This window comes from Glycine soja, chromosome 9 (genome assembly GCF_004193775.1).
Source record: "Glycine soja cultivar W05 chromosome 9, ASM419377v2, whole genome shotgun sequence".
NCBI lineage: Eukaryota > Viridiplantae > Streptophyta > Magnoliopsida > Fabales > Fabaceae > Glycine > Glycine soja.
Window position 1 is genome coordinate 14,060,471 of NC_041010.1, and position 72,089 is coordinate 14,132,559.

Below are 72,089 nucleotides of genomic sequence, written 5' to 3' on the forward strand. Positions count from 1 at the left end.
CCCATTACTGCTTCCCCTAAGCTCTCTGTCCTTTCTTCACGCCGCATCCCATGCCTTGCGAACTCCTTGGAGTACCCTAGCGTTGTGGTCACTGAAACCTCGTGCGATGAAAGGCGTGATGCTTTCGTCTGATGGCACTCCTCTCATGGGACATCCTTCGCATGAAGATAGAATCCTGATTCTTCCTTCCTTCTAGCGAGGGAACCATTTAACAAACGCCCCTCCATGCTAGCCAAGAGTTGGTCCCAATTCGTCTTTCTTTTTCGACGCACGAGCGGTGACCTTGTAGCAGATAGACGGGCCTACCTTCTTAGAGAAAAAGGTGTGAAACCAGCCCCACATAGAGAGCTGGAGTACAGCAAACAATCCTTGCATTGCTTTCTTCACATCTTCGGTCGAAGGTGTCATATAGGTCGGCTAGCATAGCGACAACCGGACTTTCCTTGTTGTTATGATAGGCGAGAAAAACGTCGATCGCTTCCAGGTCCACCAACCCATCCACATTTGGAAAGAGGACTCCCTCGAAAATCAACAGTGTGAGAATATCTATGAATGGGGTCCACTCGCCTTTATCTGCCAAGATTCTTGCTTTTACCTCCAAATATTTTCTCGGTATTCCGACCACCCCATTTTTGACTTGCCTTTGGCGGTCTAATTCCTACGCCGAGATTTGGACTTTTTTAGAAATTCTGGCCAATGAGGGGTAGAACCCTGAGAAGAGGTATGGTTTCCTTCCCCCTAGAGGACATCCTAGGATCTCTTCAAATTCTTCCACCATTGGTGATAGCTGGAAGCCCCCAAAGATGAAGCACCTCAACGGCTGACCATAATACTGGGCGAGGGAGGCAATTGGTTCCATGGAGACTTCTACCCTAGCTAGGTCCCAAATGCTTACCATAGGCTTTGCGGAAGGCTTGCCGTTGAAGTTGACCCATTAATTGCCCCAACTTTCGTAAACTGGTGACCTCTAAGCTCTTGATTTTGACTTGATAGAACCTCTTTTTAAGCGAAGGCTTTTGACTTGATCCCATGTTTTACTAAAGTGAAATAAAATCTAGTGCGAAACAAAACTCCTACATCTATCATGGGTGGAATGGATGAATGCATGAAGAAATGCATATGACACAGATGCAATTTACGAATACGGGAGCCCGAGAAATTGTTTCCTTCTTTGATACAACGTTTGGGCAGCATGGCACCCAACGTATGTTTTTTAAGAAGGCGACACGGACCCTCCGTCGGTTTGCTAAAGTGAGGGGATCAAAGACGAAACCCACGCATGATGCATATGCGAAAGGCACAACACGGGGATGTACATAGTACGACAATATTCACAAACAAATATAAGCAAAAGGGTATATGATAATTATGCATGGCAGTGTGAAAAATGGCACGCAGCGTGTTTGCTCCGTGCCCCTATTTAAAGGACCTATAAGGGAGAGAGCTAACTAGGCTTTTAGTGATAACCCCCAAGGTAGTCATATCTCTCTTGATGGTTTCTAGAGGTATCATCCCCTTCGAAGAACATACTGCAGCAGTAGGGACTACTAGCAACAATATGTTTTCAAAGAGAAAAACTCTAGATGAGGGTTCACTGTAATCAAGCAAGTCGGAGACCTAGCATGATCACAGATTCACCTCCACTCCTTATGTTCCCATGAACCCGGGTATAGGGCCCTTTTTCACTCACAGTGTGTGCAAATAGTGTTAGTGTTTGTGTGCATCAAATGAATAAATATTTACCTCATGCATACATTCTAAAACTCACTAAAAGCAACAAATAGTTTATATACACAAGAACATAAAACAAATAAAGGGAAACCAACAAAGGAGAAAGTCATGATAAAACATTGCACAAGATTAAATGGCCTAACTCTCTAAAAAACAGTCCCCAGTGGAGTCGCCAACTGTCGCAACCTACCCTTCGGCGGGAGGGTGACGCGAGACTCGCGGGATGCGTGTTCCACGAAAGGAATACGCGCGGAGTCGCCACCAACGTTTATTTGAGGAAAACGTCGGAAAAAACCGGAAAAGACGCGATCTACGAACTTTTAAGTGAAAGGTTCGGGAGTTGTATTTACGCACGGGGAAGGTATTAGCACCCCATACGTCCGTCCCAAGGGACGACAACCTTTAATTGAATGTGCAAACATGACTTTGATTTTTACGTTCCCTTTTATGTCCTTATATCCTTTTTATATTTTTCCTTTTTTGTGGTCGACAAGGGTGTTTCCCTTTGCTCCTACGTATTCCTCAATTTGGGATGAGAAAATCAGACCTACGTAGTTCTTTCGGAACAAAGCATTTGGTTAAGTTGTTTTTGTCTTTTTTGCAAAATATGTTTTTGTTGAACAAAAGGTCATTTAAGGTGTTGGACCATTAAACGTTCTTTTGATTTTGAAAGGAGAGAAACGTTAAGGCGTTGGACCATTAACGATCTCTTGTTTTTGAAAGGAGAGAAACGTTAAGGCATTGGACCATTAACGATCTCTTGGGGTGGTCGACAAAAGCGGGGCTTTTGCTCCTACGTATCCTCAATTGCGATGAGGAAATCAGACCTACGTAGTTCTTGCAAAAGCGGTAAAGTTACATGTTGATTTTATGCTTTTGAACGGTCCATGTTAACCGATAAAAGCAAAGAGGACCGTTTAAGGCGTTGGACCTTAAAACGGTTTTTAGTGATTTTCAGACAAAACTTGATTTGTGAGTCTATTTTAGTCTTAGTTTCACTTTGGTTATTAATCAATTCATTCAATGAAACTTCCAAAGAAAAAACGTCCGATTGATTTTTTTGTTTTATTTTATTCAAAGATATTTTGATTATTTTATTATTATTATTCAAGATATTTTGATTATTTTATTATTATTTTACTTTTTTTGGTTTAACCGAGGTTATAGCGTGAACGATCGGTTAGATTTCATTTTAAAAGTGATTAAATGAGATTACAACACAAATGATCGGTTGAAATTCATTTTATCATTTATTAGGTGAGAAAACGGCTTAAATAAACGGTAAAAGCGCGTTAAAGACGGAAGAAAAGAAATCGAAAATAAAGATGAAAGCTTAAAAAAACAAGAAATGAATTGAAAGTCTCGGATTCGAAAACTTACCCGTTGAAGAACGAAGAACAAATGAAGAACGATGAAGAATGGACGAAAACCTTCACGGATTTGCTTACGGAAACATCTCGGAAGCGTTACGGAAGCACCTCGGCTTGGATTTTCTTCACGGAAACAATTTTTTTCACCCAAAACAGCTGAAATACATAGCCAGGGGGCTGAGGGATCCTTAGAACAGCCCCCTTCAGCCTATTTATAGGAAAAAGGGGGAGGAGGTTGCCGCCCAGCTCGCCCAGGCGACCTTAGCTTGCCCAGGCGAGCTGGGTTGCTTCCTCCAGAAGCAACCCAGCTTCAAAAAACATTCTGGAAGGCCCAATTCAAAATTTCGAAATTGCTATTTGCACCCCCCCAATTTTGATAAGTTCACCCCCCCTTCTTCCATAATTTACGGAAAAGTTACGGAAGCCTTACGGAAGCATATAGGACTTGATTTTCTTCTTTTTTTCTCTTCCGTCTCACCCGTATTAAGTTAATTATGCTTATTTAGAGTTATGGGAATTTTACGGAAGCATTACGGGTGTCCCGGAAGCCCCGGAATCCCATTTTTCAACAAAACGGGGGGTGTGGTGGCCATCTAGCTCGCCCAGGCGAGCTAGGTTACTTCAACCTTAAGCAAGAAATTGCCCAGAAACCTCTAGAAGGGCCCAGATTTGAAAATTACTGTTTGCACCCCCCATTTTACTAAGTACACCCCCTCTTCTTTTTTTTTTGGTGATTCTTTTTTCGTAAAGTTACGAAAACTTACGAATTTCGTAATGATACTTGTTTTCTTTCCGTAATGTTACGGAACCTTGCGGATTACATAATCATCCCCTTTTTGACTTACGGAATGTTACGGAACCTCACTTAATTATGCAACGATGCTTCCATTTGATTTCCGGTGTGTCACGGAAACTTACGGATTGTGCATCAATATTTTTTTGGTTTTCCGGCATGTCTTGGAATTTCACAAATTGCCTAATGATGGGTGCCAAGCACCTCACAAGGACCAAAGAAAGGTCGCATGTCACCAAGCAAAGGTCCCCGGACGAAATTAGGGTATGACACACGTCAAAAGGGGGTACGGAAAGTAAATGAAATGTAAATGAAAACACGTAAAAACAAATGAGGACCACTAAGGGTGCATAGAATGAATTGAAAAGTTCGATCTAGGGAACGACGAAGAACGAATGAAGAACGTCGAAGAACGGTCGAAAACCTTCGCGAAATCACCCACGGAAACGTTACGGAAGCGCCTCGGCTTGGATTTTCTTCACGGAACCAATTTTTCTCACTAATTTTAAGTGATTCTGAATTACCAGGAGGGCTGAACCCTTTTCTACTTCACTTCTCCCCCTATTTATAGAAAATTGGGGGAGAAGCTTGCCACCCAGCTCGCCCAGGCGAGCAAGGTGGCTTCCTTCAGAAGCAACCGCCTTCTGGAGGAATCTTCTGGAGGGCCCAAGTGGGGCCTGGTTTCTATTTGCACCCCCATTTTTACTAAATACACACCCCTGCCTTTTTTTTGTGCTTCTTTTTTCGTAAAGTTACGGAAACTTACGAATTTTGTAACGATACTTGTTTTCTTTTCGTAATGTTACGGAACCTTGCGGATTACATAATCATCCCTTTTTTGACTTACGGAACGTTATGGAACCTCACGAATTGTGCAACGATGCTTCCTTTTTGATTTCCGATATGTCACGGAACCTTACGGATTGTGCATCAATACTTTCTTTTGATTTCCGGCATGTCCCGAAACTTCACAAATTGCCTAATGATGGGTGCCAAGCACCTCACAAGGACAAAACAAAAGTTGCATGCCACCAAGCAAAGGTCCCCGGACGAAATTAGGGTATGACAGTTGCCCCTCTTTACTTGTCTTTTATTTGAGATAAAAGGGAAGTAAAGATAAGACACTAATTTCGTTCCTCTCGGTTGACGAGAGTCGCGGGTGACCATAAAATATCTCTGCATGCAACTAACTTGTTGTCCCCGGGGGAACAAAGGGTGCAGAAGACGATGTTAGTCTCTGCATGCTATCAGGCTTTTCGTCTTACAGATAGCAAAAAGAATGTTTATACGGATAACCACTCGGGTATTTCCGCCCGTCAGCGTGACTCAAATGTCAGTATGACAGATCTTGTGAGCGTGGAAGATGAAGTAAATCTCCGTATGTCAACGGGCTTGTCGGCTGCGATTGACGAAGGATGGAGAAGACGACGTTAGTCTCTGCGTGCTATCAGGCTTTTCGTCTTACTGACTGCAAAAGAAAGTTTATACGGATAACCACTCGGGTATTTCCGCCCGTCAGCGTGACTCAAATGTCAGTATGACAGATCTTGTGTGCGCGGAAGATGACGTAAATCTCCGCGTGTCAACGGGCTTGTCGGCCGCGATTGACGAAGGATGCAGAAGATGACGTTAGTCTCTGCATGCTATCAGGCTTTTCGTCTTACAGACAGCAAAAGAAAGTTTATACGGATAACCACTCGAGTATTTCCGCCCGTCAGCGTGACTCAAATGTCAGTATGACAGATCTTGTGTGTGCGGAAGATGACATAAATCTCCGCGTGTCAACGGGCTTGTCGGCCGCGATTGACGAAGGATGCAGAAGACGACGTTAGTCTCTGCATGCTATCAGGCTTTTCGTCTTACAGACAGCAAAAGAAAGTTTATACGGATAACCACTCGGGTATTTCCGCCCGTTAGCATGACTCAAATGTCAGTATGACAGATCTTGTGTGCGCGGAAGATGACGTAAATCTCCGCGTGTCAACGGGCTTGTCGGCCGCGATTGACGAAGGATGCAGAAGACGACGTTAGTCTCTGCGTGCTATCAGGCTTTTTGTCTTACAGACAGCAAAAGAAAGTTTATACGGATAACCACTCGGGTATTTCCGCATGTCACGTGACTCCAGTGTCAGTATGACAAAACTTGTGAAGGTGGCCGACAAAAGCGAGGCTCTTGCTCCTGCGTATCCTCCAATGAGGAACTCAGACCTACGTAGTTCTTGATAACTTGTGAGACTTGAAAAAGTCTCCACCGGAAGATGCTGACATCTCCGGAAAGGGCGCAGATGACCACATTGGCCTCTGCTCGTCAATCACACTTGGGGTCACTGAATGACGAGGTGTGGATAACCGTAAGGTGTCTCCGCGGGCTACCAGCTCTTAGGTCATGGTAACAAAAAGTGGTGCGGTCGACATAAGCGAAGCTCTTGCTCCTACGTATCCTCAAATGAAGAACTCAGACCTACGTAGTTCTGGATAACTTGTGAGACTTGAAAAAGTCTCGGTGTTTTCTCCACTAAAATGCAAACATGCTTTAGTAAAGAGACAAATATTCCAACTGATTAGAGCAGCATATGCTTTTTTGAGTGAAAAACAATGCGTCTACCGGGGAAAGAGAGTCTGCTGATGAAACCCCCCCATAACCATAAATGAGATTTTGGATGTTAGCATTTCGTTTCTAAATGACCATTTAGAGGAAACACTGGGTTTCAACAAAAATAGAAGAAAATCACTCAGAGTGTATCAACCTCACACAGGTAAGTGTTTCATCCTAATTCCGAACCATAGATATGTCACGACTTGACTTTGCGAATTATTTCCTATCAAATCAAAGATTACATGCGTGATCATGGATCAATAGGACTTCCCTTGGAAATGGGTTCTTTTGGTGGGTTTTTCAGCTTTTGATCTTTTTTTGGCTTTTTCCTTTTCTGTTCTTGTTTGACGCGAGGCGAACAAGTCACCGACGCACAGGATTTTGGTTGGTAATCAAAGGGAGAAGACCACTTTAGGTCATGGTTTCCTTTCCTTCCTTTTGTTCATTTGGTGACAATTCTGTATTGTTCAGATATTGTCTGGTCCAAAGACCTTTCTGCACATTTCTCCTGGTTTCTTTCGATCCTTGATCAGGAACTTTCTTTCCTTCCTTTTTTACTCTCTCCCATTCTTTGGTTGGGAATTTTCTTTCTTTTCTTTTCGCTTTCTCCCACTCTTTGATTGGGAATTTCCTTTCCCCTTTTTTTTTGCTTTCTCTTTGATTGGAAATTTTCCTTCTCTTCTTTTTTGCTTCCGAGGGTAAGGATTGACATTCTCACCCTGGGTCAAGGTTTATGGTGAGTTAGGATTTTGGCTCAAGGCTTGTAGAATGGCTAGACATGATACATGTCAGGGTTTGGTTTGGTTCAAGGATAAAAAGGGATGCCCCACATTATTTCCATGACACAAATGCAAAAATGATGATTTGGAAACTTTATGCAAAACTGGTCATGCATGCACCTATGTGGACACTCAAGTGTCAAATTTTATGGTCATGTGATGCTAGGGCTCAGGATTCATTTCCTCTATTTTAGTCAACCCAATGTTTCCAAAATATGTTCTCTTATCCATTTGTGCATTCATCCAAGTCCATTTTGGGCGTCCGGGAAAATTTTCACAGCGTTCACCCTTCAGGTGTACACACATTTTTTTTTTCAAGAACTAGCTATGATCGGCAAATTTTCCTTTCAAACAAAAGTCGGAAATCATCTCTTTCAAAAACATGTTGGTTCTTTATCTTCTATTTTCCTTCTTTTTCTCCTTACTTGCTCTCTCTTTTTTTCTTTTTATCATGATTTTTGTTTGTTTTATTTTTTAGGACGATATTCCTAAACGAAAAACTCTACACGGTTCCAGAATTTCAAATAAACATCATCGATAATAATGATATAAGCACTAACGCAACAATCCAAACAAAAATGTATGCGCGATACAAATGACAATCGAAACAACAAAAACAAACATTAGTCTCTCAAGTCAAAAAATAACATAACATAAAAATGATAAAAGAAATATGAAAGAAAACATGAATCTGGGGATCTCCCAGTCATGTAGCTCCACTCCCTCCCAAGAAGTCAAGCAAATCGGTCATTTCCTCATCCTCGTGGGCCTCCTCTCCATCGTCGGGAGCCTCTGGGAGTGCCTCTCCTGCCTGGGCCTCGGGCCAATCCCCGGGCCATGCGACCTCTGCCCTGAACTGGTCTAGAGTAGGGCATGAAAAAGAAGCAAAGCCCTGGCTCTGCATGCTGAGGCTCAGCTGGTAAAGGGTCTCATTGGTCCGCACATGGGCCCTGTGGTTGGCCGCCTCCTGGCAAACCACATGCCGTAAATACTGCTCCATGTCAAACGACCCAGCTGGGCCAGCCTGATGAGGTGGTGGTGGCGCGCCTGCGGCCTGTGGAGCATCACCCTGTGCCTGTCTCTGGGTGCAATACTTCTCAATAAAAGCCCGGGTGATGGGCGGCCAAATCACCTTGGTAGGTGCAACGGGGACTCCGAACGACTGGCAGAGTCCTGTGATCAGTGCGGGAAAACCCAGGGCCCTGTTGGACTTATCTGGGTCCAAAGGGTGCCTAGTCGGCGCCATACCTGCAAATAGATAGATGGCATCAGCGATCAACTGAGCCACATGAACACTCATCCGTGTCAGGATGGCGTACACCAGCTGATACTTCGGCAGAGGGAGGTCGGAATTATGATCGCTGGGCAGGATGTTGCTGAGCAGCAACGTCATCCATATCTGGGTCAGGGTGGTCATGTTGGTGCGCATGATTCGCACTCGCCTCCCTGCAGCATTCCGGGCAAAATCCTGCCCCGGTATACACAGTAACTGGGCGATGGCCTCCTCATCAAAACCATCGGACCGGTTCCTCCTCTGGCTATACTCGTACTCCTGGCCCTCTTCCAGCACTAAAGGATATTCCAGGAACTGGCTGATAGCATCCGCATCGAACGGGATCCACTGACCCCTCACCCAGGATCTCATATCTCGCACGCCCTCCTCCGTAGGCCAAGCATTGGCATAAAATTCGAGGACTATGTCTGGGTCGAACTTGGCCATGGGGGTAACCAGTGATGCCCACCGCCGGTGAACTATCTCCTCCTGGAAATCGGTATACTCATCGTCCCTGAGCTGGACGTGTCGCTCCCGGAGAAATGACCATCCCTTGATGGCCTCGAAGCGCTGCTGGTGTTCAGCGCTCTTAAAGCGGTGGCTGTCATACTCGGGAGCGGAACTGGTTCCTTCGGCCGCTTTATCCTTCCTGGATCTCTTTGAGGCAAGCTTCCTCGGGGCCATTTCCTGCGAAGGCAAACATTTGGAAAGTTAGTTTTACCAAGAAATGCTACTCTTAAAACGAAAATGGCATACAACCTCCTCCAATAAACACAAACATCAATGTAAATTTTGAGCAAACTCATGCACATACTTCCTTACGAACATTCACTCGCACAAGATATTCTTCTAACTAAAAAAATGCACCCATGCACAATCAAGGCACCTTCGTTACCTAGATCACTTATATGCACTTCCAAGGTGTATTTGCTACCTACATCACATGCATTTCCTTTGCTAAATTTACATACATGCATACTCAAGGCACTTTGGCTACCGAAAATTGCATACGTGCACATTCAGGTATTTCTAATACCTATACATACACAAACTTCGTGATGAATCTTGGCTACCTACACAATAAGGTGCTACATTTCATGCTTTATTCAAGTGTTTTTGCTACCTAAAGCCGCATGCAAATTCAAGTATATTTTCTTTTGCTGACTAAAATTGCATTCAAATTAAAAGGTATCTTTGTAAGGTATTTCTTTACATAACATGCAACATATATATATATATATATTTTTGTGAGACATTTTGACTACCAAAAATTACATGTACATACATCCAAGTATTTTGCTACCATACCCAAAGTGTAAATTGCCAAAGGTATTTTGCTACCTATTCTACACCTACATGTCCGTGATGAACAAAATTCCTAAACGTCTAGGTGTATGGAAACTATTATAGTGTGGCTCATAGCTGATTGCTGGCCAAAAGGGGTAGCTTCACCCAATATGCACCCACTCTTGTGTTTTCTTGCATCAAAGCAAGCTTTGGTTACTAAGCCTAGGGTATATGTGGGGTAATTATTCTAGCCCTCACGAAACTGAACACATGTTCAAAAAATAGAAAACATGCGCAAACCAAATTGTCCCATAGGTTGTTTCCCTATAAAATCATGCGCAAATGCCATTGAGGCATTTCACCGAACACTTGGTGGGCGCGCGTTTAGGCATAAATAGCGAGAGAACGGGGACAATGTGGCATGCCCCATTGCCTCAAAATGCATTATAGGCCTAGGGCCATCTCATACAAACCCTCAATTCAACCCAACCAAGCAAGAAAACAAACCAAAATTGCCCCACATATATGAGCACATTCCCACAATTTAGAGCACCAAAAGAAGATCAAAATACACCAATGGAAAGCTAGAAAGCTTAAGGATGGAATACTTACTTGTTGGTGATGAATAAAAGCGCAAAACGGAATCGAAAAATGCGAAAAATAGTGATCCTAGGGCTGCAAACTCGTAAATCCCGTGGGTATTGCTTTTGAATGGGGGGAAAAAGTTTTTGAATGCAAAAACGTCCCCCTCCTTCTTTTTTTTTAATTTTGGTGCAGGGGGTTGCTCGCCCAGGCGAGCTAACCTGCACTTTTTTTTTTTGTAGTTTATCAACATCGCCCAAAACCTTGATTGGACAACATCCCAGGGATTTTTTTTTTAAAGTCGATTGATTTTAGGAGACGACTGTACACAGGAATGACTCGCGTGAGGGGACCAAAGCTTTTGATGCTCCGCTAGCCACTCCGTAAGGTACTGATCGAAACCCCCCGGGATAGATTAGGCATCGAACAAAGGTAATAATTACTATGAATCCAAAGGATACTGGGCTGCTTTATAGCAGCGCTTTCTGCTTGTTCCGGGCTAGGTTAAGGATGACGACCTATTGGTAGTGACCCTAGCCTCTTTTTGTGTCCGTCCCCAAGTATCTGAAAGTAGGAAACAACGAGGTGTGGCAAATCTCGACCGCGTCGTTGTCTTACCTTGATTGGTTCCTGCTGCTTTAACTTTGTCTCCACCCCAGAAGGTAGCTCGAGATGATCCTGCCCCTATTTTATCACAACAATATGCATGCGTATGCGTATGCATGAACGTTTTCAAACGCAGCAAATTTTAGTGAAAGTTGGTTTAGGTTCAATTTTAATTAAGCGCTTGGGGCATCCCATGAACTGAGCGGAAGGGCTCAGGTGATCACAAATTAATGCAAGGTTTAAAACCAACGTGAGGACTAAAGCCTCGAACCCACGTTCACTTCTTTAAAAGATTGTAACGAGAGATACAGTAGACGGGGAATCCCTGGGGGAAACCCAGAAAACACATAAAGATAAAGAACATGCAGCGACATCCTTAATTGCTCCAGATTCTAAGCATAATATCGCTTGACAACATCAGAGTTCACGGGTGAAGGTAGCTCTTCGCCATCCATGTTGGTAAGCACCAGGGCTCCTCCGGAAAAAGCCCTCTTCACAACAAAAGGCCCTTCGTAGTTTGGGGCCCATTTTCCTCGATTGTCCTTGACAGCATGGGACATTTTCTTTAGCACAAGGTCTCCCTCATGGAAATTGCGCAAGCGTACCTTCTTGTCGAATGCATTCTTCATTCTTTGCTGGTACAAGCGCCCATGACTCATGGCCGTTAAGCGCTTACCTTCAATGAGGTTGAGCTGGTCATAGCGCGTTTGAGCCCACTCTGATTCCTTTAATCCGGATTCCGCCAAGATCCTTAATGACGGGACTTCTACCTCAAACGGTAGCACAACCTCCATCCCATATACCAATGAGAACGGCGTTGCCCCAGTTGACATTCGTACTGAAGTTCGGTAACCGTGTAACGCGGATGGGAGCATCTCGTGCCAATCTTTGTACGACACGGTCATCTTTTGGATAATCTTTTTGATATTTTTATTGGCCGCTTCCACGGCTCCATTCATCTTTGGTCGGTAGGGCGTGGAATTGTGATGCTGGATTTTAAACTCCTCGCACATTTCCCCCATCATCTTGTTATTCAGGTTGGTGCCGTTGTCCGTGATAATCTTCCTTGGCAAACCATATCGGCAGATGATCTCTCTCTTAATGAACATGACCACTACACCCCTCGTGACATTGGTGTAGGAGGCCGCCTCGACCCACTTGGTGAAATAATCTATCGCCACGAGGATGAAGCGATGACCATTCGAGGCCTTGGGCTCAATGGCCCCGATGACATCTATTCCCCACATGGAGAAAGGCCAAGGGGCGGACATGACATTCAGAGGATGCGGTGGAGCATTGACATTGTCTGCGAACGCTTGACATTTGTGGCATTTCCTTACATGGACACAACAATCACTTTCCATGGTAAGCCAGTAATAACCTGCCCTTAGGATCTTTCTGGCCATAGCATGCCTGTTGGCGTGCGTTCCAAACGAGCCCTCATGGACTTCCTCGATCATGTGGTTCGCCTCTTTGGCATCCACGCACCGCAGGAGTGTCATGTCGTGGTTTCTCTTATATAGTATGCTTCCGCTCATGAAGAAGCCGGCCGCCAATCTTCTCAATGTCCTTTTACCATTGTCGGTAATCTCTGGTGGGTATTCTTTGCTTACGACATATCGCTTGATGTCGAAATACCAAGGCTTACCGTCCCGCTCCTCTTCTACTTGGCAACAATGTGCGGGTTTGCCACGACACCAGAATTCAATGTATGGTAGATCCCCGTGCGGCGTTAGCTGGAACATAGATGCCAAAGTGGCAAGCGCATTCGCCATCTGATTTTCCTCCCGGGGAACATGATGGAAGGAGATCTCATCAAAGGTCTTAGCCATTTCCTTGATATAGGCTTTGAAGGGTATCAGCTTGGGATCTCTAGTTTCCCATTCCCCTCTCAGCTAATGGATTACCAATGCTGAGTCGCCATACACCTTGAGTAGTTTGACATTGGAGTCTATCGCTGCCTGGACGGCCAGGGCACATGCTTCATATTCGGCCATGTTGTTGGTGCAGTCGAATCCTAGCCTGGCTGTGAAAGGTACACATTGATTGTCCGGAGAGACCAATACTGCTCCAACGCCATGGCCTAGAACATTCGACGCTCTGTCAAACCATACGATCCATTTGTCCCGATCTTCGTCCAATTTTTCCTCAAACAAGGCCATGATGTCCTCATCCGGGAATTCGGGATGCATGGGCTGATAGTCGTTAAGAGGCTGCTGAGCCAAATAATCTGCCAAGGCGCTTCCTTTTATCGCCTTTTGGGTGACGTAAACTATATCAAACTCGGATAGCAGGACTTGCCACCGGGCGATTCGTCCTGTGAGAGCTGGCTTTTCAAAGATGTACTTGACCGGGTCCATCTTGGATATCAACTAGGTAGTATGGCTCAGCATGTACTGCCTTAGGCGATGGGATGCCCATACTAAAGCACAACACGTTCTTTCGAGCAAAGAGTAATTCATTTCACAGGCCGTGAACTTCTTACTCAGGTAGTAGACTGCGCGTTCTTTCTTTCTGGATTCGTCATGCTGCCCCAGCATACATCCCATTGACTCGTCCAAGATTGTCATGTATAAAATGAGAGGCCTTCCAGGTATCGGTGGTATAATCACAGGGGGATTCATGAGACACTTCTTGATCCTTCCGAAAGCCTCTTGGCAACCCTCATTCCAGCAGTCAGTTTGGTTTTTGCGTAAGAGTTTGAACAACGGCTCACAAATGGCGGTGAGCTGCGATATGAATCTGGCAATATAATTCAAGCGTCCCAGGAAACCTCGGACTTGCCTCTCTGTACGGGGTTCCGGCATCTCAAGGATGGCCTTCACCTTTTCGGGGTCTACCTCTATCCCTTTCTGGCTTACGATGAAACCAAGCAATTTCCCTGATTTGACCCCAAAGGTACACTTAGCGGGGTTCAACCTTAATTGATATTTCTTAAGCCTTTCGAACAACTTCCGTAGGTTGACAAGGTGTTCTTCCTCGGATTTAGATTTAGCAATTATGTCGTCCACGTAGACCTCGATCTCTTGGTGCATCATATCATGGAACAAAGCTACCATGGCCCGTTGATAAGTTGCCCCGACATTCTTGAGTCCAGAGGACATCACCTTGTAACAGAATGTCCCCCACAGGGTGACGAAGGTAGTCTTTTCCATATCCTCTGGTGCCATCTTTATCTGATTGTAACCGGAGAAACCATCCATGAAGGAAAATAAAGCGAAATTGGCCGTATTATCTACGAGGATATCGATGTGTGGTAAAGGAAAATTGTCCTTGGGACTAGCCCGATTCAGGTCCCGATAATCCACACACATTCGTACCTTCCCATCCTTCTTAGGGACCGGTACAATGTTGGCAACCCATTCTGGGTACCGAGCGACGGCCAGAAAACCAGCATCAAATTGCTTCTTCACTTCTTCTTTTATCTTCAAGGATGTTTCGGGCTTCATCCTTCTCAGTTTTTGCTTTACCGGGGAACACTCGGGATTTAGAGATAATCGGTGCTGTACAATGTCAGAACTCAAACCGGGCATATCTTGGTACGACCAAGCAAATATGTCTTGGTAATCTCTTAGTAGGGTTATTAATTCTTCACGGATAGGTGCGGTAATACCCGTTCCTATCTTTACTTCCCTTTTTCCACTACCAGTTCCCAAGTCTACTAGTTCTGTTTCTTCTTGATGAGGCCCCCTTTCTTGGTCCTCATGGGCGACTATCCTTTCTAATTCCGGGGGAAGTCCCACATCCTCGTTCTCTTCATCTTCCGTTTGATTCGTTTCTTGCTCGAAGTTGATAGGCGGGTCCCAGGTATTAGTACCTTCAAGGGACTCGTCATCGGATCTACCGTTTTAAATATAAAGAAGTAAACATGCAAATGGATGAGAATGGGTAGAGACATAGGAACAGATGAAGAAAGATCCTTGTATTTATAAATTAAAAGACACAAAGCCTTAACAAAAGAAAAACTCTAAAGCCTAGGCCCAACTATAGAGCTTTTAAAACCGTAAAGGTTTACATTATGCTCGTTGCGTAAATGCCGGGGCATTCCTCCACTTGCCAATTTCCCAGCGGGAAATCAGGAGGGCATGGTCGTACCAAATCCAATGTACTCAAAACATCATCTTCATATATCACGACCACTTGACCTTCGTCCCCCAGACCCGCGCTTATAAAGCTCCTACTTATGTGGCAGGGTGGGCTTCCTTCACCTTCTTGTCTCAACCGCGAGCTTTGACTACCGCTCTTCCTTCTCGCGATGCTTCTCTTTATATCTGCCTGAGTGGGCTTATAGCCTAACCCATACTTCCCACGATTTCCTTTGGCATTTATCAGGCTAGTTATACCGCCGTTGTCTTTGCCTAAACCCATTCCGGGTTCGTAACCGTTCCCTAACATAACTCGGGCCATCATTACTGCTGCATCGGACAAGCAAGCTTGCCCAGAGAAGGAATCCATGGAGGAAATGCTTACCACCTCGAAAGACTGGAAAGCGGTTTCTAATGACTCCTCTGCGGCCTCCACATAAGGCATAGAGGATGGGCAGCTCACCAAGATGTCTTCCTCACCTGATACGATGACCAGATGCCCTTCCACTACGAATTTCAACTTTTGGTGGAGTGTAGAGGGAACAAGTCCCACCGAGTGGATCCACGGACGCCCCAACAGATAGCTGTAGGGGGGGTTAATATCCATTATTTGGAAGGTAACTTGACAGGTGTAAGGGCCTATCTGTACTAGGAGGTCGATCTCTCCCCTAACCTCTCGGCGGGTGCCGTCGAAGGCACGAACCACCATTGAACTCGGCTTTAGGTGGGAAGCATTGAATGGAAATTTCTCCAAAGTGCTCTTAGGCATCACGTTTAAACTGGAACCATTATCGATGAGCACCTTGGCCACGATGTGGTCCATACACTTGACTGACACGTGCAAAGCTTTATTATGCCCTCTTCCCTCGGCGGGGATTTCTTCTTCGGCGAAGGTGAGATAGTTGTTGGCAGTGATATTATTGACCAGCCCTCTGAAACCTTCTACCGAGATGTCTTGGGCCACGTGGGCCTCGTTCAGAACTTTTATTAGCAGAGCCCGATGAGGCTCGGAGCTCATGAGTAACTCCAACAGCGAGACCCTGGCCGGGGTTTTGTTGAGCTGCTCGATAACCTTGAATTCGCTCTGCTGAATTATACGGAGGAACTCGCTGGCTTCCTCTAGCGACACCTCCTTTTTACCATCCTTTTTCTCCGGAAGACCTTTCGCCGAAATATCTTTATTCGAAGCGAGGGGTATTTCATCATCTTGTTCCTCCACCATTTTTGCTTTCCCCTTGACGTTCGCGGGTTGGACTGGTAGGTCCGGAGGTGCAAACACACGACCGCTACGGGTCACACCACTCAGTCCCGTGATATTTGTTACCTTAGCTGACAACGAGCTGACGTCGGTGGCTTCTTCTTCCTTCCCCCTCGGAGGTGTATATCTCCATGGGACTGCGTGGCTATTGTGGTATGGGAAAGGGGCAGGTTTAGCTGCCAAGGGGTGTCCGGGCTTTTGCGAAGATGTGCCCTTGGTGAAGTATATCACCAAGGGTTTGGGCTTCACAACACTGCTCCCATCCGTGGACTGCATGCATATGTGCTGCTCTTCTCTTCCTTCACTGCCGACTTCCAGTCGACCCTGATCTATCATCCGCTGTAACAATTCTTCCCTTCCAAACACGTTTCCATGTTATGCAGCTCGCCGGAATGCAGCAAACAGGAATCCTCCTTATGCCCACTATGGGGAATCACACCTTCTTTTTGTAGGGCCTCAAAGATAAACCTCCTAGGAGTTGCCACGTCCCTCAAAGGTTTAGACCTGCACGGCCTATCAGACTCAATGGCATTAACCGCTCTCCCTCCATGATTGGCGAGCGGGTTGGTTTTCACATTGGGCCGATCCTCTTGGAAAGTCAGCCATCCAGCATCTATCAAATGTTGGACTTTGTGTTTGAAGGCCAAGCATTTTTCAATGGAATGCCCCGGGGCACCCCCATGGTACTTGCAAGTCGCGTTAGGGTCATACCACTTTGGGAAAGGGGGTTGGAAGACCTTTCCGGGAGTTACCACGGCCAATTGGTTGGCGATGAGGGACGACAAGAGGTCTTCATACGTCATTGGGAGTGGGGTGAATTCTTGAAATGGCCTCGGAGGGAAGTTCCTCATTGCGTTGGAATTGCCGGCCGGGCGAGTTGTGTTTGGAGTTGGAACTTGGGGAGCTTCCCTCTGGGCGGGTGCCTTAGGCTGCACGGGTGCTGAACTAGAGGCATTCCCGGTGTGAGCTGAGAAGCTCGGATGATGTTGCGCGTACTGATGGGTACCATGAGGTGGCTGCGGGGGTTTGACCCATGCAGGCTTTGAAGAGACGGCATGGGCATCTCCTTCCTTCCTTTTTGCCCCCGTTGTCCCGATTCTTTGGGCATTCGCACTCGTAGAGGAAACGTAATCAAACTTTCCTCTTTTCAATCCTACCTCGATTCTTTCCCCGGCGAACACTAGGTCCGCGAAGCTGGATGGCATGTAACCTACCAACTTCTCATAGTAGAACACTGGCAAGGTGTCTACCATCGTAGTGATCATCTCTCTCTCGACCATGGGAGGAGCCACTTGTGCTGCCAGGTCTCTCCACCGTTGTGCGTATTCTTTAAAGGTTTCGCCCTCTCTCTTGAACATATTCTGTAGCTGAGTGCGATCGGGAGCCATATCGGAATTATACTGATATTGCCTTAGGAAGGAAGTAATCAGATCCTTCCAAGTACGGATACGGGAAGCTTCCAGATTAGTGTACCAAACCACCGCGGCTCCAGCCAAGCTATCTTGAAAAAAGTGTATTAACAGCTTCTCATCCTTAGAGTGTGAGCCCATCTTGCGACAGTACATCTTGAGATGGTTCTTGGAACAAGTCGTCCCTTTATACTTGTCGAAGTCCGGTACTTTGAACTTCGGGGGGATAACAACATCGGGTACTAAGCAGAGATCCTTCATGTTTGCGAACGGATAGTCACCAAACCCTTCCACGGCCCTCAATCTCTCCTCGAGGAGATTGAGTTTCCTCCTTTCTTCAGTTGCCGAGGGCGGTCCTTCCATGGACAAAACTATTGGTTGTGTCGTGAGGTTGGGCTGAGGCAACGTGTTGGGTGCCGGCCCTTCGGGGATCGGCGGATAGAACTCGACATCCCTTCGGGCATAGTCTTGAGGGTTTTCGTGGACCTCGTCGGGCTGTTGAGAAGGCTCCCCTTCAAGGACAGGAGAAGAAATATGGCCCGCATCGTCTTGCATGACGGGTGGTGAGTAGTTAGGCGGCAATCCATAAGGGTAAGCCGTTCGGTTGTATCCCAAATGAGGGTTGCCGTCGTGCCCCAGTGTGCTCCTTCCCCGTCCTACTGTGTTTGAGGGAGGATGGCGCGCGGTAGCCAAGAGAGTTGGGTCTGCTTCGGCAGCCGAACTGACAGCGGCGGCCATGTTTTTCTCCATGAGCTGCCTCATTCCTAACATGGCCTCCATCATGGAAGCCATTTGTTCTTTCAGAGCCGACATGTCGGCTTTCATCTGTTCCTGTGTCTCCTCTTGATCACCCATCGTTCTAGATTTGGATCTGGTGCGATAGGGATGCCTTGTAGCACGTTTAGTTATGGTGTTTTTCCTAAAAAACCAAACGTGAGGAGTAGGTAAAGAAAAATGAATGCATGCTAGAGATAAAATGCAGGAGTGATTTGATTCACACAAGCTTTTGGAGCAGAAACATAGGACCAACACATTTTATTTCAGAAAGTCATATCTAGTCAAGATCTGAGAGACCATACAAGTTTCCTAGCGGTTTCTAATTATATGGGCCATTAAGTCTATCATATGCTGACAATAGCCGAGAAGCCCGTGGATTTCTTCAGGGGCGGAGTAGGTGTCCGCCATTGCCTTGGCCTTGGCTAGTAATTGGGGAAGTTCTTGACTCCCGTTCAAGGTAAGAGCAAACCGGTCCATCCACATGGTTGCCTCTTGGTGTAAAGAGTCGATCACCCTTCCTCTAGCCTCTTTTTCTGCGTATACTTGGGCATACTCGTCCGTGACCCTATGTTCATGGGCCGTGGCTAGACTTAGTTCTTCTTGGTACTTGGCAATGATAGCTAGCATGTTGGTCTCCATCTCGCACAAACGCTGAGACAAGTTTCTTTTGGACCTTGAACAGGCAACTAACTCCACTTTCAAGACCATGCCATGTGCTCGCGACTGGTCTCTTTCTTCCCTTCGCAGCTTGAGTTCACTGTTGCTACCCCACAAAGCTCCGCGAAATTTGTTACGACCATACTCTTCCTTGCGAGCCCTCTTGGTCTCTTGTTCAAGGGCTCTTGCGGTAGTTGCATTCTCTTCTCGTAATCCGGCACACTCTTTCCGGATGTCTGTAGCGGCTAACTTGAACTTCTCCTTGGCAAGTCTCACCTTTCCTAACTCGTTTTTGAGAGCTTGGACTTCTTCGTCCTCTTCCGGCGCTTCGAAACTCTCTTCACTGACAACCTTTAACTTGGCGAGCCAATCTAAACCTCGTGTATGAACTTTCAGCCATTCATGATAACCACAAATAATGCCATTATGAATGCCCCTAAGTTCTTTATCTTTTCTTAACGGGGTTTCCCACGCTTTAGGGATCCTTTGTATAGCCTTGAAATTTTGCGTGCCGAAATCTCTCACAAGGAAAGGAGACATGCTTTCTTCCATCGGTGCTCCCCACATGGGGTACCCTAGTTGTCTTATAGAGAGCGCGGGATTGTAGTTAATACAACCCCTCGTTCCTATCAATGGAATGTTTGGGTACCCTCCACATGAGAAAAGGACTCCCTCCTTTCCTTCCTTCCATCGGGGGAACCAACTGATTGTTCTACCTCCTATCCCAGCTAAGAGCTGGTCCCAATCTATTCTTCTCTTTTCAGCACACGAGCGATGGCTTCGGAGCGGACAGGGATGCCTCGTGTCTTGCTGGAACAGGTGTGAAACCAACCAAACACAGAGAGCGGGCAAGCAACAGATGATTCGTGCGCTACTCTTCTCGCACCTTCGGTCAAATGTATCAAATAAATCTGCCAAGACAGCTACCACCGGGCTCTCCTTGCTATGGTGGTATGCAAGGAAAGCGTCGATTGCGGCTAGGTCCACCAAACCATCCACGTTTGGAAAGAGGACGACCCCAAAGATTAGCAATGCTAACACATCCATAAATGGGACCCACTCTTCTTGATTTGCCATATCCCTCGCCTTGTCTTCTAGGTACTTCCGTGGTAGGCCCGCTATGCCGTTTCGAGTTTGTTTTACGCGGTCCAAACCTCTTGCTGAATCCTTGACCACAGTTGCAATTCTGCTCAAGGAGGGGAGAAACCCGGAAAAAAGATATGGTTTTCTCCCCCCGAGAGGACATCCCAGAATCTCCTCAAATTCTTCAATGGTCGGTACCAATTGGAAGTCTCCGAACGTGAAGCATCTCAAAGGCTGGTCGTAGTATTGGGTGAGTGATGCAATGGCTTCTATGGATACCTCTGCTATGGTCAAATTTAAGATCTTTCCGTAAGTCTTGCGAAAGGCTTGCATTTGGAGAGGTCCCATCAACCGCCCCAATTCCTTAATGCTGGTAACATCTAGGCCTTTAACCTTGACTTGATAAAACCTTTTGCCAGTTTGATTTGTCCCCATGTTTACTAAAGTGAGACAAAAAGCTGTGCGAATCAAAAACTCCGATATCTCATGGGTGGAATGGATGAATGCATGGAGGAATGCATATGACACAGATGTAATTTAGGAATGCAGGAGCCCGGGGAACTGTCTCCTTCTTAGATACAACGTCTAGGGGTAGCAAAGTGCCCCAACGTATGTATTTAAGAAGGTGACACGGACCCTCCGTTGGTTTGTTTACAGAGGGGATCAAGACTGAACCCGTGCGTGATGCATATGCGAAAGACGCAACACGGGAATGTACATTGTATGGCAATACTCACTGAATATAAGCAGAAGGGTATATGACACTCATGCATGGCAGTGTGAAAAATGGCACGCAGCATGTTTGCTCCGTGCCCCTATTTAAGGGACCTATAAGGGAGAGAGCTAACTAGGCTTTTACTGATAATCCCCAAGGTAGTCATATCTCTCTTGATGGTTTCTAGAGGTATCATCCTCTTCGAAGAACATACTGTAGCAGTAGGGACTACTAGCAACAATATGTTTTCAAAGAGAAAAACTCTAGATGAGGGTTCACTGCAATCAAGCAAGTCAGAGACCTAGCATGATCACAGATTCACCTCCACTCCTTATGTTCCCACGAACCCGGGTATAGGGCCCCCCTTTTTTTTCAACTCACCGTGTGTGCAAATAGTGTTAGTGTTTGTGTGCATCAAATGAATAAATATTTACCTCAAGCATACACTTTAAAAATGCACTAAAAACATCAATGATTTATATATTCAAGAACATTATGAAGGGAAACCCAACAAAGGAGTAAGTCATGATAAAACATTGCACAAGATTAAATGACCTAACTCTCTAAAAATAGTCCCTAGTGGAGTCGCCAACTGTCGGAACCTACCCTTCGGCGGGAGGGCGACGCGTGACTCGCGGGATGCGTGTTCCACGAAAGGAATACGCGCGGAGTCGCCACCAACGTTTATTTGGGGAAAACGTCGGAAAAACCGGAAAAGACGTGATCTACGAACTTTAAATGAAAAGGTTCGGGAGTTGTATTTACGCACGGGGAAGATATTAGCACCCCACACGTCCGTCATAAGAGACGGTAGCCTTTAATCAAATATGCAAACAGGACTTTGATTTTTACGTTCCCTTTTACATTCTTATATCTTTTATACCCTTTTTATATTTTTCCTCTTTTCGTGGTCGACAAGGGTGTTTCCCTTTGCTCCTACGTATTCCTCAATTGTGATGAGGAAATCAGACCTACGTAGTTCTTTCGGAACAAAGTGTTTGGATTAAGTTGTTTTTATCCTTTTTGCATGACATGTTTTTATTGAATGAAAAAACCATTTAAGGCGTTGGACCATTAAATGATTTCTCCATTTTTTTTTAAGGAAGTAATAAAGTTACGTATTGATTTTTAGGGTTTTTTAGAAATCCACACTTAAACCAATAGAAGTAAAAAAGGACCATTTCATGGTGTTGGACCTTTGAAAATGGCTTTTTTGGCAATGTCAAAAGTTTGGTTTATGAATTGATTTTAGCCTTAGTTTCACTTTGGTTATTAATCGATTCGATTAAGAAAGAGAAATCCCAAAGAAAAACGTCCGATTGATTCTTTTTGATTTATTTTACTAAAAGATATTTTTGGTTATTATATTATTATTTTACCTCTTTTTGGTTTCCGACGTAGTTATGGCATGACCGAACGGTCGGATTTCATTTTAACAGAAATCAACGGATATTACGATTCAAATGATCGGTGGAAATTTATTTTATTTTTTGATTAGGCGAGAAAATAACTTAAGCAAATGACTAAAGCACGTCAAAAGGGGGTACGGAAAGTAAATGAAATGTAAATGAAAGCACGTAAAAACAAATGAGGACCACTAAGGGTGCATAGAATGAATTGAAAAGTTCGATCTAGGGAACTTACCAGTTGAAGATCGAAGAACGACGAAGAACGAATGAAGAACATCGAAGAACGGTCGAAAACCTTCGCGAAATCACCCACGGAAACGTTACGGAAGCGCCTCGGCTAGTTTTTCTTCACGAAACCAATCTTTCTCACTAATTTTAAGTGATTCTGAATTACTAGGAGGGCTGAACCCTTTTCTACTTCACTTCTCCCCCTATTTATAGAAAATTGGGGGAGAAGCTTGCCACCCAGCTCGCCCAGGCGAGCAAGGTGGCTTCCTCCAGAAGCAACCGCCTTCTGGAGGAATCTTCTGGAGGGCCCATGTGGGTCTGGTTGCTATTTGCACCCCCATTTTTACTAAATACACCCCCTGCCTTTTTTTGGTGCTTCTTTTTTCGTAAAGTTACGGAAACTTACGAATTTCGTAACGATACTTGTTTTCTTTCCGTAATGTTACGGAACCTTGCGGATTACATAATCATCCCTTTTTTGACTTACGGAACGTTACGGAACCTCACGAATTGTGCAACGATGCTTCCTTTTTGATTTCCGATATGTCACGGAACCTTACGGATTGTGCATCAATACTTTCTTTTGATTTCCGGCATGTCCCAGAACTTCACAAATTGCCTAATGATGGGTGCCTAGCACCTCACAAGGACCAAACAAAAGTTGCATGCCACCAAGCAAAGGTCCCCGGACGAAATTAGGGTATGACAGCATCGTAAAGCGTATTCTTTTCTTTTTGATAACAATGATTAAGTTCATTTTTTTTCAAGGAAAGAATGCAATGAGCAATGCAACCAATGAAAAGCATGGATGTATGTGAATGATACACAGTTGAAGTATTGCGAATTTTTACGCAGGACATCGGGTTGAATCAATTTAGATTTTCAACATGGTCCATGACATCTTGGTCAAAGTGAAACTAGAAGTAAAAGGGACATCAACAGTCCTAAATGTGTTTGGCAGTAGACGGAGCAACGATGTAACTCGATCCATCTTTTGCCCCAATTTTTTGCAAGATGGTTACTTCTATACTTTAACTTGACTCGATGAACCTTTTCGTAAAAGCATGAGCTTGGTTCAACCCATAACCCAAGGAATGAAAATTTTGATCACCAATACTTCAACAACATTTCATAGAGATGAAAGACTTGGGAATACGTATGCTATGCATGGAAAATGTAATTATGAGATTGAGATGCCCGAAGAAACATCATTTCCTAGTCAACCACGCATTAGGTACCATGCTCAATCATTTTGTTTTGTTTTTTTTTAGAAATGGGTTTATGATCCCAACATGGTTGGCTTACGGTACCTAACACATGCAACTAAGAATGCAGTGTGAATTTTCACGCTTCCTTTTTTTGTTTTTGCTTTGCAGAGGAAAACGCAAGGATCATGCATGAGCAAACATGAAAACAAAAGGTATGCAGTTTGTAGAACAAAAAGTATGTTGAATGCATATGCATGATGATGCAATGACTCATGCAAAATGTGATGCTAGAATATGATAACGGAAAAATGTAGGAATGATATGTTCATTATGATGCCATGAACAGATGCTTATGCGATGCAAGACATGAATGCATTTACGGACACGAGAGCCCGAAAAAACATCTCTTCTTACTTTCGCATTCGGGGGCGCAGTGTCCCATGTGTGCAGTTAAGAAGGTGATATGGACCTTCCGGCTTCCCGTGACAAAAGATGAGACCAATATACAACGCATGCGTGATGACATGATGCAGATGCGCAAAAGCGCGACAAGGGGATGTACACAACATGGCAATATCCTCAAATAATCATACAACAAAGGCGTACATGACATTTAGGTTATATGCATGGTAGTGTTTAAAAGGCATGCAACGTGTTCGCTTCGTGCCCCTATTTTAGGGACCTAAACGGGAGGAACTAAAAGGCTTTTAGTGATAATTCCCAAGGTGGTCATATCTCTCTTGATGGTTTCTAGAGGTATCATCCCCTTCGAAAAACATATTGCGGCAGTAGGGACTACTAGCAACAATATGTTATCAAAGATAAAAAATCTAGATGAGGGTTCACTGTTATCAAGCAAGTCGGAGACCCAGCATGACCACAGATTCACCTCCACTCCTTATGTTCCCATGGACCCGGATATAAGGCCCCTTTTCAACTCATCGTGGTGTGCAAAAAGGTGTTGGTGTTGTGTGCATCAAAAGAATAAATATCTATCTCATGCATACATTTCAAAAACACACTAAAAGCATCAAAGAGTTATATACAAGAACGTAAGAGAAATAAAAGGAAACCAACAAAAGAGGAAGTCATTATATTGCACGAGATTAGAAGGCCTAACTCTCTAAAAACATTCCCTAGTGGAGTCGCCAACCGTCGCAACCTACCCTTCGACGGGAGGGCGACGCGGGGGCTCACGGGTGCGTCTTCCAAGGGAGGAAGGCGCGTGGAGTCACCACCAACGTTTATTCGAGGAAAACGTCGGAAAAACCAGAAAGGTGTGGTCTATGAACTTTAAGTGTGAAAGGTTCAGGAGTTGTTTTTACACATGGGGAAGGTATTAGCACCCCACGCGTTCGTCACAAGGGACGATAGCCTTCAATCAAGTGTGCAATATCATGTCTTCAATTTGTTTTATTTTCCCTTTTTATGTTTTTATGTCTTTTTATGCCTTTTTTTATTTTTTATCTTTTTGTGGTCGACAAGGGTGTTTCCCTCGCTCCTACGTATCCTTAATTGCGATGAGTAAATCAGACCTACGTAGTTCTTTGAGAACTAAACGTTGGTTAAGTTGTTTTTATCTTTTTTCACAAGATATATTTTAACCGAACAAGAGGTCATTTAAGGCGTTGGACCATTAAACGATCTTTTGATTTTGAAAGGAGAGAAACGTTAAGGTGTTGGACCATTAACGATCTCTTGTTTTTGAAAAGAGAGGAATGTTAAGGCGTTGGACTGTTAACGATCTCTTGGTTTTTGAAAGGAGAGAAACGTTAAGGCGTTGGACCATTAACGATCTCTTGGGGTGGTCGACAAAAGCGGGGCTTTAACTCCTACGTATCCTCAATTGCGATGAGAAAATCAGACCTACGTAGTTCTTGCAAAAGCGATAAAGTTACATGTTGATTTTATGCTTTTGAACGGTCCATGTTAACCGATAAAAGCAAAGAGGACCGTTTAAGCTGTTGGACCTTAAAACAGTTTTTTAGTGATTTTTGCGGACAAAGCTTGATTTGTGAGTTGATTTTAGTGTTAGTTTCACTTTCGTTATTAGTCAATTCATTCAAGGAAACTTCCAAAGAAAAACGTTCGATTGATTTTTTTGATCATTTTATTCAAAGATATTTTGATTATTTTATATTATTTTTTCAAGATATTTTAATTATTTTATTATTATTTTGCCTTTTTTTGATTTAACCATGGTTACAGTGTGAACGATCGGTTAGATTTTGCTTTAACAGTGATTAAACAAGATTACAACGCAAATGATTGGTTGAAATTCATTTTATCATTTATTAGGCGAGATAATGGCTTAAACAATAGGTTAAAGCTCGTTAAAAATAGAAGAAAAGAAAACCGAAAGTGAACGAAATAAAGATGAAAGCCAACAAAACAAGAAATGAATTGAAAGTCTCGGATTCGAAAACTTACTAGTTGAAGAACAAAGAAGGAACGAAGAACGGATGAAGAACAGCGGAAAACCTTCACGGATTTGCTCACGGAAACGTCTCGGAAGTGTTACAGACGCACCTCAGCTTGGATTTTCTTTATGGAAACAATTTTATTCTCCCAACACAGCTGAAATGCATAGCCAAGGGGGTTAGGGACCCTTTGGAATAGCCTTCCTTCGCCTATTTATAGGAAAAGGGGGAGGAGGTTGCCGCCCAGCTTGCCTAGGCGAGCTCAGCTCACCCAGGCATGCTAGGTTGCTTCCTCCTTAAGTAACCTAGGTTCCAAAAAGTTCTGGAAGGGCCCAGATTCGAAAATTTGAAAACTGCTATTTGCACCCGCATCTTGATAAGTTCACCCCCGTTTTTTGTATTTTACGGAAAAGTTACGGAAGCATATAGGACTTGATTTTCCTATTTTTTTCTCTTCCCTTTCAAAAATATTAAGTGAAGTATGCTTACCCAAGGTTTTCAGGAATTTTACGGAAGCATTACGAAAGCCCCAGAAGCCATTTTTCAACAAAAGGAGGGAGGTGCTCTCCGCCTAACTCACCTAGGCGAGCTAGGTTGCTTCCAACTTAAGCAAGGTGTCACAACCTACCCTTCGGCGAGAGGGTGACGCATGATTCGCGGGATGCGTGTTCCATGAAAGGAATACGCGCGAAGTCGCCACCAACGTTTATTTGAGGAAAACATCGGAAAAACCGGAAAAGACGTGATCTATGAATTCTAAGTGAAAGGTTCGGGAGTTGTATTTACGCACGGGGAATGTATTAGCACCCCACACGTCCGTCACAAGAGACGACAGCCTTTAATCAAATGTGCAAATATGACTTCAATTTATGTTATCTTCCCTTTTTACGTTCTTATATCTTTTTATGCCTTTTCTATATTTTATCTTTTTGTGGTCGACAAGGGCGTTTCCCTTTGCTCCTACGTATTCCTCAGTTGTGATGAGAAAATCAGACCTACGTAGTTCTTTGTGAACAAAGTGTTTGGTTAAGTTGTTTTTATCCTTTTTGCAAAATATGTTTTTATTGAATGAAAGGTCATTTAAGGCGTTGGACCATTTAAACAATCTTTCGATTCTTTTTGAGAAGAGAGAAAACATTAAGGTATTGGACCATTAATGATCTCTTTATTTTTGGAAGAGGTAATAAAGTTACATGTTGATTTTAGGCCTTTAGAAATCTATATTTAACAAATGAAAGCGGAAAAAACCATTTCAAGGCGTTGGACCTTTAAAAATGGCTTTTTTAGGTGATGACAAAAAGTTTGGTTTATGAATTGATTTTAGCCTTAGTTTCACTTTGCTTATTAGTCGATTCGATTAAGAAAGAAAAATCCCAAAGAGAAACGTCCGATTGATTTTTTTTTTATTTATTTTACTAAAAGATATTTTTGATTATTATATTATTATTTTACCTCTTTTGGTTTCCAACGTGGTTACGGCATGACCGAACGGTCGGATTTCATTTTAACAGAAATTAATGGATGTTACAATTCAAACGATCGGTGGAAATTTATTTTATTTCTTTGATAAGGCGAGAAAATGACTTAAGTAAATGACTAAAGCACGTCAAAAGGGGGTCGGAAAGTAAATGAAACGAGAATAAAGGTACGCGAAACAAATAAGGACCACTAAGGGTACATAGAATGAATTGAAAAGTTCGATTTTGGGAACTTACCGGTTGAAGACCGAAGAACGAACGAAGAACGTCGAAGAACGATTGAAAATCTTCGTGAAATCACCCACGGAAACGTGATGGAAGTGCCTCGGCTTGGATTTTCTTCACGAAAACAATTTTTTTTCCACTAATTTCAAGTGATTCTTGAATTACCAGGAGGGCTGAACCTTTTTTTCCTTCACTTCTCCCCCTATTTATAGGAAAATGGGGGAGAAGCTTGCCACCTAGCTTGCCCAGGCGAGCTAGGTTGCTTCCTCCAGAAGCAACCGCCTTTTGGAGGAATTTTCTGGAAGGCCCAAGTGGGCCTGGTTGCTATTTGCACCCCCATTTTTACTAAGTACACCCCCTACCTTTTTTTGGTGATTCTTTTTCTGTAACGTTACGAAACTTTATGAATTTCGTAACGACGCTTGTTTTCTTTCCGTATTGTTACGAAACCTTACGGACTACGTAATCAACCCCTTTTTGGTTTCCGGGATGTCACGAAACTTTACGGATTGCGCACTAACACTTCCTTTTAATTTCTGGCATGTCATAGAACTTCACGGATTGTGCTACAATGCTTTTTTTTTACTTCCGGCATGTCACGAAACTTCACAAATTGCCTAACGATGGGTGCCAAGTACCTCGAAGTGGTCAAACAAGGGTCGCATCCCAACAACGGTTGGTCCCCGGACAAAATTAGGGCAGTGAATCTCCCTGCCAGCGGAACCTGCAAAAAATTGAAAATGATCAGTACCGACACATCATCCTGATACTGTCGAATTTGCTCCTCTTGGTTGATACAAGACGCAGAATGACCATAATTTGTCTCTGCATTTTGTTGGACACGTTCGCCTCTGGATTGCGAAAAGTTGTGCGGAATGACCATAATTTGTCTCTGCCCACCTCTCAACTTGCTGTTTTTGAATGACAAAGGGCGAAGAATTTGTCTCTGCACGTTTATCACCCAACTTGCGAAATATGAATGACAAAGGGCGCAGAATTTGTCTCTGCGCGTTTATCACCTGCCTCGCTGCTCCTGAATGATAAAGGGCGCTGAATCTGTCTCTGCGCGTTTGCCCACTCAGCTTGTTGTTCCTGAATGATAAAGGGTACATAATCTATCTCTGCATGTTTACCCACTCAGCTTGTTGTTCTTGAATGATAAAGGACGCAAAATTTGTCTCTGCGCGTTTACCCACTCAGCTTGTTGTTCCTGAATGATAAAGGGCGCCAAATCTATATCTGCACGTTTACCCACTCAGCTTGATGTTCCTGAATGATAAAGGGCGCAAAATCTATCTCTGTGCGTTTACCTACTCAGCTTGTTTTTCCTAAATGATAAAGGGCACAGAATTTGTCTCTGCGCGTTTACCCACTCAGCTTGCTATAATGCTTTGAGTCTTATAGATAGCAAACAAAAGTTTTAAACGGATAACCACTCGGGTATCTCCGCATATCATGTGACTGCAGTGTCAGTATGACAAAAATTATCTGCACGGAAGATGATGTAAATCACCGCGTGTCAACAGGCTTGTTGGCCGGGATTGACAATGGGTGCAAAAGACGATGTTAGTCTCCGCGTGCTATCATGCTTTGAGTCTTAGAGATAGCAAAATAAAGTTTAAACGGATAACCACTCGGGTATCTCCGCATGTCACGTGACTGCAGTGTTAGTATGACAAACATTCTCTGCGAGAAAGATGACGTAAATCTCCGTGTGTGAACGGGCTTGTTGGCCGCGATTGAAAAAGGGTGCAGAGAACGACGTTAGTCTCTGCGTTCTATCATGCTTTGAGTCTTAGAGATAGCAAAAGAAAGTTGAAACGGATAACCACTCGGGTATCTCCGCATGTCACGTGACTGTAGTGTCAGTATTAATGGAAATGTCTGCGCGGAAGATGCGTAAATCCCTGCATGTCAATGGCCTTGTTGGCCGCGATTGACAAAGGGTACAGAAGACGACGTTAGTCTCCCCGTGCTATCATGGTTTGAGTCATAGAGATAGCAAAAGAAAGTTTAAACGGATAACTACTTGGGTATCTCCGCATGTCACGTGACTCCAGTGTCAGTATGAATGAAATTGTCTGTGCGGAAGATGACATAAATCTCCGCGTGTCAATGGGCTTGTTGGCCACGATTGAGAAAGGGTGCAGAAGACGACGTTAGTCTACGCTTTCTATCATGGTTTCAGTCATAGAGATAGCAAAAGAAAGTTTAAACGGATAACCACTCGGGTATCTTCGCATGTCACGTGACTCCAGTGTCAGTATGACAGAAATTGTGTGGGCGGAAGATGACGTAAATCTTCGCGTGCCAACGAGCTCGTTGGCCGCGATTGCCAAAGAGTGTAGATGACGACATTAGTCTTTGCGTGCTATCATGCTTTGAGTCTGAGAGATAGCAAAAGAAAGTTTAAATGGATAACCACTCGGGTATCTCCGGATGTCACGTGACTCCAGTGTCAGTATGACAGAAATTGTCTGCGCGGAAGATGAAGCAAATCTCCGTGTGTCAATGGCCTTGTTGGCCGCGATTGACAAAGGGTGCAGAAGACGACGTTAGTCTCCGCGCGCTATGATGCCCTGAGTCTTAGAGATAGCAAAAGAAAGTTTAAACGGATAACCACACGGGTATCTCCGCAAGTCACGTGACTGCGTTGTCAGTATGAATGAAATTATCTTCGTGGAAGATGACCTAAATACTCGCGTGCCAATGGCCTTGTTGGCCGCGATTGACAAAGGGTGCAGAAGACGACGTTAGTGTCTGCGTGCTATCATGCTTTGAGTCTTAGAGTTAGCAAAAGAAAGTTTAAACGGATAACCACTCGGGTATCTCCGCATGTCACGTGACTCCAAAGTCAGTATGATAGAAATTGTCTGCGCGGAAGATGACGTAAATCTCCGCGTGTCAACGGACACTTTGGCCGCGATTGACAATGGGTGCAGATGGCGACGTTAGTCTCCGCGTGCTATCAGGCATTGAGTCTTAGAGATAGCAAAAAAAAGGTTAAACGGATAACCAGTCGGGTATCTCCGGATGTCACGTGACTCCAGTGTCAGTAAGACAAAAATTGTCTGCGCGGAACATGACGTAAATCTCCGTGTGTGAACGGGCTTGTTGGCCGCGATTGAAAAAGGGTGCAGAGGGCGACGCTAGTCTCTGCGTGCTTACATGCTTTGAGTCTTAGAGTTAGCAAAAAAAAGTTTAAACGGATAACCACTCGGGTATCTCCGTAAGTCACGTGACTGCAGTGTCAGTATTAATGAAAATGTCTGCACGGAAGATGACATAAATCCCCGCGGGTCAATGGCCTTGTTGGCCACGATTGACAAAGCGTGCAGAAGACAACGTTAGTCTTTGCGTGCTATCATGCTTTGAGTCTTACAGATAGCACAAGAAAGTTTAAACGGATAACCACTCACTTATCTCCGCATGTCACGTGACTCTAGTGTCAGTATGAAAGAAATTATCTGCGCGAAAAATGACGTAAATCTTTGCGTTCCAACGGACTTGTTCGCCGCGATTGACAAAGGGTGCAGAAGACGACGTCAGTCTTCGCGTGCTATCATGCTTTGAGTCATAGAGATAGCAAAAGAAAGTTTAAACGGATAACCACTCGGGTATCTCCGCATGTGACGTGACTGCAGTGTCAGTATGAAAGAAATTGTCTGCGCGGAAGATGACGTAAATCTCCGTGTGTGAACGGGCTTGTTGGCCGCAATTGAAAAAGGATGTAGAGGACGACGTTAGTCTTTGCGTGCTACCATCCTTTGAGTCTTAGAGGTAGCAAAAAAAGTTTAAACGAATAACCACTCGGGTATCTCCGTATGTCACGTGACTCCAATGTCAGTATGATAGAAATTGTCTGCGCGGAAGATGACGTAAATCTCCGCGTGTCAATGGGCTTGTTGGCCACGATTGAGAAAGGGTGCAGAAGACGATGTTAGCCTCTGCGTGCTATCATGCTGTGAGTCATTGACAAAGCAAAAGAAAGTTAAAACGGATAACCATACGGGTATCTCCGCGTGTCACGTGACTCTAGTGTCAGTATGACATAAATTGTCTGCACGGAAGATGACGTAAATCTCCGTGTGTCAAAGGGTTTGTTGGCTGAGATTCACAAAGGCGGCAGAAGATGACGTTAGTTTCTACGTGCTATCATGCTTTGAGTCTCATTGATAGCAAAAGAAATTTAAACGGATAACCACTCGGGCATTTCTGCATGTCATGCGACTCCAGTGTCAGTATGACAGAAATATTCTGCGCGAAAGATGACGTAAATCTCTGCGTGCCAACGGGCTTGTTGGTCGCGATTGACAAAGGGTGCAGAAGACGACTTCAGTCTCCACGTGCTATCATGCTTTGAGTCTTAGAGATAGCGAAAGAAAGTTTAACGGATAACCACTCGGGAATCTCCGCATGTCACGTGACTCTAGTGTTAGTATGACAGAAATTAACTGCGCGGAAGATGAAGTAAATCTCCGCGTGTCAACGGGCTTGTTGGCCGCGATTGACAAAGGGTGCAAAAGACGACGTTAGCCTCCGCGTGCTATCATGCTATGAGTCATAGAGATTGCAAAAGAAAGTTTAAACGGATTACCACTCGGGTATATCTGCATGTCACGTGACTCCAGTGTCAGTATGAATGAAATTGTCTGCGCGGAAGATGACGTAAATCTCCGCGTGTCAATGGGCTTGTTGGCCACGATTGAGAAAGGGTGCAGAAGACGTCGTTAGCCTCCGCGTGCTATCATGCTTTGAGTCATAGAGATAGCAAAAGAAAGTTTTAAGGGATAACCACTCGGATATCTCCGCATGTCACGTGACTCTAGTGTCAGTATGACATAAATTGTCTGCGTGGAAGATGACGTAAATCTCCGTGTGTCAACTGGTTTGTTTGTCGCGATTGAATAAGGGTGCAGAAGATGACGTTGGTCTCTGCGTGCTATCATGCTTTGAGTCTTAGAGATAGCAAAAGAAATTTTAAACGGATAACCACTCAGGTATCTCCGCATGTCACGTGACTCTAGTGTCAGTATGATAGAAATTATTTGCGCGAAACATGACGTAAATCTACGCGTGTCAACGTGCTTGTTGGCCGCGATTGAGAAAGGGTGCAGAAGACGACGTTAGTCTCCGCGTGCTATCATGCTTTGAGTCATAGTGATAGCAAAACAAAGTTTAAACGGATAACCACTCGGGTATCTCCGCATGTCGCGTGACTCCAATGTTAGTATGACAGTAATTGTCTGCGCGGAAGATGACGTAAATCTCCGTGTGTCAACGGGCTTGTTGGCCGCGATTGAAAAAGGGTGCAGAAGACGACGTTAGTCTCTGCGTGCTATCATGCTTTAAGTCTTAGAGTTAGCAAAAGAAAGTTTAAACGGATAACCACTTGGGTATCTCTGCATGTCGCGCGACTCCAGTGTCAGTATGACAGAAATATTCTGCGCCGAAGATGACGTAAATCTCTGTGTGTCAACGGGCTTGTTGGCCGCGATTGAAAAAGGGTGCAGAACACGACGTTAGTCTCTGCGTGCTATCATGCTTTGAGTCATAGAGATAGCAAAAGAAAGTTTAAACGGATAACCACTCGGGTATTTCGGCATGTCACGCGACTCCAGTGTCAATATGACAGAAATATTCTGCGCAGAAGATGACGTAAATCTCCGCATGTCAACGGGCTTGTTGGCCGCGATTGACAAAGCGTGCAGAAGACGACGTTAGTCTCCGCGTGCTATCATGCTTTGAGTATTAGAGTTAGCAAAAGAAAGTTTAAATGGATAACCACTCGGGTATTTCCGCATGTCGCGTGACTCCAATGTCAGTGTGACAAAAATTGTCTGCGCGAAAGATGACGTAAATCTCCGTGTGTCAACGGGCTGTTGGCCACGATTGAGAAAGGGTGCAGAAGACGACGTTAGCCTCTGCGCACTATCATGCTGTGAGTCATTGACATACCAAAAGAAAGTTTAAACGGATAACCACTCGGGTATTTCCGCATGTCACGCGACTCCAGTGTTAGTATGACAAAAATATTCTGCGCGGAAGATGACGTAAATCTCTGCATGCCAACGGGCTTGTTAGCCGCGATTGACAAAGGGTGCAGAAGATGACGCTTGTCTCTGGGTGCTATCATGCTTTGATTCTTAGAGTTAGCAAAAGAAAGTTTAAACGGATAACCACTCGGGTATCTCCGCATGTCACGTGACTCCAATGTCAGTATGACAAAAATTGTCTGCGCGGAAGATGACGAAAATCTCCGTTTGTCAACGGGCTTGTTGGCCGCGATTGAAAAAGGGTGCAGAAGATGACGTTAGCCTCCGCGTGCTACCATGCTTTGAGTCATAGAGATAGCAAAAGAAAGTTAAAACGGATAACCATACGGGTATCTCCGCATGTCACGTAGTATGACATAAATTGTCTGTGCGGAAGATAACGTAAATCTCCGTGCGTCAACGGGTTTGTTGGTCGCGATTGACAAAGGGTGCAGAAGATGACGTTAGTTTAAACGTGCTATCAAGCTTTGAGTCTTAGAGATAGCAAAATAAAGTTTAAACGGATAACCACTCGGGCATTTCCGCATGTCATGCAACTCCAGTGTCAGTATGACAGAAATATTCTTCGCGGAAGATGACGTAAATCTCCGCGTGTGAATGGGCTTGTTGGCCACGATTGAGAAAGGGTGCAGAAGACGACGTTAGCCTCTGCGTGCTATCATGCTGTGACTCATTGACATAGCAAAAGAAAGTTTAAACGGATAACCACTCGGGTATTTCCGCATGTCACGCGACTTCAGTGTTTGTATGACAAAAATATTCTGCGCGGAAGATGACGTAAATCTCTGCATGCCAATGGGCTTGTTGGCCGCGATTGACAAAGGGTGCAGAAGATGACGCTAGTCTCCGCGTGCTATCATGCTTTGATTCTTAGAGTTAGCAAAAGAAAGTTTAAACGGATAACAACTCGGGTATCTCCGCATTGCACGTGACTCCAATGTCAGTATGACAGAAATTGTCTGCGCGGAAGATGACGTAAATCTATGTGTCAACATGTTTGTTGGCCGCGATTGACAAAGGGTGCAGAAGATGACGTTAGTCTCTGCGTGCTATCATGCTTTGAGTCTTAGAGATAGCAAAAGAAAGTTAAAACGGAAAACCATAAGGGTATCTCTGCATGTCACGTGACTCTAGTGTCCGTATGACATAAATTGTCTGCACGGAAGATGACGTAAATCACCGTGCGTCAATGGGTTTGTTGGCCGCGATTGACAAAGGGTGCAGAAGATGACGTTAGTCTCTGCGTGCTATCATGCTTTGAGTATTAGAGTTAGCAAAAGAAAGGTAAAACGGATAACCACTCGGGTATCTTCGCATGTCACGTCACTCTTGTGTCAGTATGACAAAAATTGTCAGCGCGGAAGATGACATAAATCTCCGTGTGTCAACGGGCTTGTTGGCCGCGATTGACATAGGGTGCAGAAGACGACGTTAGTCTCTGCGTGCTAACATTTTTTGAGTCATAGAGATAGCAAGATAAAGTTTAAACGGATAACCACTCGGGTATCACCACATGTCACGTGACTCTAGTGTCAGTATGACAGAAATTGTCTGTGCGAAAGATGACGTAAATCTCCGCGTGTCAACGGGGTTGTTGGCCGCGATTGACAAATGGTGCAGAAGACGACGTTAGTCTCCGCGTGCTATCATGCTATGAGTCATAGAGATAGCAAAAGAAAGTTTAAACGGATTACCACTCGGGTATCTCCGCATGTCACATGACTTCAGTTTCAGTATGAATGAAATTGTCTGCACGGAAGATGACGTAAATCTCCACGTGTCAATGGGCTTGTTGGCCATGATTGAGAAAGGGTTCAGAAGATGTCGTTAGCCTCCGCGTGCTATCATGCTTTGAGTCATAAATATAGCGAAAGAAAGTTTTAACGGATAACCACTCGGGTATCTCCGCATGTCAAGTGACTCTAGTGTCAGTATGATAGAAATTGTCTGCGCGGAAGATGACGTATATCTTCGTGTGTCAACGGGTTTGGTGGCCGCGATTGACAAAGGGTACAGAAGATGATGTTAGTCTCTGCGTGCTATCATGCTTTGAGTTTTAGAGATAGCAAAAGAAAGTTTAAATGAATAACCACTCCGGTATCTCCGCATGTCACGTGACTCCAATGTCAGTATGACAGAAATTGTCTACACGGAAGATGACGTAAATCTCCGTGTGTCAACGGGCTTGTTGGCCGCGATTGAAATAGGGTGCAGAAGACGACGTTAGTCTCTGCGTGCTATCATGCATTCAGTCTTAGAGTTAGCAAAAGAAAGTTTAAACGGATAACCACTCGGGTTCTCCGCATGTCACGTGACTCCAATGTCAGTATGACAGAAATTGTCTACGCGGAAGATGGCGTAAATCTCCGCGTGTCAATGGGCTTGTTGGCCACGATTGAGAAAGGGTGCAGAAGACGACGTTAGCCTCCGCGTGCTATCATGCTTTGAGTCATAGTGATAGCAAAAGAAAGTTTAAACGGATAACCACTCGGGTATCTCCGCATGTCACGTGACTCTAGTGTCAGTATGACAGAAATTGTTAGCGCGGAAGATGACGTAAATCTCTGTGTGTCAACGGGTTTGTTGGCCGCGATTGACAAAGGGTGCAGAAGATGATGCTAGTCTCTGTGTTCTATCATGCTTTGAGTGTTAGAGATAGCAAAAGAAAGTTAAAACGGATAACCACTCGGGTATCTCCGCATGTCACGTGACTCCAATGTCAGGATGAGAGAAATTCTCTGTGTGGAAGATGACGTAAATCTCCGTGTGTCAACGGGTTTGTTGGCCGCGATTGACAAAGGGTGCAGAAGATGACGTTAGTCTCTTTGTGCTATCATGCTTTGAGTCTTAGAGATAGCAAAAGAAAGTTTAAACGGATAACCACTCGGGTATTTCCGCATGTCACGTGACTCCAGTGTCAGTATGACAAAAATATTCTGCGCGGAAGGTGATGTAAATCTCCGCGTGTCAACGGGCTTGTTGGTCGCAATTGACAAAGGGTGCAGAAGACGACGTTAGTCTCCGCGTTCTATCATGCTTTGAGTCTTAGAGATAGCAAAAGAAAGTTAAAATGGATAACCACTCGGGTATCTCCGCCTATCACGTGACTCCAGTGTCAGTATGACAGAAATTGTCTGCGCGGAAGATGACGTAAATCTCTGCGTGTCAACATGCTTTGTTGGCCGCGATTGACAAAGGGTGCAGAAGACAACGTTAGTCTCTGCGTGCTATCATGCTTTGATACTTATAGATAGCAAAAGAAAGTTTAAATGGATAACCACTCGGGTATCTCCGCATGTCAGGAGACTCCAGTGTCAGTATGACAGAAATTATGGGGGCGGCCGAAAAAATCGAGGCTCTTGCTCCTACGTATCCTCAATGAGGAACTCAAACCTACGTAGTTCTGGATAACTTGTGAGACAAAAAATAGTCTCGGTGTTTTCTTCACTAAAATGCGAACATGCTTTAGTAAAGAGATAAAACTTCCAACTAATCAGAGCAAGATATGCTTTTCGGATGAAAAAGAATGTGTCTATCGGGGAAGGGGAGTATGCTGATGAAATCTTCTCATAACCACAAATGGGATTTTGGATGTTAGCATTTTGTTTCTATGTGACCATTTAGAGGAAACACTGGGTTCAACAAAAATAGAAGAAAATCACTCAAAGTGTATCAATCTCACGCAGGTAAGTGTTTCATCCTAATTCCGAACCATAGATATGCCATGACTTGATTTTGCAAATTATTTCCTATCAAATCAAAGATTACATGTGTGATCATGGATCAGTAGGACTTTTTCTTGGGAATGGTGTTTTTTTTGTGGGAATGTTGGCTTTGAATGTTTTTGGCCTTTTCCTTTTTTGTTTTTGTTTGGCACGAGGCGAACAAGTCACCGACGCACAGGATTTTGGTTGGCAATCAAAGGAAGAGGACCACTTCAGGTCATGGTTTCCTTTTCTTTTTGTGCTTACTTGGTGATAACTCTGTATTTTTTCAGATGTTGTCTGGTCCAAAAGACCTTTCTGCATATTTCTTTTGTTTCCTTTCGATCCTTGATCGGGAATTTTCTTTCCTTTCTTTTTTTTTTTTGCTTTCTCCCAATCTTTGATTGGGAATTTCCTCTTTTTGCTTTCTTCCGATTCTTTGATCGAGAACCTTCTTTTCTTCTTTTCTCTTTTCTTGTTTTGTTTTCTTTTGAGGGAAAGGTTTATGGTGATTTGGGATTTTGGCTCAATGCTTGTAGAACGGCTGGACATGATATATGTCAGGGTTTGGTTTGGTTCAGGGATAAAAGGAGATGTCCCACATTATTTCCATGACACAAATGCAACAATGATGATTTGGAAATTTTATGCAAAACTAGTCGTGCATGCACTTATGTGGACACTCAAGTGTCGAAAAATTTTTTGGTCATGTGATGCAAGGGCTCATAATTCATTTTCTCTATTTTAGACAACCCAGTATTTCCAAAATATGTTCTTTTATCAATTTGTGCATTCATCCGAGTCTATCTTGGGTATTTGGAAAAACTTTCACAGCATTTACACTTCAAATGTGTACACACATTTTTTTTTTCAAAAACTGGTTATGACCAGGAAATTTTTTCAAAGAAAAGCTGGAAGTCATCTCTTTTCAAAAGCATGTTGGTTTTTCAGCTAGACAACTTATTTTTCTTTTTTCTCTTTTCCTTTTTATCATGTGTTTATTTCTTTTCCTTGTTTGTTTTTGTTTTTTTCTTTTCATGAGGTATTTTGCTACCTAAACATGTGTATATTTTTGTGAGGTATTTTTGCTATATACATGCATATCCAAGGACTGACAGAGGCCCGTAATCAGAGCTGGAAACCCCAGGACCCTGTTGGACTTCTTTGGGTCCACTGGGTGTCCTGTGGGCGCGATCCCTGCAAACAACAGGTGACATTAGAAATCAGTTGGGGGAGGTGCATACTTACCTATTGTGGAAGCAGAGCTTCATGATGAATCAACAATGATTCAAAGGTGTTTTGATGATAACAATGATGACAACAAAAGATGATGACAAAGGTGATGAACAAAAAGCTCAAAAGATCAAAGAACAACTCAAGTGAATCAAAGAACATCTCAAGTAAATCAAGAACAAGTCAAGAGTTCAAGAATCAAGGAGAATTCAAGACTCAAGAAGAAAGCCTAGAATCAAGAATCAAGACTCAAGATCTCAAGAATCAAGATCAAGATTCAAGAATGAAGAAAAGACTCAATCAAGATAAGTATTAAAAAGTTTTTTCAAAACTTTGAATAGCACATGAGTTTTTGACAAAACCTTTACCAAAGAGTTTTTACTCTCTGGTAATCGATTACCATATTGTTGTAATCGATTACCAGTAGCAAAATGAGTTTGAAAAAGTTTTCAAACTGAATTTACAACGTTCCAAATATTTTCAAAAGGCTGTAATCGATTACAATGTTTTGGTAATCGATTACCAGTGTCCTTGAACGTTGAAATTCAAATTTAAATGTGAAGAGTCACATCCTTTCACTCAAAAGCTTTGTGTAATCGATTACACTTATTGGGTAATTGATTACCAGTGATTGTTTCTGAAAAATCAAAAGATGTAACTCTTCAAAAAGGTTTTGACTTTTTCAAATGGGTTTTAAGTTTTTCTAAAAGTTATAACTCTTCTGAATGGCCTTCTTGACCAGACATGAAAAGTCTATAAAAGCAAGGCTTTGTTTTGCATTTTAAATCAATCTTTCAAACAACAATCTCATACAATCCTTTACAAGCCTTGAATCTCTTTGAATCTCTTTGAACTTCTTCTTCTTCTTTGTACCAAAAGCTTTCTGAAGTTTTCTGGTTTTCTAAACCTTGAAAACTAGTGCTATTCATCCTTTTTATTCTCTTCTCCCTTTGCCAAAAAGAATTCACCAAGGACTAATCGCCTGAATTCTTTTTGTGTCTCTCTTCTCTCTTTTCCAAAAGAACAAGGGACTAACCGCCTGAATTCTTTTGTGTCTCCCTTCTCCCTTGTCAAAGAATTCAAAACGACACAGTCTGAGAATTCTTTTGATTCTTCCCATTCCCTAATACAAAAGCGTTCAATGGTTTGACCGCCTGAGAATTGTTTTGTATCCCCATTCACAAAGTATCAAAGGTGTAAAAGCCTGAGATCCTTGTCTTAACACATTGGAGGGTACATCCTTTGTGGTACAAGTAGAGGGTACATCTACTTGGGTTTGACTGAGAACAAGAGAGGGTACATCTCTTGTGGATCATCAGTTCTAGTGGAGGGTACATCCACTAGGGTTTCAAACAGAACAAGGGAGGGTACATCCCTTGTGGATCTTTGCTTGGAAAAGGATTTTTACAAGGTTGAAAGAAATCTCAAGGACCGCAAGTTGCTTGGGGACTGGAGGTAGGCACGGGTTGTTGCCGAACCAGTATAAAAACTCTTGTGTGTTTGTTTCCTTCTTCCCTACTCTTTTACTTTCCGCTGTGCATTTAATTTTCGCTTTTACTTTCTGTTAAGTTTCTCTTCTACTCCTCATTCTCTTAACAATTTAGTAAAAACCTTAAAAGAGTAATTTTTAATTGGTAAAGTTTTAGGAATAATTAATTCAACCCCCCCCCCCTTCTTAATTTTTCTGAGGCCACTCGATCCAACAAGTGGTATCAGAGCAGGTTTCTTGTAGAAAGTCTAACAACTTCAAGATTAATGGCCTCTTAAGATTCTTTGTCTTTCAAAAGTTTTTTCGGGAACAGGTTACTCAACGATCATGATGAAGACCAAGTCAATTTGTGTCTCATGACAAAATCTGATGAGAATAACAAAGAAGATTCTATAAGGAAGAAATGGTACATAGACAGTGGATGTTCTAAGCACATGGCGGGTGATGTATCCAAATTCACAACTATTTCCCCCAAGAAAAGTGGACATGTTACATACGGCGACAACAACAAGGGCAAAATTATTGGAGTAGGTAAAATAGGTACGAGTTCTTCTACTCCTATTGAAAATGTGTTGCTTGTAGAAGGTTTGAAACATAGTTTATTAAGTGTTAGTCAATTATGTGATAAAGGATATAAAGTATCTTTTGATTCTGAAAAATGTGTTATTAAGCATGAGCATGACAAAGATATTGAACATATAGGTTTTAGAGAACATAATGTCTACATGATTGATCTAAAACAAAAATCTATAAATGATAGATGTTTTTTAAGTAAAGACTGTGATCCATGGTTATGGCATATGAGAATTGCTCATATTAACATGGATCATCTAAATAGGTTAATTTCAAAAGATCTAGTTATTGGATTGCCTAGATTAAAATTTGAAAAAGATAAGTTATGTGATGCATGCCAAAAAGGTAAACAAACAAAAGTATCCTTTAATTCTAAAAATATTGTTTCTACCACTCAACCATTGCAATTATTGCACATGGATTTGTTTGGACCATCTAGGGTCATGAGTTTTGGTGGAAGTTACTATGCATTAGTAATTGTTGATGATTATTCTAGATATACTTGGACTTTATTTCTTACTCATAAGAATGATGCATTTCATGCATTTAGAAGACTTGCCAAAGTTATTCAAAACAAAAAGAATCTCAAAATCATCTCCATCAGAAGTGATCATGGAGGTGAATTTGAAAACAATGATTTTGAAATGTTTTGTGATGAGTATGGTATAGAACACAATTTTTCTGCACCCAGGACACCACAACAAAATGGAGTAGTAGAAAGGAAAAATAGAGCCCTAGAAGAAATTGCTAGAACTCTTTTAAATGACACACCTCTTCCAAAATACTTTTGGGCAGAAGCGGTTAACACCGCATGTTATATTATGAACAGAGCCTTAATTAGACCTATTCTTAAGAAAACCCCATATGAACTTTTTAACAATAGAAAACCAAATATTGCACATTTACATGTTTTTGGATGTAAATGTTTTGTTCTAAACAATGGTAAAGAAAGTCTAGGAAAGTTTGATGCCAAGGCAGATGAGGGTATCTTCCTTGGGTATTCCTTACATAGTAAAGCATTTAGAATATACAACAAAAGAACTATGACAATTGAGGAATCAATACATGTTACTTTTGATGAAACTAACATTACCTCCCCGAGAAAGGAGTTTGTTGATGATATTACAGATACTTTGGAAGATACTCAAAATGAAGAAAGAAATCTGAAAAGAAAGAGAGATGATGAAGACAAGGATGATCAAGATGACACAGCACAAGAAAATGATAATCTTCCTAAAGAATGGAAAACTTCGAGAAATCATCCTCTTGATAACATCATCGGTGATATCTCAAAAGAGGTAACAACTAGACATTCTCTTAAAGATTTATGCAATAATATGGCATTTGTTTCATTAATAGAACCTAAAAACTTTAAAGAAACTATTATAGATGACCATTGGATAGTAGCTATGCAAGAAGAATTAAATCAATTTGAAAGAAATGATGTATGGGAATTAGTAGAAAAACCTTCAGATTATCCAATCATAGGAACTAAATGGGTATTTAGAAATAAATTGGATGAAAATGGTATAGTAATTAGGAATAAAGCTAGACTTGTAGCAAAAGGATATAACCAAGAAGAAGGTATAGACTACGAAGAAACTTTTGCACCTGTAGCTAGATTAGAAGCAATTAGGATGTTATTAGCATATGCATCTATTATGAATTTTAAACTATATCAAATGGATGTCAAAAGTGCTTTCTTAAATGGTCTGATTCGGGAGGAGGTATATGTGAAACAACCTCCTGGGTTTGAAGATTCACAAAAACTAGACCATGTCTATAGATTAAAGAAGGCACTTTATGGCCTAAAACAAGCACCTAGGGCTTGGTATGAAAGATTAAGTAAATTCCTATTAGAAAAGAATTTTACTAGAGGAAAAGTAGATACTACCTTATTCATAAAAAAGAAGGATAATGATATCTTGTTAGTACAAATTTATGTTGATGATATAATTTTTGGATCTACTAATGAATCTTTGTGCAAGGAGTTTTCTATTGATATGCAAAGTGAGTTTGAGATGTCCATTATGGGTGAGTTAAATTACTTTCTTGGACTACAAATCAAACAAACAAATGATGGGATCTTCGTCAATCAAGCAAAGTATTGCAAAGAACTCATTAAGAGATTTGGAATGGAAAACTCAAAACACTTGGCTACTCCTATGAATACAAGTTGTTATCTTGATAAAGATGAATCTGGACAACCTGTTGATCCGAAGCAATACAGAGGTATGATTGGATCTCTACTTATCTGCAAGTAGGCCAGATATTATGTTTAGTGTATGCATGTGTGCCAGATTTGAATCAAATCCAAAGTTTTCACATTTATTGGCAGTAAAAAGAATCATAAGATATCTATTAGGAATAGTTAGTTTAGGATTATGGTATCCTAAGAATTCTTTATGTAACCTAGTAGGATACTCAGATTCAGACTTTGCTGGATCAAAAACAGATAGGAAGAGTACTAGTGGTACAAGGGTCTGCACTTGTTTCTTGGAATAGCAAGAAACAAAATAGTGTAGCTTTATCCACAGCAGAAGCAGAATATATTTCTGCTGGTAGTTGTTGTGCACAAATTTTGTGGATGAAACAACAACTATCTGACTATGGAATAGTATTAGATCACATTCCCATAAAATGTGACAACACAAGTGCCATAAACATATCTAAGAATCCAGTTCTTCATTCTAGAAACAAGCATATAGAAATTAGGCATCATTTTATTAGAGATCAAGACTCAAGAAGAAAGCCTAGAATCAAGAATCAAGATCAAGATTCAAGACTCAAGATTCAAGAATGAAGAAAAGACTCAATCAAGATAAGTATTAAAAAGATCTTTCAAAACTTTGAATAGCACATGAGTTTTTGACAAAACCTTTACCAAAGAGTTTTTACTCTCTGGTAATCGATTACCATATTGTTGTAATCGATTACCAGTAGCAAAATGAGTTTGAAAAAGTTTTCAAACTGAATTTACAACGTTCCAAATATTTTCAAAAGGCTGTAATCGATTACAATGTTTTGGTAATCGATTACCAGTGCCCTTGAATGTTGAAATTCAAATTCAAATGTGAAGAGTCACATCCTTTCACTCAAAAGCTTTGTGTAATCGATTACACTTATTGGGTAATTGATTACCAGTGACTGTTTCTGAAAAATCAAAAGATGTAACTCTTCAAAAAGGTTTTGACTTTTTCAAATGGGTTTTAAGTTTTTCTTAAAGTTATAACTCTTCTGAATGGCCTTCTTGACCAGACATGAAGAGTCTATAAAAGCAAGGCTTTGTTTTGCATTTTAAATCAATCTTTCGAACAACAATCTCATAAAATCCTTTACAAGCCTTGAATCTCTTTGAACTTCTTCTTCTTCTTTGTACCAAAAGCTTTCTGAAGTTTTCTGGTTTTCTAAACCTTAAAAACTTGTGCTATTCATCCTTTTTATTCTCTTCTCCCTTTGCCAAAAAGAATTCGCCAAGGACTAACCGCCTGAATTCATTTTGTGTCTCTCTTCTCTCTTTTCCAAAAGAACAAGGGACTAACCGCCTGAAATATTTTGTGTCTCCCTTTTCCCTTGTCAAAGAATTCAAAACGACACAGTCTGAGAATTCTTTCGATTCTTCCCATTCCCTAATACAAAAGCGTTCAAAGGTTTAACCGCCTGAGAATTCTTTTGTATCCCTATTCACAAAGTATCAAAGGTGTAACAGCCTGAGATCTTTATCTTAACACATTGGAGGGTACATCCTTTGTGGTACAGGTAGAGGGTACATCTACTTGGGTTTGACTGAGAACAAGAGAGGGTACATCTCTTGTGGATCAGTTCTAGTGAAGGGTACATCCACTACGGTTTCAAAGAGAACAAGGGAGGGTACATCCCTTGTGAATCTTTGCTTGTAAAAGAATTTTTACAAGGTTGAAAGAAATCTCAAGGACCGCAGGTCGCTTGGGGACTGGAGGTAGGCACGGGTTGTTGCCGAACCAGTATAAAAACTCTTGTGTGTTTGTTTCCTTCTTCCCTAGTCTTTTACTTTCCGCTGTGCATTTAATTTTCGCTTTTACTTTCTGTTAAGTTTCTCTTCTACTCCTCATTCTCTTAACAATTTAGTAAAAACCTTAAAAGAGTAATTTTTAATTGGTAAAGTTTTAGGAATAATTAATTCAACCCCCCCCCCCTTCTTAATTATTCTGAGGCCACTCAATCCAACACCTATGTCACGATGGCATGAACCTGCTGGGGGGACGGGCGCCCTGTGGGACTGATAGAGGCCCGTAACCAGAGCTGGAAACCCCAGGGCCCTGTTGGAATTCTTTTGGGACCACTGGGTGTCTTTGTGGGTGTGATCCCTGCAAACAATAGATGGTATCAGAAATCAGTTGAACCATATGCATACTTACCTACATCGCGATGGCATGACTTTGCCGGGGGGGTACAGGCACCCTGTAGGACTGATAGAGGCCCGTAACCAGAGCTGGAAACCCTAGAGCCCTGTTGGACTTCATTGGGTCCACTAGGTGTCTTGTGGGCGCGACCCCTGCAAATAGTAGATGGCATTAGAAATCAGTTGGAAATAATGCATACCAACCTATGTCGTGACGGCACAGACCAACTGATAGTTCCGCAGGTGGAAATCAGCATTACGGTCGCTGGGCAGAATGTTGCTAAGTAGCAACGTCATCCATATCTGTGTAATAGTGGTCATGTTGGTGCGCATGATCCGCACTCGTTTCTTTGCAGCGGCACGGGTGAAATCTTGCCCCGGTATGCATAGTAGTTGCGTGATAGCCTCCCTCTCTGGTTGTGCTTGCACAGTTGGTCCCCCTCTAATATCAGGGGGTGGCCCAGAAACTGATAAAAGGAAACTACTGGCCCCTTATCCGGGAGCGCAAGTCTCGATTAAGCATTTCAGATATGGTTCAGCCCACTAATCCAAGATCAAGTCCAAGATTCTGCACTAAGTGTGCTTAGGTGTCATGAGGCATGTAAAGCATGAAGGGCATAAACAAAGTGTGACTATATGATGTGGCAATGGGGTGTAGCAAGAAAATGCTCACCTCTCCCTCTAAAATTTAATTGGATTGGGCTTCTCCCAATTCAATTAAATTTATTTCTCAACACACACATCAAATATTCATTTAATGCACGTGATATTACAAAACTACCCCTAATACAAAAACTAGTCTAGGTGCCCTAAAATACAAGGGCTAAAAAAATCCTACATTTTGAGGGTACCCTACCTACATTATGGAGCCCTAAATACAAAGATAAGTGGGCTCATACTTAGCCCATGCGCCCAAAATCTACCCTAAGGCTCTTGAGAACCCTAGGGCCTTCTCTTGCATCTTTGGCCCAATATAGGATTGCATCATTCCCTCCCCCTTGAAAAGGATTTGACCTCAAATCCAGAGGTTCTTGAAACTCATGGATTCTTTCCTCAACACTTGTAAAATGAATAAAAACATATGTATTAGTGATGTTGGGAATGTTAGAGTACGGTAAGGACTGAAAACCCCTTTCCTGGCCATCTTCCCATGAGAGAATATAGTTCCTCACCAACTTAATGAGTGGTGCTACAAGTATAGAAAAATATGGGACAAACCTTTTGTAAAATTTAGTTAAGATATTGAAGCCCCAAATTTCCCTTATACTTGGTGGAGTAGGCCACTCAGGAATGACCTTTATTCTCTTAGGGTCCATGGGCAGCCCTTGATCACTATTTAAAAAGTTAAGGAAAGTAATGGAATAAAACATACCTTTTTCTTTATTTTCATGTTGATTATTCCTACAAAAAATTACGACAAACCTAAGGTGTCCCACATGAGCACCTAGGTTTGCATTGAAACAAAAAATAAGAACAAATCTACCTAATGAGTCCCTATGTACACAAATCATGAAGATGTTAGGTGCATGAGTGATTTTACAAAAGAGTGTTGCACCACTCAACACATTCATCATACCACCTATCATAGGGATTTGGTGCCTAATAATACCTATTTTAGGCACCAACAAAGCACAAGGATTTAAGTTCTTGCGAACCAAACCCTCATCCAACAACTCCTTTACTTGAGGAATAACCTCAAGCCCAAGATCCACTATCCACAATGAGAGAACAAGTTTTATCTAAAATTTTGCATCTTGTATGAAAGATGTTCTCTCTTTGGGATTGAGATAGATCACAATATTGACCTCCAAGGAGCCTTCTAACCATTAAGAAGTCACCTTCTTCATGGGGGTAGACTTCCTCACTAGACTCTTCACCGCTTACATCATCCTCACTTCCACTAGAGGAAGGGCAAGAAGTAGTCTCCTCTTGACTACTATAAATGTATTGACCCCTCATGATCATGGTTTTCTTTGTGGGGCATTGAGAGGCAATGTGACCTCTCCCAAGACATTTGAAGCATTTAATGTTGCTAGTCCTTTCTTGGGAACTAGTCTTAGGGGTGTATTTCTCTATGGTCTTACCCTTATCTTCCTTGGGTTTAGAAGGTGCAGCCCCCAAAATTCCATGGGCTTGGTCCTTCCTTGGATAAGAGTGAGAGCCATAAGATTTTGAAGAAGGCTTTCTTTTAAGTTGTTGCTCCACTCTTATACAAAGTTGGACTAGCTCATCTAGGTCCCTATATGGAAGGAGTTCAACCTTGTCCCTCACTTCCATATTAAGACCACTAAGGAACCTAGCTATGCTTGTTATTTCCTCGTCCCTAAGTCCAACTCTTAAAAGGAGTAGTTCCATTTGTTGTCTATATTCTTCAACACTCATACTCCCTTGTCTAAGCCTTTGGAGCTTGTCCATAAGCTCCCTTTCATAGTAGGAGGGAATGTGCCTCTTCCTAAAGGCACTCTTAAGATCATTCCAATACTCTACTGGAGGATCCCCATGAATCGTTCATTCCCTAACAAGGGAAGTCCACCAATAGAGGGCGTATCCTTGAAAGCTAAGGGTAGCCAATGAAACTTTTCTCTCTTCGCTAATATGATGGCAAACAAAGAGTTGTTCAACCTTCATTTCCCAATCTAAGTAGGCCTCAACATTATCTTTTCCATGGAAATATGGGAGGCTAATGTTAACCTCTTGAGGCCTTTTATCCTTTTCTCTTCTTTTGGAATGATGTTTAGTATGTGAACTATCTCGCCCTCTATAATAGTCGCTAAGTTCTTCACTTAAACTCTTGCAAGAGTCATGACTACTATACAAGGCATGTTTTTCTCTTTTCAATTCTTTCATTATTTTTCTTCTTTCTTCCTCTCTTATTTTCTCTCTTTTATCTTGACTTATTTCTTCCACTCTTTTTTTCCTTTTTCTTTTCTCTCTTGTTTTTCTTTCCACAACTTAAGGGATCTCAACTCATCTAATATCTTATACAAGTGGTCCTTAGGAGTAGAACCCTCACCATTAACACTAGATGAAGAATGAAAACTCATGTTGGTTCCTAAGTTATGGTTCTTTCTTGTTGGGGGTTTGAAAACAAAAGGTAAAAGAAACTATGGTTGAAACTAGCCAAAATAAACACTAAAAGAGGTGTGAAAGATAAGGTAAAAAATAATTGGTAAAAGGCAACTATCTAGGCGGTTCGACAATGGAGGGTAAAGGAAATAAGCTATGAAAGTAAGCAAGAAATTAAAGTGCAAGAAATGCAAACTAGGCGGATCCTAAGAGTGTTTGGATGACCTTATTCAAGGTTCCCAACAAAACACTCACTATCCTAAGGGAAAATTGCCTAAAATTATTACACACAAATGGAAGTAGGGTGACCTATTGGAGGCTCCCAACTTACTTCCAATGAAAGGCCTTTTTGTTACAAAGTTTGAAAGCAAAGAAAATTGCCAATTACAAATTATAAAAAAAAAGTCCTCAATTTTGGTGGCTATTCTCTCTTTTGTGTTTCACTCAATTTGGAGTGCTTCTTGTTCCAATAGCTCTTAAGATGGTTGGCCCATTTCTTCTTGACTCAAATTCTTCAAGGGATGACACCAATCCTCCTTTCCAATTCCCTATATGGAAACTCACAAACAAGGAAACAAAGACACAAGCAATAACCACAGACCAAAAAATGTGATGAAAGCTAAACCAAAAGAGTTTTGACAAGACAAATTTTCAAGGATGACTCAACAATTAAAGCAATGAAAAGCACATAAAAGCAAGTTAGGACTCAAAGAGAAACTTAGAATGGCTCTAGAGTAGAGTAAAAAAACTATAAAAAAAGACTCAAGAAACCTCTAGTTTTGGCACTTGTTTTCACAATAATTTTCAATTGAAATTTTAGAACTAGGATTGGCATAAAATAGGCACCAATTATAGAACAAATTTTGAGCCAAAACAACAAGCACACTTCCCTTTCACTTTTTTTCTTTTCCTGGACACTGATTTTTCTGTCAACTTGTGTGATTTTTATTATTTTTTCCTTTAATTAAAATCGCTTGGTTCTTTTTTTATAATTTTGGTCCAGATGTCTAGAAAATTCAGTAAAAATTTCAGCTTGAAAAACGTAGTGACCAATTCCCAGTAATTTATACAAGTTCGTATGTTCAAGTTGCCAGCACCAGCGATTTCAACCTAGAAATCAAGAGTAGTGTTTATGTTGCTTAAGGCTTGGATAGTTACAATTTGTGTTTTCTTATGCTCAATTATCTTGATTAACACAATTCAAGAGAGCTTAAGACTTATTTGATTCTCAAATCCAGCCACAACTCAGCACCACAACTCAACTTAATCATAGGCATCATGTACGAAATTTAGAAAACAAAAAAAGAGTTCAACAACAAGACTACTTCTAGGAATTGATTTAGAACATGTTATGAACTAAATAATATGCATGAATTAGACTCAAAATTCAAAAGATAGGATAAGAATGACAAGAATACATGAACAAATGTATCTAGAATTCAATAAACAAAATAAAAATTCAACACAAACTTAGAGCATAATGTGACAATTACTATGACTAAACATGACTCTAAGACAACATGGATTAAGTGATTTACACTTAGATTTTTGTGTTTTTTGTTCTAATCAATATTTTGGAAGAAAATTTAGATCTAAAGGTTCAGCACAAGAATATTATGAATGAAAATTGATAGAACCTAAAATCAACACAAAAACAAGATTGTCATACCCTAATTTCGTCCGGAGACCTTTGCTTGATGACATGCGACCTTTCTTTGGTCCTTGTGAGGTGCTTGGCACCCATCATTAGGCAATTTGTGAAATTCCAGGGCATGCCAGAAAACAAAAAAATATTTGATGCACAATCCGTAAGTTTCCGTGACACACCGGAAATCAAATGGAAGCATCGTTGCATAATTAAGTGAGGTTCCGTAACATTCCGTAAGTCAAAAAGGGGATGATTATGTAATCTGCAAGGTTCCGTAATATTACGGAAAGAAAACAAGTATCGTTACAAAATTCGTAAGTTTCCGTAACTTTACGAAAAAAGCATCACCAAAAAAAGGGCATGGGGGGTGTACTTAGCAAAAATGGGGGTGCAAATAGCAACCAGGCCCACTTGGGCCCTCCAGAAGATTCCTCCAGAAGGTTGTTGCTTCTGGAGGAAGCAACCTGGCTCGCCTGGGCGAGCTGGGCGGCAACCATCTCCCCTATTTTGCTATAAATAGGGGAGGAAGTGAAGAAGAAAAGGGTTCAGCCCCTTAGGCACTTCTCTCTCTTTCGAATTTGCTTGGAAAAATTGTTTCCGTGAAGAAAATCTAAGCCGAGGCGCTTCTGAAACGTTTCCGTAACGTTTTCCGTGAAGAATTTCGCAAAGGTTTCAACCGTTCTTCGACGTTCTTCATTCGTTCTTCATCGTTCTTCGATCTTCAACGGGTAAGTACCTCGAACCAAGCTTTTCGATTCATTCTATGTACCCGTAGTGGTCCACATTGTGTTTTGTGTATTTCTATTCTTGTTTCATTTACTTTTAATACCCCATGTTGACGTGCTTAAGCCATTTTACTTAATTCATTTCTCGCTTAACTTAAAAATAAAATAAATTTCCACCGATCGTTTGAATTGTATTATCCGTTAACTTCGGTTAAAATAAGTTCCGACCGTTCGGTCGTGCCATAACCACGTTGGAAATCAAAAAAGAGGTAAAAAATTATATAATAATCAAAAAACATCTTTTAGTAAAATAAAGCGGAAAATCAATCGGACGTTTCTTCTCTTTGGGATTTCTCATTCTTAATCGAATTGACTAATAACTAAACTGAAATTAAGGCTAAAATTAACTCGCATAGTCAAGCTCGTCCACAAAAATAGGTTTTGTTAAGTTTGTCATTTCAATTTCTTACTAAGTAAAATGGGTCATTTTTAAGGTCCAACGCCTTAAAATGATCACCTCTTAAGCAAAAAGAGAATCACTTGATAAGAAAGAACTACGTAGGTCTGATTTCCTCATCACAAATTGAGGAATACGTAGGAGCAAAGGGAAACACCCTTGTCGACCACAAAAAGAGAAAAATATAAAAAAGGTATAAAGGATATAAAGACATAAAAAGGGAACATAAAAATCAAAGTCATGTTTGCACATTCGATTAAAGGCTGCCGTCCCTTGGGACGGACGTGTGGGGTGCTAATACCTTCCCCGTACGTAAATACAACTCCCGAACCTTTTCACTTAAAAGTTCGTAGATCGCGTCTTTTCCGGTTTTTCCGACGTTTTCCTCAAATAAACGTTGGTGGCGACTCCGCGCGTATTCCTTTCGTGGAACACGCATCCCGCGAGTCACGCGTCGCCCTCCCGCCGAAGGGTAGGTTGCGACAGTTGGCGACTCCACTGGGGACTATTTTTAGAGAGTTAGGCAATTTAATCTTGTGCAATGTTTTACCGTGACTTACCCCTTTGTTAGTTTCCATTCATTATGTTCTTGTGTATATAAACTCTTTGTTGCTTTTAGTGCGTTTTAAAATGTATGCATGAAGCAAATATTTATTCATTTGATGCACACAAACACCAACACTATTTGCACACACGGTGAGTTGAAAAAGGGCCCTATACCCGGGTTCGTGGGAACATAAGGAGTGGAGGTGAATCCGTGATCATGCTAGGTCTCCGACTTGCTTGATTACAGTGAACCCTCATCTAGAGTTTTTCTCTTTGAAAACATATTATTGCTAGTAGTCCCTACTGCTGCAGTATGTTCTTCGAAGGGGATGATACCTCTAGAAACCATCAAGAGAGATATGACTACCTTGGGGGTTATTACTAAAAGCCTAGTTAGTTCCCTCCCATATAGGTCCCTTTAAATAGGGGCATGGGGCAAACTCGCTGCGTGCCATTTTTCACACTGCCATGCATAAGTATCATATACCCTTTTGCTTATATTTGTTTGTGAATATTGTGGTACTATGTACATCCCCGTGTTGTGCCTTTCGCATATGCATCATGCGTGGGTTTCGTCTTTGATCCCCTCACTTTAGCAAACCGACGGAGGGTCCGTGTCTCCTTCTTAAAAACATACGTTGGGTGCCATGCTGCCCAAACGTTGTATCCAAGAAGGAAACAATTTCTCGGGCTCCCGTATTCATAAATTGCATCTGTGTCATATGCATTTCTTCATGCATTCATCCATTCCACCCATGATAGATGTCGGAGTTTTGATTCGCACTAGATTTTATTTCACTTTGGTAAAACATGGTCAAAAGCCTTCGCTTAAAAAGAGGTTCTATCAAGTCAAAATCAAGAGCTTAGAGGTCACTAGTTTACGAGAGTTGGGGCAATTAAATGGGTCAACTTCAACGGCAAGCCTTCCGCAAAGCCTATGGTAAGATTTGGGACCTAGCCAGGGTAGAAGTCTCCATGGAACCGATTGCATCCCTTTCCCAGTATTATGACCAGCCCCTAAGGTGCTTCACATTTGAGGACTTCCAGCTAGTGCCGACTGTGAAAGAGTTTGAAGAAATCCTGGGATGCCCACTGGGAGGAAGGAAGCCATATCTTTTCTCTGGGTTCTATCCCTCCACGACAAGAGTTGCCAAGGTAGTGAAAATCTCAGCACAAGAGTTGGACCGTGTAAAGCAAAACAGAAATGGAGTAGTCAGAGTACCAAGGAAGTGTTTGGAGGAAAGGGCAAAGGCCTTGGCAAATCAAGGCGAATGGGCTTTCTTTTATTGACATCTTGGCGCTTTTGATCTTTGGAGTTGTCCTCTTTCCGAATATGGAAGGGTTAGTGGACCTAGCAGTGATTGACGCTTTCCTCCCCTTTCATCATGGCAAGGAAAGCTCGGTCGTCGCCATTTTGGCCATGTATGACATGTTCGACCGGGGATGTGAAAAGAGCGGCGCAAGAATTGTTTGTTGTGCACTGGCTCTCTATGTGTGGCTGGTTTCACACCCTTTTCTCCAAGAAGGTAGGCCCGTCTATCCGCTACAAGGTAACCGCTCGTGCATCGAAAAAGGAAAGGCGAATTGGGACCAACTCTTGGCTAGCATGGAGGGGCGTCTGTTAATTTTTTCCCTCGCTAGAAGGAAGGAAGAATCAGGATTCTATCTTCATGCAAAGGATGTCCAAATGTTCCCTTGATGGAACAAGGGGTTGTATTAATTATAATCCCGTCCTCGCCATAAGACAGCTTGGCTACCCCATGAGAGGAGTGCCATCAGACAAAAGCATCACGCCTTTCATCGCACGGGGTTTCAGTAACCCCAATGCGAGGGTACTCTAAGGAGTTCACAAGGCATGTGATGCGGTGTGAAGAAAGGACAGAGAGCTTAGGGGAAGCAGTAATGGGATCATCGGCAGCTATCATAAGTGGCTGAGAGTCCGAACACAAGGATTGGATTGGCTCCCAAATCTAAAGACTGTGAGAGACGATGAGGTTAAAGCTTCGGAAGAAAGTGATGAGGTAAAAGCCCTAAAGGCAGAGCTTGAAAGAGCCCGGGTAGTCGAAGAGAAGTTCAAGTCCATAGCCATCAAAGTTTGAAAAGAGTATGATGAACTAAGGGACGTCAGTATGGCCACAGCTGAAGCCTTGGAATGAAGAGGTGAAAGGAATCATCACGGGTCAAAGGCATGATCTCCGAAGAGGTGAAAGGAATCATCACGGGTCAAAGGCATGATCTTGAAGGATGAGCCAAAGGTTTGCCTTAGGTCAAAAAGAAATTTGTCCCAACAGTTAAGCGAGACTGAAGGGAATATGTGGGCCATCATTGATAAGTGCAAAGAGAAGCTAAATCTAGCGGCGACTCACGAGCAAAGGCTAGAGGATGAGTACGCCAAGATATCAGCAGAAAGGGAAGCAAGGGAAAGGGTAATTGATTCGTTGCACCAAGAGGCAACAATGTGGACGGACCGATTTGCTCTTACTTTGAACAGGAGTCAAGAACTTCCCCGATTGCTAGCCAAGGCCAAAGCAATGGCGGACACCTACTCCGCCCCCAAGGAGATCCACGGACTTCTCAGCTATTGTCAGCATATGATAGACTTAATGGACCATATGATTAGAAACCGCTAGGAAGTTTGTATTGTCGCTCAGATCTTGACTAGTTATAACTTTTTGAAAAAAATGAGTTTATCCCACGTTTTTACTCCAAAAATCAGTGCGAATCAAGTCACTCCCACATTTTATCTCTAGCATGCATTGTATGTTGGTCTCGTCCTTTGTCACGGGAAGCCGGAAGGTCCATATCACCTTCTTAATTGTACACATGGGGCACTGCGCCCCCAAATGCGCAAGTAAGAAGAGATAATTTTCCGGGCTCTCGTGTCCGTAAAATGCATTCATATCATGCACCGCATAAACATCTCTTCAGCATCATAATGAACATATCGTTCCTGCATTTGTCCGTTATCACATTCCCATTTTGCATGAGTCATTGCATCATCATATGCGTTCAACATACTTTTTGTTTGCTCATACATGATCCTTGTATTTTCCTCTACAAAACAAAAACAAAAAAAAGGGAAGTACGAAAATTCACGCTGCATTCTTAGTTGCATATATTCGGTACCATGAGCCAACCATGTTGGGATCATAAACCCAACAACAAAACAAAATAATTGAACATGGTACCTAATGCATGGTTAACTAGGAAATGGTGTTTCTTCGGGCATCTCAATTTCATAATTACATTTTCCATGCATAGCTTAAAGTATGCCCGAGTCATTCATCCCTATGAGATGTTGTTGAAGTATTGGCGATCAGAATTGCCATTCCTTGGATTATAGGGTTGAACCAAGCTCATGCTTTTATAAAAAGGTTCATCAAGTCAAGTTGAAATATGGAAGTAACCGTCTTGCAAAATTGGGGCAAAAGATGAATCGAGTCACATCACTGCTTCGTCTACTGCCAAACATATTTAGGATTGTTGATGTCCTTGTTACTTCCAGTTTAACCTTGAGAAAGATGTCATGGACCATATTGAAAATATAAATTGATTCAACCCCATATCCTGCGTAAAAATTCGCAATACTTCAACTGTACATCATTCGCATACATCCATGCTTTTCATTGGTTGCATTGCTCATTGCATTCTTTCCTTGAAAAATAAAATAAAATGAACTTAATCATTGTTATCAAAAAAAAAAACATGCTTTACGGCGTCCTCACCGAACTTGTGCTAGAGCTAGAGTAATGGGTGAAGTAGAGGAGATACAAGAGAAGATGAAGACCGACATGGAGGCCATTAAAGAGAAAATGGCCACAATGATGGAGGCCATGATGAGCGTGAAGAAGATAATGGAAGCCAATGTGGATGCAATTGCCGCTACCAGCGTTGTTGCTAAGGTGAACCTGATGTCCCCATCCGGCATCAACCAAATGAATCATCCAACCTCAGATATGGTAGGCAAAGATTTGGGAAGTACGGGCAGCCCCCATGATGTGCAAATTCAAAACGAGCACGCCTTCCCACCATATGGCTTGCCTCTCAACTATACGCCACCCAATGTGGCGTACAGTCCCAATAAGAATGTCAATAACTCCACTCCTATACCCATTGAGAGCCAACAACCCCGAACTGATCATGCACATGTCTCTTAATCCGTGGGGGAGACACATGAAATTCCCCATCACAATCTAGCCGACTTCGAGCCTTGGCTCGAATATGCCATTGAAGGGCAAGCAGTTGGTGGTATACCCCTTGAAAACACTTCGGAAGGCCCTCAGTATCACCCCCAACCACAACCTCATGTTCCACAGCGGTTTAAAACCCTCATGACTATGGCAGGAATGGGAAAGTTGGATCATCTAGAGGAAAGGCTTAGGGCCATTAAAGGAGGTGAAGATTATGCCTTTGCTAACCTAGAAGAGTTGTTCCTAGTACCTAATATCATCACCCCTCCCAAGTTCAAGGTGCTGGACTTTGACAAGTACAAGGGGACTACTTGTCCCAAGAACCATCTAAAGATGCATTGTCAGAAGATGGGGGAATACGCAAAAGATGAGGAATTGCTGATACATTCCTTCCAAGAAAGTCTTACTGGGGTAGCTGTTACCTGGTACACTAACTTGGAACCTTCCCGAGTCCATTCTTCGAAGGACCTAATGGTTGCCTTTGTTAGGCAGTATCAGTACAATTTTGATATGGTTTCAGATAGGATGCAAATACAGAACATGTGCAAAAAGGGGGACGGATCTTTCAAAGAACATGCCCAAAAGGTGGAGGGATCTGGCGGCCTAGGTGGTACCCCCAATGATGGAAAGGGAGATGATAATCGTGATGGTAGACACATTATCGATACTCTACTATGAAAAGAGGGTGGGCTACGCACCCTCAAAGCTTTGCGGATTTGGTCTTCGCCAGTGAAAGGATCAATGTGGGTCCGAAAAGAGACAAATTTGATCATCCTACTTGGACGAATGAGAAAACTGGGGCAAATAAAGAGGGTGACGATGAGGGAGAAACCCATGCTGTGACTGCCATTCCTGTACGGCCAAGTTTCCCACCAACCCAACAATGTCATTACTCAACCCTTCTCCTTACCTACCGCCCATTTATCCACAAAGGCCATCCCTAAATCAACCACAAAGTCTGTCTACCGCACTTCCAATGACGAACACCACCTTTAGCACAAACCAAAAACACCAACCAAGAAATGAATTTAGCAGCGAGAAAGCCTGTAGAATTCACCCCAATTCCAGTGTCCTATGCTGACTTGCTCCCATATCTACTTGATAATTCAATGGTAGCCATAACCCTAGCCAAGGTTCATCAACCTCCATTTCTCCGAGAATACGACTCGAACGCAACGTGTGCTTGTCACAGAGAAGCCCCGGGGCGTTCCATTGAGCATTGTAGGGCTCTGAAGCGTAAGGTGCAAGGTCTAATTGATGCGGGCTGGCTGAAACTTGAGGAGAATCGCGTGTAAATCCTGACATTGACAAGAGATGCCACACATGGGGCAATTTTGAAAGCTGTTGTTAGATGTCTCTAATGACTCATCAGGATTTTCAAGTGCAAGCCATTGGTCAGTTTGCTCAAGCGACCTATGCTCCTGAGTTTGGACTTCCAAGACCGTTCAATCAGAGATTACTCGTCTTGCACGTTGGTGGGGTTGCCGTAAAACAACGAGTAAAGTTCAAAACAAATAAGTTCCAAAATAAAAAAAGGGGGTTCAAAAAGAAAAAGGGCATTTGATTGACTTTGTTTTCAAGTAAAAATATAGATGTTCATGTGACCTCATTTTATCATTCCAGAAAGTTTGTCTTCTTAGAGAAGCGAGTTGTCAAGAATAGGATGTTGGACAAATGGCCTCAGTTATCTTAAGAAAGGGGGGGGGGGGGTTGAATTAAGATGCAAAGACTATTCCCCAATTGAACTATCACTCTTTCTTTTTGGATTAACAATGCACCCTTAACATGAATTACTCAAAAGACAATTCAAAATAAACTTCTTTAAAGCAAAAGATAAATAGAAATAAAAGAAGTTTAAGGGAAGAGAGGAATGCAAACTTGATTTATATTGATTCGGCCACTTCCCGTACCTATGTCCAGTCCTCAAGCAACCCACTTGAGATTTTTCACTCTCTTTGTAAAACTCCTTTTACAAAGCCTGAACCACACAGGGACAACCCTTCCCTTGTGTTCAGAAATCCTTTACAACAAGAGACCCACTGTCTCTTAATCCCTTTTTAGAAATAAGAAGAAGAGAAGAAGAAATCTCTCTTAAAATGGATAGATTGTACAATGAAGACCAATCAAAATTCCTTATTGAATATGCAAGTGGTTGACCAAGGAATCTTTTTGAGAGGATAAGACAGTTCAGTTCAGAAAAACTCTTAATCTTTTGAGAGGATAAACTTTGTGGGCAATGAAAACTCTCTTTAAATTCGTGCTTCCAAGCCACCTTTGATGCCCATTCATAAACCATTTGAATAGATGTGACTCTTGGAAATTATTTTCCGAAAATCCCCTCTGGTAATCGATTACAAGACTTGTGTAAACGATTACAGGTTTTAAAAATTTGAATTAAAACATTTTCAACTGCTGGTAATCGATTACCAGAGAGCAAATCTCAATTTGAAATGATAGAATTCTTTGGTCAAACCTTTTGTTTTTCAATTTGGAAACTTCTTCCTAAGATTCTAGAGATCAACTTGATCATATATCTTGATTTCTTGTCTCGAATAAAACTTAGAAGCACTTGATCCTTCGGCATCATCAAAACATCAAAACATCTTGCTTCTACATAGGAGTCATTTGACTTAATCCATCAACTGAAAAAATCCTTCAACTAATTCTCGTCCTTGGAAAATTCTTTTTGAGAATCAACTGCTTCTTTCATTCTTTCTCACTACGAGGCTATGAAAACAAGACAACGATTGGTACCTCAAAGCCTTACACTGGGGCAATGAGGGGCATCGTGCATGAGCCTCAAGTGAACCTAGGGGCAGATTAGAAGTTCTCACCCAATAGGTTCCCTCCTACAAGGTCATGACGAAAGACAACGATTGGTACCTCAAAGCCTTACACTGGGGCAATGAGGGGCACCGTGGATGAGCCTCAAGTGAACATAGGGGCCGATCAAAAGTTCTCACCCATCGATGTTTTCAACAAAAAAGGGGGGACAAACCCTAGGATTTCAATGGATTGATTAAACATCAAACGACTCCATTGCCGTCACTCCAAAATGGTCAAATGACTAAATCAAACAAAACACACACTCTGAGGGAGTTCTCGGAGAGATTTGCAAAAGATAGGATAAGGTTGCATGGACTATCACCTCTTTCAAAAGGACAGTCAATTTGTGTTTTCCAAAAAAAATCAAATCAAAATCAAAATCACAAAATAGGGAAAGAATGTCATGAACATTGTACAATTTTCCATAACATTGCATTATTGCATGCAAAGCCTGCATTTACTGCATTTCAAGATGAAGGTTGCATACATTTGCATCCCCAAAAAATCATCATGTTCATATTAGGTAATAAGTGAATAGATGAGAGGCCCTCTCAAAGAGCCAACCTCTTGCTTTCTTGTAAGGTTAAAGTCCTTTGGTACTTGTACCTATTGGCTCGCCTTCAGAGGACTGCATGTCCTCACCTTCAGAGGGCTACACGCCCTCGCCATCAGAGGGTTGCATGTCCTCACCTTCGTAGGGCTACACGCCCTCACCTTTAGAGGATCACACGTCTTCACCTTCAGAGGGCTACACGCCCTCGCCATTAGAGGACTGCATGTCCTCACCTTCAGAGGGCTACACGCCCTCTCCATCAGAGGGCTACACGCCCTCGCCATGAGAGGGCTGCATGTCCTCACCTTCGTAGGGCTACACGCCCTCACCTTTAGAGGATCACACGTCCTCACCTTCAGAGGGCTACACGCCCTCGCCATTAGAGGACTGCATGTCCTCACCTTCAGAGGGCTACACGCCCTCGCCATCAGAGGACTGCATGTCCTCACCTTCAGAGGACTGCATCTCCTCACCTTCGTAGGGCTACACGCCCTCACCTTTAGAGGACCACACGTCCTCTCCTTCAGAGGGCTACACGCCCTCGCCATCAGAGGACTGCATGTCCTCACCTTCGTAGGGCTACACGCCCTCACCTTTAGAGGACCACACGTCCTCACCTTCAGAGGGCTACACGCCCTCGCCATCAGAGGACTGCATGTCCTCACCTTCAGAGGGCTACACACCCTCGCCATCAGAGGACTGCATGTCCTCACCTTCAGAGGGCTACACACCCTCGCCATCAAAGGATTGCATGTCCTCACCTTCAGAGGGCTACACACCCTCGCCATCAGAGGACTGCATGTCCTCACCTTCAGAGGGCTACACGCCTTCGCCATCAGAGGATTGCATGTCCACACCTTCAGAGGGCTACACGCCCTCGCCATCAAAGGACTGCATGTCCTCACCTTCGTAGGGCTACACGCCCTCACCTTTAGAGGACTACACGTCCTCGCCAACAGAGGGTTGTACGCCCTCACCTTGAGAGGGCTACACATCCTCACCTTGAAGAGGACTACATGTCCTCGCCTTTAGAGGGCCGCACGCCCTCGCCTTCAGAGGACTACACGCCCTCACCTTTAGAGGACTACACGTCCTCGCCTTTAGAGGACTACACGTCCTCGCCTTTAGAGGACTACACGTCCTCGCCTTCAGAGGGCCGCACGCCCTCGCCTTCAGAGGACTATACGTCCTCACCTTCAGAGGACTACACGTCCTCGCCGTCAAAGGGTCATGTACCTTCACCTTTGTAGGGCTACACGCCCTCACCTTCAGAGGACTACACGTCCTCGCCTTTAGAGGACTACACGTCCTCGCCATCAGAGGACTTCATGTCCCCCATTTTCAAAGGGGGACATGCCCTCACCTTTAGAGGATTGCACATCCTCGCCATCATAGGACTACACTCCCTCGCCTTCAAAAGGCGACACGTCCTGAACTTCAGAGGGCTACACGCCCTCGCCTTTAGAGGACTACGCATCCTCACCTTCAGTGGGCTCCATATCCACACCTTAAGATAATTTAAGGTCCTTTGTCCTTAAATGCTTAACCGAGACTTGCACTCCCGGTTAAGGGACCAGTAGTTTCCTTTTAACGGTTCCTGGGCCACCCCCTGATATTAGAGGAGGGCCAACTGTGCGAGCACAACCAGAGAGGGAGGCTATCACATAGCTACTATGCATACCGGGGCAAGATTTCACCCGTGCCGCTGCAAAGAGACGAGTGCGGATCATGCGCACCAACATGACCACTCTTACACAGATATAGATGACATTGCTACTTAGCAACATTCTGCCCAGCGACCGCAATGCCAATCTCCCCCGGCAAAAGTATCAGTTGGTCTGTGTCGTCCCGACATGGGTAAGTATGCATATGGTTCAACTAATTTCTGATACCATCTATTGTTTGCAGGGATCGCACCCACAAAGACACCCAGTGGACCTGAAGAAGTCCAACAGGGCCCTGGGGTTTCCAGCTCTGGTTACGGGCCTCTGTCGGCCCTACAGGGCGCCCGTTCCCCCCAGCAAGTTCATGTCGTCGTGGCATAGGTAAGTATGCACTTCCCCCAACTGCTTTCTGATGTCATCTATTGTTCGCAGGGATTGTGCCCGCAAGACACCTAGTGGACCCGAAGAAGGCCAACAAGGTCTTGGAGTTGCCAGCTCTAAATACGGGTCTCTGTCAGTTCTATGGAGTGCCTGTCGCCCCAACAAGTTCATTAGGTCCCGCATTAACCGGGCTTTCATCAAGAAGTACTGCGCCCCCAGGCAGGCACAGGGCGAAACACCACAGCAGCATTGGGATGGCCGGTAGTGGGCAATAGACACACCGCCACCACCTCTAGAGTTCACCTCAGCTCATCCATAAAAAGGTTAGAGTGTTGCCTACAACACATGGCCGACCAATAGGCGACCAAGTCCTAAGCCAAAGGTAAGCAAAGTACTAGGTCCATGACCGACAAATCATTAGGCGTCTAGCTCAAGACGTTAAAGAAGCGCTACTAGGAGGCAACCTAGTAACTTTTAAATTTCTGCCTGCTATTTGATCACCTTTTGTTTCTCAAGTCATATTGGACACACCTAGTTGCTCATGATCCTAAGAATTTAAATAAAACGAGCACAAGCTCGGAAGGTAGTCATACCTCACAAAATATATGTATGCGTGTTTAGGTAGTGAAAAATACCTTAGATATGCATGTATGTAATTTAGGTATATATATATGTATGTTTAGGTAGCAAGATACCTTAGATATGCATGTATGTAGCAAAAAGATACCTCACAAAATATACACATGTTTAGGTAGCAAAATACCTCATGAAAAAAAAAGGAGAAAAAAAAAACAAAAAACAAAAACAAACAAGAAAAATAAATAAACAAATAAAATAAAAAAAAAAAGAGAAAAAGAAAAATAAGTTGTCTAGCTGAAAAACCAACATGCTTTCGAAAAGAGATGACTTCCAACTTTTCTTTGAAAAAATTGGCTGATCATAGCTAGTTGTTGAAAAAAAAATGTGTGCACACCTGAAGGGTGAATGCTGTGAAAATTTTCCCGAGTACCCAAAATGGACTCGGATGAATGCACAAATTGATAAAAGAACATATTTTGGAAACATTGGGTTGATCTAAAATAGAGGAAATGAATCCTGAGCCCTAGCATCACATGACCATAAAAATTTGACACTTGAGTGTCCGCATAGGTGCATGCATGACCAGTTTTGCATAAAATTTCCAAATCATCATTTTTGCATTTGTGTCATGGAAATAATGTGGGGCATCCCTTTTATCCTTGAACCAAACCAAACCCTGACATGTATCATGTCTAGCCATTCTACAAGCTTTGAGCCAAAATCATGACTCACCATAAACCTTGACCCAGGGTGAGAATGCCAATCCTTACCCTCGGAAGCAAAAAACGAAGAGAAGGAAAATTTCCAATCAAAGGAAAAAGGAGAAGGGAAATTTCCAATCAAAGAGGAAGCAAAAAAAGGGAGAGAAGGAAAATTTCCAATCAAAGGAAAAAAGAGAGGAAAGGAAATTCCCAATCAAAGAGTGGGAGAAAGTAAAAAAGGAAGAGAGAAAAGGAAAGAAAGCTCCTGATCAAGGATCGAAAGAAAACAGAAGAAATATGCAGAAAGGTCTTTGGACCAGACAATATCTGAACATATACAGAATTGTCACCAAATGAACAAAAAAAGAAGGAAAGGAAACCATGACCTAAAGTAGTCTTCTCCCTCCGATTACCAACCAAAATCCTGTGCGTCGGTGACTTGTTCGCCTCGCGCAAAACCAAAACAGAAAAGGAAAAGGCCAAAAACACGCAAAAGCCGAACAACCCACCAAAAGAACCCATTCCCAAGGGAAGTCCTATTGATTCATGATCACGCGTGTAATTTTTTTGATTTGATAGGAAACAATTTGCAAAGTCAAGTCATGACATATCTATGGTTCGGAATTAGGATGAAACACTTACCTGTGCGAGATTGATACACTTTGAGTGATTTTCTTCTATTTTTGTCGAACCCAGTGTTTCCTCTAAATGGTCATTTAGAAACGAAATGCTAACATCCAGAATCTCATTTATGGTTATGGGGGGGTTTCATCAGTGGACTCTCCTTCCCTGGTAGACGCATTGTTTTTCACTCAAAAAAAACATGTGCTGCTCTAATTGGTTGGAATATTGGTCTCTTTGCTAAAGCATGTTTGCATTTCAGTGGAGAAAACACCGAGACTTTTTCAAGTCTCACAAGTTATCAAGAACTACGTAGGTCTGAGTTCCTCATTGGAGGATACGTAGGAGCAAAAGCCTTGCTTTTGTCGACCGCACCGCTTTCTGTTACCATGACCCAAGAGCTGGTAGCCCGCGGAGACACCTTACGGTTATCCGCACCTCGAGTGTGATTGATAAGCAGAGGCCAATATGGTCATCTGCGCCCTTTCCGGAGATGTAGGCATCTTCTGGTGGAGACTTTTTCGAGTCTTACAAGTTATCTAGAACTACGTAGGTCTGAGTTCCTCATTGGAGGATACGTAGGAGCAAGAGCCTTGCTTTTGTCGGCCGCCCCACAAGATCTATCATACTGACCCTGAGGTCATGTGACATGCAGAGACAAAAAATGGTCATTCTGCACCTTTTGTCATCCAGAGGCGGCGGGCCCGATGACTTGCGGAGACAAAATTTGGTCATTCCGCACCCCTTTGCCATTCAGACACAGTCGTGTCCGATGGCACGCAGAGACAAAAATTGGTCATTCTGCACCCTTTGTCATCCAGAGGTGGCGGGCCCGATGACATGCGAAGACAAAATTTGGTCATTCCGCACCCCTTTGCCATTCAGACACAGTCGTGTCCGATGGCACGCAGAGACAAAAATTGGTCATTCTGCACCCTTTGTCATCCAGAGGCAGCGGGCCCGATGACACGCGGAGACAAAATTTGGTCATTCCGCACCCTTTTGCCACTCAGACACAATCGTGTCCGATAGCACGCAGAGACAAAATTTGGTCATTCTGCACCCTTTTGTCATCCAGAGGCGGCGAGCCCGATGACACGCGGAGACACCTTACGGTTATCCTCACCCTTTTGTCATCCAGAGGCGGCGGGCCCGATGACAAGCAGAGGCCAATGTGGTCATTCTGCACCCTTCGTCAATCGCGGCCGACAAGCCCGTTGACACGCGGAGATTTACATCATCTCCCGCACTCACAAGATCTGTCAAACTGACTTTTGAGTCACGCTGACGGGCGGAAATACCCGAGTGGTTATCCGTATAAACATTCTTTTGCTATCTGTAAGATAGAACGCTTGATAGCATGCAGAGACTGACATAGTCTTCTGCACCTTTTGTTCCTCCGGGAACAACAAGTCATTTGCAGGCGGAAATTTTATGGTCACCCGCGACTCTCGTCAACCGAGAGGAACGAAATTAGTGTCATACCCTAATTTCGTCCGGGGACCTTTGCTTGATGACATGCGACCTTTCTTTGGTCCTTGTGAGGTGCTTGGCACCAATCATTAGGCAATTTGTGAAATTCCAGGGCATGCCGGAAAACAAAAATATTTGATGCACAATCCGTAAGTTTCCGTGACACACCGGAAATCAAATGGAAGCATCGTTGCATAATTAAGTGAGGTTCCGTAACATTCCGTAAGTCAAAAAGGGGATGATTATGTAATCCGCAAGGTTCCGTAATATTATGGAAAGAAAACAAGTATCGTTACGAAATTCGTAAGTTTCCGTAACTTTACGAAAAAAGCATCACCAAAAAAAGGGCAGGGGGTGTACTTAGCAAAAATGGGGGTGCAAATAGCAACCAGGCCCACTTGGGCCATCCAGAAGATTCCTCCAGAAGGCTATTGCTTTTGGAGGAAGCAACCTGGCTCGCCTGGGCGAGCTGGGCGGCAACCATCTCCCCTATTTTGCTATAAATAGGGGAGGAAGTGAAGAAGAAAAGGGTTCAGCCCCTTAGGCACTTCTCTCTCTTTCGAATTTGCTTGGAAAAATTGTTTCCGTGAAGAAAATCTAAGCCGAGGCGCTTCCGAAACGTTTCCGTAACGTTTTCCGTGAAGAATTTCGCAAAGGTTTCAACCGTTCTTCGACGTTCTTCATTCATTCTTCATCGTTCTTCGATCTTCAACGGGTAAGTACCTCGAACCAAGCTTTTCGATTCATTCTATGTACCCGTAGTGGTCCACATTGTGTTTTGTGTATTTCTATTCTTGTTTCATTTACTTTTTATACCCCCTGTTGACGTGCTTAAGCCATTTTACTTAAGTCATTTCTCGCTTAACTTAAAAATAAAATAAATTTCCACCGATCGTTTGAATTGTATTATCCGTTAACTTCGGTTAAAATAAGTTCCGACCATTCGGTCGTGCCATAACCACGTTGGAAATCAAAAAAGAGGTAAGAAATAATATAATAATCAAAAAACATCTTTTAGTAAAATAAAGCGGAAAATCAATCGGACGTTTCTTCTCTTTGGGATTTCTCATTCTTAATCGAATTGACTAATAACTAAAGTGAAATTAAGGCTAAAATTAACTTGCCTAGTCAAGCTCGTCCACAAAAATAGGTTTTGTTAAGTTTGTCATTTCAATTTCTTACTAAGTAAAATGGGTCATTTTTAAGGTCCAACGCCTTAAAATGATCACCTCTTAAGCAAAAAGAGAATCACTTGATAAGAAAGAAGTACGTAGGTCTGATTCCTCATCACAAATTGAGGAATACGTAGGAGCAAAGGGAAACACCCTTGTCGACCACAAAAAGAGAAAAATATAAAAAGGGTATAAAGGATATAAAGACATAAAAAGGGAACATAAAAATCAAAGTCATGTTTGCACATTCGATTAAAGGCTGGGACGGACGTGTGGGGTGCTAATACCTTCCCCGTACGTAAATACAACTCCCGAACCTTTTCACTTAAAAGTTCGTAGATCGCGTCTTTTCCGGTTTTTCCGACGTTTTCCTCAAATAAACGTTGGTGGCGACTCCGCGCGTATTCCTTTCGTGGAACACGCATCCCGCGAGTCACGCGTCGCCCTCCCGCCGAAGGGTAGGTTGCGACAAAGATTCAAGAGTAGATCTACAAAATTTGAACCATAGAAATGGAAGAACAAGTGTAGATCTAAGATTTAATCGGTTTATTTTTTTTAATCTACTCTAAACATCACCAAACCACAAGATAATGGAGGATATACATGGATAATAAGATGAGGAACATGGAATTAAAGGGAATTCACCGAACAAAAAGATAGAGGAAGCAAACTGATTTCTGATGTCATCTATTGTTTGCAGGGATATACATGGATAATAAGATGAGGAACAAGGAATTAAAGGTCATGCCATCCCGACATAGGTAAGTATGCATATGGTTCAAACTGATTTTTGATGTCATCTATTGTTTGCAGGGATTGCGCCCGCAGGACACCCAGTGGACCCAAAGAAGTCCAACAGGGTCCTGGGGTTTCCAGCTCTGATTACGGGCCTCTGTCAGTTCTACGGAGTGCCCGTCACCCCCAGCAAGGTCATCAGGCCTCCTACTATCCGAGCTTTCATCAAGAAGTATTGCGCCCCCATGCAGGCAGAGGGCGAGACACCACAACAGCTTGGGGATGGCCAGCAACAGGCAACAAATGCACCACCGCCACCTCCAGAGCCCCTCAGCTCATCCACAAAAAGGTTAGAGTATTGCCTATGACACATGGCCGACCAATTGGCAGCCAAGTCCAAGGCCAAAGGTAAGCAAAGTACTAGGTCCGTGACCGACAAGTCATCATGCGTCCAGCTCAAGACGTTAAAGAAGCGCTACTAGGAGGTAACCTAGTAACTTTTAAATTTCTGCTTGCTATTTGATCACTTTTTGTAGTAGGACACGCCTAGTTGCTCATGATCTTGGGAATTTAAATAAAACAAGCACAAGCTCAGAAGGTAGTCATACCTCACAAAATATATATATGTATGTTTAGGTAGAAAGATACCTTGGATATGCATGTATGTAATAAAAAATACTTCACAAAATATATATATGTATGCTTAGGTAGAAAGATACCTTGGATATGCTTGTATGTAACAAAAAATACTTCACAAAATATATATATGTATGTTTAGGTAGAAAGTGTTGGATCGAGGGGCCTCAGAATAATTAAGAAGGGGGGGTTGAATTAATTATTCCTAGAACTTTATCAATTAAAAATTACTCTTTTAAGGCATTTACTAAATTGTTAAGAGAAAGAGGAGTAGAAGAGAAACTTAACAGAAAGTTAAAGCGGAAATTAAATGCACAGTGGAAAGTAAAAGAGTAGGGAAGAAGGAAACAAACACACAAGGATTTTATACTGGTTCAGCACAAACCCGTACCTACCTCCAGTCCCCAAGCGACCTGCGGTCCTTGAGATTTCTTTCAACCTTGTAAAAAACCTTTTACAAGCAAAGATCCACAAGGGATGTACCCTCCCTTGTTCTCTTTGAACCTAGTGGATGTACCCTCCACTAGAACTGATCCACAAGAGATGTACCCTCTCTTGTTCTCAGTCAAACCCAAGTAGATGTACCCTCTACTTGTACCACAAAGGATGTACCCTCCAATGTGTTAAGACAAAGATCTCAGGCTGTTACACCTTTGATACTTTGTGAATGGGGATACAAAAGAATTCTCAAGCGGTTAAACCTTTGAACGCTTTTGTATTAGGGAATGGGAAGAATCAAAAGAATTCTCAGACTGTGTCGTTTTGAATTCTTTGACAAGGTAGAAGGGAGACACAAAAGAATTCGGGCAGTTAGTCCTTCCTTCTTTTGGAAAAGAGAGAAGAGAGACACAAAAAGAATTCAGGCAGTTAGTCCTTGGCGAATTCTTTTTGGCAAAGGGAGAAGAGAATGAAAAGATGAATAGCACAAGTTTTCAAGGTTTAGAAAACCAGAAAACTTCAGAAATATTTTGGTACAAAGAAGAAGAAGAAGTTCAAAGAGATTCAAGGCTTGTAAAGGATTGTATGAAATAAGTGTAAAAGTGTGAACGAATGAATTGAATTGAAAATGCAAAACAAAGCCTTGCTTTTATAGACTCTTCCTGTCTGGTCAAGAAGACCATTTAGAAGAGTTATAACTTTTAGAAATACTTAAAACCCATTTGAAAAAGTCAAAACCTTTTTGAAGAGTTACATCTTTTGATTACACAAAGCTTTTGAGTGAAAGGATGTGACTCTTCACATTTAAATTTGAATTTCAATGTTCAAGGGCACTGGTAATCGATTACCAAAAACATTGTAATCGATTATAGCCTTTTGAAAATAATTGGAATGTTGTAAATTCAGTTTGAAAACTTTTTCAAACTCATTTTGCTACTGGTAATTGATTACAGCAATATGGTAATCGATTACCAGAGAGTAAAAACTCTTTGGTAAAGGTTTTGTCAAAAACTCATGTGCTATTCAAAGTTTTGAAAAACTTTTTAATACTTATCTTGATTGAGTCCTTTCTTTATTCTTGAATCTTGATTCTTGATTGTAGGCTTTCTTCTTGAGTCTTGAATTCTTCTTGATTCTTGGACTCTTGACTTGTTCTTGATCCACTTGAGATGTTCTTTGATTCACTTGAGTTGTTCTTTGATTCACTTGAGTTGTTCTTTGATCTTTTGACATTTTTGTTCATCCTCTTTGTCATCATCTTTTGTTGTCATCATTCTTATCATCAAAACACTTTTGAATCATTGTTGATTCATCATGAAGCTTTGCTTCCACAGAAAGATACCTTGGATATGTATGTATGTAACAAAAATACTTCACAAAATATATATATGTATGTTTAGGTAGAAAGATACCTTGGATATGCATGTATATAGAAAAAATACCTCACAAAAATATACACATGTTTAGGTAGCAAAATACCTCATGAAAAGAAAAAAAACAAAAACAAACAAGGAAAAGAAATAAACACATGATAGAAAGGAAAAGAGAAAAAAGAAAAATAAGTTGTCTAGCTAAAAAAACAACATGCTCGTGAAAAGAGATAATTTCCAACTTTTATTTGAAGAAAGAATTCACTGATCATAACCAGTTTTTGAAAAATGTGTGTACACTTGAAGGATGAACGCTGTGGAAATTTTCCCGAACACCCAAAATAGGCTTGGATGAATGCACAAATTGATAAAAGAACATATTTTGGAAATACTGGGTTGACTAAAATAGAGAAAATGAATTATGAGCCTTAACATCACATGACAAAAAAAAATTTCGACACTTGAGTGTCCACATAGGTGCATGCATGACTAGTTTTGCATAAAATTTCCAAATCATCATTGTTGCATTTATGTCATGGAAATAATGTGGGACACCCCATTTATCCTTGAACCAAACCAAACCCTGACATATATCATTTCCAGCCGTGCTACAAGCCTTGAGCCAAAATCCCAACTTACCATAATCCTTGACCCAGGGTGAGAATGTCAATCCTTGCCCTCAAAAGAAAACAAAAAAAAAAAAAAGAAATGAAGAGAAAAGAAGAAAAGAAAGTTCTCGATCAAAGAATCGGAAGAAAGCAAAAGGAAAAAATTCCCAATCAAAAATTGAGAAAGCAAAAAAAAAAAAGAAAGGAAAGAAAATTCCCGATCAAGGATCGAAAGAAAACAGAAGAAATATGCAGAAAGGTCTTTTGGACCAGACAACATCTGAACAAATACAGAGTTACTACCAAGTAAACAAAAAAAAGGGGAAAACCACGACCTGAAGTGGTCCTCTTCCTTTGATTACCAACCAAAATCTTGTGCATCGGTGACTTGTTCACCTCACACCTAACGAAAACAGAAAAGGAAAAAGTCAAAAACACTCAAAGCCAAAGCTCCCACCAAATAAACACCATTCCCAAGAAAAATTCCTATTGATCCATGATCACACATGTAATCTTTGATTTGATAGGAAATAATTTGCAAAATCAAGTCATGACATACCTATGGTTCGGAATTAGAATGAAACACTTACTTGTGTGAGATTGATACACTTTGAGTGATTTTCTTCTATTTTTTGCTGAACCCAGTGTTTCCTCTAAATGGTCATTTAGAAACGAAGTGCTAACATCCAAAATCTCATTTGTGGTTATGAAAAGATTTCATCAGCATACTCCCCTTCCCCAGTAGACACATTGTTTTTCATCTGAAAAGCATATGCTCTGATTAGTTGGAAGTTTTCTCTCTTTACTAAAGCATGTTCGCATTTTAGTGAAGAAAACACCGAGACTATTTTTAGTCTCACAAGTTATCCAGAACTACGTAGGTTTGAGTTCCTCATTGAGGATACGTAGGAGCAAGAGCCTCGCTTTTGTCGGCCGCCCCAACAATTTCTGTCATACTGACACTAGAGTCACGTGACATGCGGAGATACCCGAGTGGTTATCCGTTTAAACTTTCTTTTGCTATCTCTAAGGCTCAAAGCATGATAGCACGCAGAGACTAACGTCGTCTTCTGCACCCTTTGTCAATCGTGGCCAACAAAGCCCGTTGACACGCGGAGATTTACGTCATCTTCCACATAGACAATTTCTGTCATACTGACACTGGAGTCACGTGACAGGCGGAGATACCCGAGTGGTTATCCGTTTAAACTTTCTTTTGCTATCTCTAAGACTCAAAGCATCATAGCACGCAGAGACTAACGCCGTCTTCTATACCCTTTGTCAATCACGGCCAACAAACCCGTTGACACGTGGAGATTTACGTCATCTTCCGCACAGACAATTTCTGTCATACTGACACTGGAGTCACGTGACATGCGGAGATACCCGAGTGGTTATCCGTTTAAAACTTTCTTTTGCTATCTATAAGACTCAAAGCATGATAGCAAGCTGAGTTGGTAAATGCGCAGAGACAAATTTTGCGCCCTTTATCATTCAGGAACAACAAGCTGAGTGGGTAAACGCGCAGAGACAGATTCTACGCCCTTTATCTTTCAGGAGCAACAAGCTGAGTGGGTAAATGTGCAGAGACAGATTCTGCGCCCTTTATCATTCAGGATCAACAAGCTGAGTGGGTAAACGTGTAGAGACAGATTATGCTCCCTTTATCATTCAGGAGCAACAAGCTGAGTGGGTAAACGCGCAGAGACAGATTCTGCGCCCTTTATCATTCAGGAGCAATAAGCTGAGTGGGTAAACGCGCAGAGACAGATTTTGTGCCCTTTATCATTCAGGAACAACAAGCTGAGTGGATAAATGCGCAGAGACAGATTTTGCGCCCTTTATCATTCAGGAGCAGCGAGGCGGGTGATAAACGCGCAGAGACAAATTCTGCGCCCCTTGTCATTCAGATTTCGCAAGTTGGGTGATAAACGCGCAGAGACAAATTTTGCACCCTTTGTCATTAAAAAACAGCAAGTTGAGAGGTGGGCAGAGACAAATTATGGTCATTCCGCACACCTTTTCGCCATCCAGAGGCGATCGTGTCCGGTGGTACACAGAGACAAATTATGGTCATTCTGTGTCTCGCCGCCCAGGCTCGATCGTGTCCGACAAAACACAGAGACAAATTATGGTCATTCTGTGTCTTGTATCAACCGAGAGGAACAAATTCGACAGTATCAGGATGATGTGTCGGTACTGATCATTTTCAAATTTTTGCAGGTTCCGCTGGCAGGGAGGTTCATTGGACGAATGGTGTTTCGCTTGAACGAAATTAGTGTCTTATCTTTACTT